The 50,965-nt window shown below is 39.4% G+C and overlaps 3 protein-coding genes across 4 annotated transcripts in view; 1 reads left to right on the top strand and 2 right to left on the bottom strand.

The window, feature by feature from the left end:
• Srx (sulfiredoxin) overlaps positions 1-478 on the bottom strand; it is a 4,172-nt gene extending 3,694 nt beyond the window's left edge. Inside the window, exon 1 of the mRNA XM_089643049.1 lies at positions 137-478. Coding sequence (XP_089499175.1) covers positions 137-173 — 37 coding nt within the window. The 5' untranslated portion in view covers positions 174-478. The remainder of the gene's footprint in view (positions 1-136) is intronic.
• A 7,050-nt stretch (positions 479-7,528) lies between these two features.
• On the bottom strand, positions 7,529-37,189 carry Paics (PAICS bifunctional enzyme). The gene is made up of 8 exons (XM_089643341.1): positions 37,034-37,189; positions 33,143-33,346; positions 32,411-32,574; positions 31,091-31,184; positions 29,834-29,959; positions 29,235-29,489; positions 23,112-23,329; positions 7,529-8,055 (listed from the first exon to the last, which is right to left on the bottom strand). The coding sequence occupies exons 1-8, from the start codon at positions 37,050-37,052 to the stop codon at positions 7,867-7,869; spliced, it is 1,269 nt and encodes a 422-aa protein (XP_089499467.1). The 5' UTR covers positions 37,053-37,189; the 3' UTR covers positions 7,529-7,866.
• Positions 37,190-40,490: 3,301 nt separating this feature from the next.
• On the top strand, positions 40,491-50,641 carry LOC149414598 (amidophosphoribosyltransferase-like). 2 transcript variants are annotated; one of them, XM_089643598.1, is made up of 10 exons: positions 40,491-40,797; positions 43,149-43,245; positions 43,322-43,430; positions 44,593-44,736; positions 45,769-45,892; positions 46,865-47,114; positions 47,872-48,084; positions 48,360-48,487; positions 48,577-48,919; positions 49,629-50,639. In XM_089643598.1, the coding sequence occupies exons 2-10, from the start codon at positions 43,164-43,166 to the stop codon at positions 49,778-49,780; spliced, it is 1,545 nt and encodes a 514-aa protein (XP_089499724.1). In that variant the 5' UTR covers positions 40,491-40,797; positions 43,149-43,163; the 3' UTR covers positions 49,781-50,639. The 2 variants fall into 2 exon arrangements, with proteins under 2 accessions (XP_089499724.1, XP_089499725.1); XM_089643599.1 differs by having other exon boundaries at positions 40,500-40,613; positions 49,629-50,641.
• The last annotated feature ends 324 nt before the right edge of the window (positions 50,642-50,965 follow it).

The following is a 50,965-nucleotide window of genomic DNA, read 5'->3' as shown; positions in this document are numbered from 1 at the left end:
CGTTATCTTAATTATGTTGTGAACTGTGAACAAATATTAGATAAAAGAAGCCTAAAACACAACACACGGATATTATAATTTATCCATTAGTATGCGAATGTAATAAATATGAGTAAATTTATTAAATTTAACTCACCTGTAAGTAAGTACAATAGTTTCCGTCGTAAAAACATAAACCACAACCTTCTCTTTGAAATCACAATCACTAGTGGTGAGTGGTTTATTTATGCACTAGGTGACAGGTAAAGTGACAGCGCAACTGTATTGGGCGCCAACGGCGATTACAGAGCGATAAAACAAGAACTTTAACGATAATACGTACAAAAATACAGCCACTAATAACACTGTTATGTAGAAAAGTAAACAGTTTTTTATTTGTCTCTCTATAAGAAACTGTAGATTAGTTGTTAAGTTAGTAGCAGTAGATTCCATACAAGATGTCCGGAGAGGCGCGGCCGGTCGAATGCAACTTGTTTATGTAAATAATAATATTACATTCAAATATGCTGCCGTACCGGTATCGACGAGTGCTGCAAGAACTTTTGAATGAGTGGATTTCGACATTTGACCTGTTTGATCTGTGGAAGATCTTTGGTTCAATTCCTAGCTAGGGTAAAAAAATATTAATATGCGTTTTCTCTAGTATATTTGCACTTCCTTCCAGAGTAGGTTGAAAAACCACCAATTACATTGCTTGAAAACAGCTTAAGCTATGTTTAGTAGAGGGTACTTCTCAACCGTCCTCTTCTCCTTCTCGATTTCTTCTGCTTATAACCATAACATTCCCAAATGAGGAATGCCATAGTTGCACATACAATTAGAACACCTCTGCCAGAGGTCACCCAGAACAGAAGTCCAGGGTGTGTAGTGTGTGTGTACCATCACACCACATGACACGGTGTATTTAATGTTGATAACCCGCAGTCTCCACGGCGCCTTGGCTCAGCGAGACAACAGTTAGTGGTGCAACAAGTGTGTTTTGCATTTTGACGACGGATGCCCTTTATTATTGGGTGTCAATGACTTGCAACTGATATCTAGAGATTCAAATACTTTATATTATATTTTTTAATTATTTACTCTTTATACACACATGGGGCTTTTACATTGGGTACATTGAAATGTTTACAATTTTTTTTTCATAATGTTTACAAACATATTGGTGGTTTGCAATAGGATAAAATAATAATTATAAACTGAAATTATCAGGAATATATATAATATATATGACATTTTTAAGGATGTTGCTTTAAAAATGTCGATATCATTGCTATATTCATTTACTAAACTATTTAGACGAGGAATTGGCGAGTTTGCTACATAATTTGTTTGTGAATGTCGAGTGTCAAGTTGGTACTCTTAAACTGACCAGACTCAGAAGTTTGAAACAGTTGAGATCTGAATTCATAATTTAGAAAAAGAAATCTAGGTCGCTTATCCTATTTTTTTTAATAAAAAGTGTAGTTAATTTGTTCTGAGGGGATGTGTAACTTAACATTTTTAATGTGAATTTGATGGTGAGGTGATCAAATAATGGAATTATCCCTAATTGGCTTCAAACTAATGAGACAAATAAAATTTTCATGACACAAAATATTATTTTCCCTATTTGTTCAGTATCTTCCATCGAAGGTTTAAGTACACTTATAAAAGTTTACAATCTATTAGGTATACAGTAAAGAACTGCTGACTCTTTACTCGCAACCATGACTCGCTGTGTTTGCCATTCCCCTCTGGTCTAAGCAAAGAATTTTGAAAATATGTAATAAATATTTTAAATTTTTAATTTACAATCAATAATATACAAGAATATTTTAATTCAAATCGAAACATTGATGATTTAATGGAAGATTTTTGGTGTAATGGTCAAAGTTTTAAAAGAATAAAAAATAGCAAATACAAAATTGTTGTTAGAGGCCGATGATCCCTTTGAAAGGTAATAATCAGTTCCCAACCTCAAATCCATCATCTCCGCATTCTTTATAATAGCAGTTGAGTAGCTCTGTTGAATGAAAACGGTTGGGAACCCCTGCCTAGGTTAGGCGTCGCCAGACTTTCTAGTGATAAGGGCCAAATATTATTTAAAAAGAATCCCAATACTTTCATAGAGCCGAAACAGTATTTTTAACTATGGTGCAGACTGATAAAACAATATGAAATATCTTCTTTCTTCTTCTAACTATCTATGTGTTTATTATTATTTAAAGAAGATCTGTGAGCATGCCTTGTTTTTTGTTCAATTCTACAGTTTTATTCCAAGATTGATGAAATTTAGCAAACTTGATCTTTGAGGAAGCTACAAGCAAACACAAAAATGTGTATATTCTTGGTATACCTTATATCGTCGGTAATAGGCATTAAAATCGCGTGACAAACGGAGTCTAGAAACGTTCGATTTCAAGCAAATAACTGTTTTTTATTTATTTTGTAAATAATTTTATAAGAAAGCAAAAAAGTTAATCAAGTGAAACTGTCACAGATAATCTTAGCTATAATACTGTATTTTTTTAAATTTGTTTCCTTTATGCGTTAATACATTTCAATTGGAAAAATATTTTTTTTAGTAGTTTGCATTTATATGTTTTATTGAGTAATTTATTTTTTTATTTGTATTCTACTCAAGCGAAGCGATAGGAAAACCCTCAATGTATCTAAAGCATATTTTTTGGTATTCATAATGTACACCAATTCGTTATAAAGATTAATGAAAATAGTGATTTGATTTAAGAAGAGGTGGGTTTCTGCATGAGATTTAAAAAAAAACCACCTTCCCATTTTCCCACCCCTTAAAACAAAATTTTGATAATTATTACTGATGAAATTTTGAACATTTGACGTTCAAAAGAAGAGGAACATAACAGTCTACATCTGCTTTGCAAAAACTCTGCATAAAGATCGGGCAATGTCGGTGACTTAAGCTAGCTATTTATCAAATAAATCCAATACCGTTGGTTAAAATTTTCGTGAATAACGTTGGACGTTGACAGCATCCAGCTATTATTTCCAATGGCTAGATATATTTTGATGCAGTACTGGTGCATTGCGATCGTACTGTTTGGGTATCATCCTGTTCCAACGAGGCTGCAAATGCCTATGAAAAGAGCCGCATCTGTCTGTCGACCTCTGCCCTAGATTTATCTTATCAGATGAAATGCAGTCAACTAATTGAATGGATGGGAGTTCTATGTTTGATTTACCAATATTTTAATGTAAGCTTCTCCGAAGAACAAGCAACGTCAAACCCTACAGCACAGCCAAGAGACACTAAATGCCTGCTCAACATTTTTATACACGGTTGACATTTGTCGTACAAGACAATGCACAAGTGTTTAGTAAATTTATCAGAAAACCCAAACATTCTTAAGGGCCTCCGTGGTCTAGGGGTAAGGCTTCTGACTAGCCATCCGAAAGTCACGGGTTCTTATCCCGGCGGCAACTAAATTTTTTTAATGAATATTTTAATTTAAAAATAATATACTATAGTATACTAGTGACATATTCCAGAGCAGAAGATACTCTCAGTATCGCCCTGGTGTAAGACAACCATTCAGAATTGAAACGTTGCTTGAAATGGCTTTAGCCATGTTTGGTAACCAGATCTGAATAGCCATGTTCTCCCCCACCTTCCTCTTCACCTCTCCATTACCTTCAGCCTCACAACATACCAGTGGCAGCTTATCTACGGAGGTCTTTTAGTCAATGCTCCCATAATATGCTGCAATAGTATTAATATAAGAAGGGATTTAATAAATTACCTGATTATTAATTTACCTTTAATATTCGTGCACATTCGTACGGTAATAGCGAGATCCAGTGCCATCTAGCGTTCAAATGAGAAGCTACTGTATTTACCTAGCGTGGGTTACTTCAAGTTTTGTCCCCAAGCTATCTCCTTACTTTATCTTTGCTATACAAACAAAGGAGGTAAGCACTATCATGTCTGACGTATGCTTATTATCATACAAAATTTATTTTAAAGGGATTTTCGAACATGACCGCGGTGAGATAGAGATATCTATGACCTAAGATTATTAAGGTATTAGAGGGAGATGTGAAAAAATGTCAGTCATAAATTTTTGGTTTTATAAATGATAGTCATCTAGAACTTGAATATTAGTTCGCGAAATTATGTTCATCCATTGTTAACGTAATTTGCATGGAATAATTTAATATGTCAAATTCTATGAATATCGTATGGAAAGAAATCGCAAACAATTCATTGAATCCATATTCAAATAAAGTGACAATTAGTTTATGTTACAAGAGAGAAAAATAAACAGGTTGAAAACAAAAGTTATCATTTTTATCAGTGCATTTGTGGGTGCAATAAAATGTACATATAGGTAATTTTGCTTTCATTGTTTACTTTTTAAGTCTACTGATAAACAATGGACTGAGTTTGGAGTTAATACAAATTAAAATTAAAACTTTTAATACGAAAAGATCTTTAAAGTAACAAAAAACATTAGTTATATGTGTAAATAAATAACTCAAGTTAAACAATATTGTACTACCGGCTTCACAATAGATGGGTACCGGCAAATTAATTACGTGCATTGGCGTTTTATAATATTCATTATGTATTAGCAATATGTATTAACATTTCATATTCATTTTTTTTCAATTGATCTTCCACTTCTGGACCCCCGGAGCCGCCTCTGCAACATGCCCTAATTGGGGTTGCCTTAGGCTCATTGACTCTAGACTATTGGGTGTAGTTGGGAATTTGTGCGTTATTCAAATTTTTAAAAAATTCCCTACATTGGGGTTGGTGCTGATCTGTCTTCAATTCTCTTCTCTCCATTCACCGCAATACATATTCAATTATTTGATTGACCTAAATAGATAAATATTGTTTTGAGATAAATAATAGCTTGTCACAAAAAATGTCTTTGTTGAGTCAATTCCCTAAATTATTGAAAAAATCATTTGAACAGGATGTTTGTGGTGGCCTGGTTTACTTGTGACTATGTGTCCTCAATCTACATAAATAAAAATAAGTCAAGATTCACGGCACCAAGCTTTGTTTCATTCATCCTCTCTGTTCACCACATTACAAAATGATGGGCTTTGGTGACATCAACATTACGGTGCACAAACAGTTGCCCTGGTGACAGATCACCATTCAGTATCGAAATGTTGCTTATAATGGCTTTAGCTATGTTTAGTGCCAGATCTGAATAGCCATGTATTTGTAGCGGTTACGTCACCGCTCCTAGGGTCATCATATCATAACCAGACTGCACGAGTTAAAAAGCTGAGACAGCAATCAGTCTAGCGAAACTTCAATAATAATATCGGGACCGCAATACGAAACTGCTGATTTGCATACAGGGTGATGCAAACGCTCATACAATGAACCGAGTCAGCGGTCCTGCGGGTTCGACGTCCAGACGCTACTCCAACCCGTGGCAGACGAGAACAAAGGAATCAGCAGCTATATAAGCAGTGGAGGACCTAAGTACATCATCATTCCACATCACTCCAGTCAACAAGTCCGACTTGGCATAACGTTAGTCTACGCCTCAGCCCCGTGGCATTCGCCGGTCAGCATCTTCCACTCATCTGCAGACCAGTCCATCACACCTTCGCCTACCTCGTTTACACTGGAGTACCGGGAAGACCCCACGTCTTCATCAGTGCTGAACGCAGCAACAAGGCCGGTCTCCACGACTCCATCGCCGCCACCGTCGTCTACGCCTGCTGTCATCATCATCATGGTTCCAAAGCCATCTCCCAACTGCGCAACTCAACTAATGCGTTATACTGACTCACAATAAACGCTGTGACAACAACAACATCATTATCTTTCATTGTCTCACTACCAATTCCCATATATTTCCCAAACTTCCTCCTTTCAACATCCAATAATTGGGGCTGCCGTTGCAGTCCCGTTGACTGCGGGCAGTAGGGACTCTTTGCCACACATTATACATATTTATTTATTTGTATTATTAGCGCCTTTTGACTTTTACATAGAATAAGTTATCCACTCGAGGGATTCCATTTAATTAATTTCATTTCTCTATATATTAATACAGAACCATATGAATTGCTTACTGCAGATGAAAGCCAGTGAATCCACCTAGATTTCACTGCCTATTCCATATTTTTAGGTTCTATGTAAATTTGGCACTTTATGGCAAGCAATCGCTAGAGATGTTTTGCAAACTTGCCATATTTATTTTTATTTAAGTTTTAATCCAGCAGGACTGGGAGGATAGTGCAATCCCAGTCTGCCATATTACATGAAATGCAGTAAAACAGGGAAACAATCAAATAAAGTAAAAAAATATATAAAAATGGAAATAAGATAAAACAAAGAGAAAAAAAAATATTAGGCAGGTACCTAAACATAAAATTAAAATATAAATCAAAAATAAAATAGTCATATAAATAGGTAATACAATAAAACAATTAGATTAAGTTTAATGAAACCGTCCATCAGGGAGGTCGCCGCATCATCTGCATCCATCGCTCATTGAGTGGGGAACTGAGCCACTCGGATGCAGCAGATGTTGGTTGAGTCCTACCCCAGATGCTGGCTAGTCGGTGGCGAAGTAAGGCGAGGAATGAGTGCACCCTAAACATTGTGGAGGCACTGCAGAACCTTGGTAGTTGCATGAGCTGCCTGTATGCATTAAAGTGACAAAAACCGTTTGATTGGTTTAAGTATAAGACATAAACTATAATATGAGAATTGCGTTACAGGACATTAAAATAACTACTTACTTACGTTAACCAGTGACTCCTGACATTATTAGGAGTAAAAATTTTAACGAAATTTTGGTCTCCGTTGTTTTTTTGTTTTTAAATGTACAAATAAAAATTTCTTCCACTTGTCGTCACTGGTCCCTCAGCCGAGCAACCGCCCCTAACTGTACCTATTATATAATACAGTTATAATATCTGTTGATTTTTTATGTTCATAATTGAAGAAAAAAAAATTAAAAACATCTAAATCAAGGGTGGCAAACCCGCGACCCGGGGTTGTCTGGGTATCTACTTGTGGCCCACGGAACATATGGAGTTTGTAGTTCGTATATGGAAGTATCTCAGTACATTGGTCAGTATTGCGCTTCTTGCTAGTACTGCTGGTCTTTCACGTCTTTTGCGTCCCGTATACGCAATACTCGCCAGCTGCAAGATGCTGAGAAGAGTGTTCTTCTAAGCGTAATACGGATTATCCACAAAGCAAATATACCAGAGGACATGAAAAATATGTGGGTAATTTTTCGACAGGGAATTCTCTAGCTACCCCACGAGCTCGTACGACTCACCTCTAGTACGGCCCGGTAGGAAATCTCATTTCTAAAATCTGGCCCAGCTGCTGAAAAGGTTGGCCACCCATGATCTTAATTGTATCCGGAGACCAAAATTTCACCTACATTTATACTTCCAAATAATGCTCTTCTGTTATTCGACTAGAGTATTTAATTCACTTGATCGGGCGTCACCAACTTTTTCCACCATTAACTTCTTTATGTTAAAATAAATAAAAAAACTGTTGTTAAAATTAAATGTTAGTTTAATTCATATTGTGGAGTAAAAATTGGGAAGAACTTACAACTAAATAACTTTTTTAATTTTATAGGTATAAAAATATACACTTTTTTCTCTTATTTGATAATTCTTATCTCATATTCATAAAGATAGCACAAATACACACTGAGATAATTTATTAACACTTAACGCAAAATCAATTAAATTTCTCTTCCCCTTAATTCATCTAAAGCGATAAACACAAAGGGTTTACAAACTATTATAAAGTATTTATAATTAATAATAAATGCTGGAATGCTTTAAAAATAAGTGCGCTTATCCACCACAGATCATTTGGGATCATAATTCATTCCTTCAAGGTCTTCAGCACCGCAGTTTCCTGTCGGCGGCCATGAGCGCGGTGATGTGTTGCAGTTTACGCGCGCGGAGGCGGCCCCAGAGAAGGACATCGTATTGTGAGAGGGTTTGCGCAGCACAAATGGCAGCTCCTTCGGCCGCCAGCACGGTGGCACAGCCTACGCCGGATGGCATGGAGAGGCTGGACCAGATGTCCTGCGGAGATCAACACTCGGTTTAGTGGTGGTACAGGCAACAAGACAATGCTCTTGAGACATTCTCACAAATTAAATCATCACTTTTCAATCAAATGTTTTATTTGTTAACCACATAACGGAAATCATATCTAAAGGTTATCTAAAAATTTAACAATATTAACAGTCTTACTAAAATGCGGTGAAAATTTTATTCAATTGATAAACAACCGTGTATGTGAAAACCTTACTAATTGAAACGTAAAATAGAAACTGACATAATATAGTTCATGGAAAGATATATACATTGCTTTAAGGGGGTTGTTTAACTGTTGTGTAAACTTGAATTGAATTTTGGTATTTTGCCAAGGTATTTTAAGGACGAGTTGTTTCTCAGAATTTGAACATTTTTGGAGGAGGCCCACCACTTCCTCACCCTGTTTTGGGTACATATGGTACCCTTTCAGGGCTCTCGCAAGGATGCTAGTTTGTTTTGTTGATAAAACGAGTCTACATTTAAGATTTGCAAAACAAGACCTCCAAATGTCCATGCATACAATGTTATTCGCAGTATGCAAGTGCTGCGTATTAGTAACTTGTTAGTAAGATCTAATCTATTGTTAGTTAAATAAACCATATTTACATTGTAACAACAAAATAATAAGGAGATATAATAAGCAGCCACCTGCAAGATTGGTAAAATTAAGGAAGAAAAACATGTTTAAGAGTATGCCTCTTTGTATGGTGGGGGGGTATCGCCGTCCGCTCACAGGCTGTCCTAGGGAGAGAATGCAGGGCGTTGGATGGGCCTCACGGAACAGATGGGCGGACGGGGACGGATGGGCCTCACGGGACAACAAAAGGGACATTTGGAGGAGGCCCAACACTTCCCCGCCCTGTTTTAGGTACTTATGGTACCCCTTCAGAGCATTTACATTTAAAAATTTCAATACAAGACCTCCAAATGTCCATGCACACAGTGTTATTAGCAGAATGCAAGTGCTGCATATTAGTAACTTGTTAGTAAGATCTAATCTATTTTTAGGTTAAACAAATAATATTTACATTGTCATAAGAACATAAAAGAAATAATACACAGCCTCCTGAAAGAATGGAAATAATAACGAAGAAATTAATGAAATAAAAAGTATGCATCTGTGAAAACAACAAACATGACAGATGAGAATGTGGCAAATCCACGCGAGCGCGTCACGATCGGAAGACGAGGCGTTTGGCCACCTCGAGAGAGTCAGTTACTCCAGCCGCTTATAAAAAAAATTGCATAAAAAGCCCCCGAGGCACACTGCTTTCGAGTGTTCCTCGGTGGGCAGAAATATGTACACAAAAATAAAATGATTATTAACACATTGATAACATTTCAATGTTAACTTTTTCTTTTCAGTTCGTGAAACTGCATCATGCCGAGGTTCGGCATGATGCCATGAGGAATTTGAAAAAAAAAAAAATTGTCACCTTACAATACCAGACTAGAGTCAAGCTCAACAGGGTCTTCTTTCCCCGCTGATTCTCCCAAGCCCGTTCCCTTGGCAGTGGTTTCAAAAGGGTTTCACCTGATGTGGTGAATTGCCCTTCCACCATCTTCACCCGCTTCTCTCTGCCTGCAGCTACCGTAGACACCGTCAAACTCTTAGTGGGGTTGAGAATAAGCCCACGTTGCGCCAGGGCCTCCTTGAAGGCCTGGAGGGCCTCTTGTAGGCCCGATTTTTTTGTCGCCAGGAGACAAACATCGTCGGCAAAGGCTAAAGCATTAATGTTAATCCCGCCCAGTCTAAACCCGATGTGGGCGGGAATGCTTCGCAGTGCAATATCTATCACCAGATTGAAAAGTATGGGAGAAAGAGGATCACCTTGCCTAACCCCTCTTCGGATGGGCAGACCCCCCGAGCGCTGACCGTTCACCTCCAGCTCCGTCGACGCCCCCTCGTACAGCGAGCTGACATACCTCACGAATGAGGCAGGACAGCCCACGTGTGACACCGAGTCGAAGGCCTTTGCTACGTCGAGAACCGCCATATGCAGACTCTTTATTTGGGTCCTTGATGACCACAGGACTGTCTGCAGGATGTACGTATTCTCTGCTAGGCCATCGGCTCGGCGGAAAGCCCGCTGTCTCGGGTCAATTATATCAGCCCGCTCAAGGCGTCTGGCCAGGACCTTATGGAATTGCCTCAAAATTACGCTTTGAATCGTTATTGGTGGTTATTCCAGAGGTCGTGGACTTGGTTTTTCGGTCTTCGCTATGAACACCGTCCGAGCGGAGGTTAGGATTCTCGGTGGTATCTTTAAAATCAACAGTATGTTCAGGACGGACTAAGCGATGCAGGACGGGACCTTCCCCACTGCCGGGCCGTAATTCCGTCGGGGCCAGGGGCTGTAGAGACTGAAATCTTGCGTTGAAGGCTTCAGTTTCGGAGATTCTCGTGGTCATTAATGAACTTAGACTATCCCTGATTGGGGGAGGCTGCTGGACATCCCTGAAAGATAGGCTGGGCTCACCAAATATTGTGGCCCATGCCTCCAGGAAGGTATCCAGGTCTGGCCTACCACGAAAATCTCCATCGATCGGTTGCCCTTTTAAAATTTGCCTCGCAATAGAGCCCGGATTTCTGCGCCAATTGGCCTGAATCCGCCGGTAACTACGCCTACGCTCAATCCGTCTTGCTTTCGCGTTCATGCCCCTTAATGAACGATTAATATCTCCGCGTCTCCTCGCGGACTTAGCTCAGGAGGCGGGAAGATCTTGAGCCACTCCTCGAACTCCGACTCGATATCCTCCCCGCCTAAAGCCTTGGTAATTAGGCCTCTGAGCTTTTGGCTTTCAAAGCCCTCTTGTCCAGCCAGGTCCAGGTGGAGCCATACGCCGCTATGCTCTATATGTGTCATCTTGGTTGGGGCGACAACATCAACCGGGTCATCCGCCGAGGTCCGCTCCGAAAGGATGATCGCCAATTCCCTTTTATACATTGGGCTGTTACGTAGTCACCTTAGATCAGCACCAGTTCTTCCAAATCGGGGGAACCTCCGCGCCAACACCAGGTTGATGTTGCGCGTCCCTCCTGAATTTATGATCGATGCCTCAGCTTTGGCCCACGCGGCTAATTCGCTGTACTCAAAGCCCGTGACTGATGGTGGCGTGGGCACAATCGGTATGTTCGGGGCCTCTGGGGAAACATCAGGAGTAGGCATACGCGCAGCCGTTTCTGCTATAGCACGTAGTTCGGCTATTCGGCGCGTCACGCCCTCCTTATATTGATCGCTTCGACCGACCTCTCTAGGTCCGGTCGCGTCTTAGATAATTCAATATAGATGAATCCCGTGAAGCCCCGAAACACCAGTTGAGCTTCGGCATCGATCCAAATCCCAAGTTCTTTTTCTCCTAACCCAGTCTTAGTGGCAAATCGTCGTGGACAGAACGGACAAGCAAACTCCTGTGTCATCGTCGGTAAAACTGTGTGAGCCGGAGGGCGGAGGGGGGCGTCGGTGCGCCCCCCCCTCAGGCGGGTTCAAGCGCGAGGATGGGTCATTGGACCTCTCCCGTAATGGTCCGAGGCTGTTATTTATTCTATTCATGCTGGATTGATTGTGGGAGGTCATGTATGTAGTTGACACCACCCACACCCTCCCAAAGGAGCCTGGTCACAATAATTAAGGTCCACACTCATGGTTGTGCTCGGCTGTTGGCTCGGGTGTCCTTAAGGGACATCCCTAACCTTGAGGACCCCCTGTTCATGTTATTCAAGGTGCTCTTTTTTTTTATCACTGTGTAGCATTACAGCCGGAAAGTCAAAAAGATTGGGCGATGCAAAACCCAGAGAGCCCCCTCGGTTGATGTTAGCCGATCGATGGCGATTCAAAATTTTGAAACCGAGGGGTCGAGCCAAAGAGAAGTAAAGGCCGCAAGCTATGATCCACAAACAAAAATTTTTGAAAATTAATCAAATTCATAGATGCCCCCCTCATAATTTTCGATCGTGTTGACTTTCCATAGGCAAGTGCTAGTTTGACTCCCGGTACGCCTTCAGGATTGAAGAAGTGCTATTATTTTAACGTTCCGGCTAACAACCTTGACGGGAACCTTTGCCCTGGCTTGCAAGCCTGCCGCAGCATTGGCGTATGATAATGCCTCCTTGGGGAAGAGGATTGCAGTAGTAGACGGCGAGAATTGATTACAAGTCCCAGTTTCGTTGACAGGGCCGTTTGGGCGCTCATCATCTCATCGATAGTGGTACTTCTTGTAGCTAGTGTGTTCAACTATAACATTGATCGGGTGATATCTGACATTAGATCATCCAGAGTTGTGTTTAAGAGCCTTTTATCTGCCTTGTTTAACTCGTTTGTTCCGTCCATAAAAATGGTTCTAATTTTTAGACACTTTGCTAGGGCTGGTATCGCTTTCCATTCTTCATTTCCCGGGGAATCACTGTAGCGTACTCTATTTTCAATTTCTGCATTCGGGGTTGCAGAAGGGGAGATGGAAGCCATCTCCTGAGTGCCTTCGGAGACGTCCTCGCTGTCCGATTCATAGGGATGTGCTTTCTCATACTCTTTCTGAGATTTCCTTTTGGTTCTCTTCTTATTTTTCTTGGAAACTCCTGCTGCCGGCGACATTGGAGCTAAGAATTTCTTCTTGCAAACTAATCATTTTTTGAATAAGCACATTTTCCCGGTGGTAGATAGGGACAGATGGGAATCACTTTAATAATTGAAATAATAATAAATAAATATATATACGTATAAGAAAGGTATTGCGTGCGAGCACGCGCCTGCTGGGGGGGGAGCTCGTTTTCAACCTACCCCCACCCGCCGGCTCACACCACTCCTAAGGTTCCTAGTCCATGTAGAGGCGTGGGTGGTATCACAGTTGAATGCTCTGAAGTTCATAAATGAACCCCAGAGCACCCGAGTTGAGATACCCCTCATAGTTCCTCTATAAATACCAAGGGCTAATAGGTCCTTGACACTTCCGGCTTACCATACTCCACGCCAGGATATAGTAGCCGCGAATACCTCCACCTTAACGGGGTCACCATGAAATTTCGCGGCTACTGTTTCTTTTAAAGTCTCACCACCATACTTTTCAATCTTATTTTTATGGGAGCGTTCCAGGCCCAGGGATGCGGATACCACCTGCGCATCTAAAATAATAATCTGATCGCCCTTCTTGGCTGTGATATCAGGCTGCAGGTTTATGTCCCGGGCTTTATACCGAACTTCTCTCTTAACGTCCCAACTACGGTCCTTCAATGCCCCTCCCAGGTATGCGCACACGGCGTCGTGCCTTCTTATACGACCCCCGTGAGTTCTGGGGCAGTTCTGCACGACATGCGCCGCAGTTTCGGTTGTGTTGACACATCCGGCCCTGCAGCACATTCGTGCAGTCCAATCACTCCCCACGCTAATGTCCCTCACACGGCCGCGTGTGGTCCTCACGCGGGTCGGCAACGCGTTTACATGGACCTTGTGGTAGTTCCGGTAGTCAACTCCGGAGATGCCCTCCGAATTCGGTAATATCCAGTCTGTGGAATAAGGACACCCCCGACTCTCTGTTAGCTCTCTACCGTCATTACTATCATGCAAGGCCCTTGCGAAGTGCGCCTTTTTCTTCCTGGGAGTTTTTAACCCCCAGGACCCTGAATCTCCTCTGGCACCAGGCGAGCTGGTTCTGAATGAATTCAGTCCGCCAACACGCCTGGCCCAGGGGCAATCCTGACCTCTGGAGATTTCCTATTCTCGCCGCTCTTAGGACCGGGATTGAGTATGAGAAGCTCGGTATTCCCATCCCTCCCTCTTTGATAGGGCCGTGGAAGTACCCTAGCGGTGTGTCCGCGGGCAAATCCAACCACCGGCGAACGGTAGACCTTACCATCCGGTCTAGGCGCCTCAGCAGGTCAGAGGTGACACGCCCAAATACCAGCCCATGGGTAAAGGCTGGTAGCAGGTATGTCACCAGGATCCGTAATCTCTGCTGAGGTTTGAGAGGGCCCACTGTTATTCTCTCAAGTCGTTCGCCTAGAACTGTCTGTGTCTTCTCCGTGTCGGTGACTCCACCAAGACTATGCTGAAGTCCAAAATATCTCCATGTAGAGATAACGGATGACGAAGGCAAAAGGGTTCCACCTGATGTGGTGAATTGCCCCTCAACCATCTTCACCCGTTTCTCCCTCTCTGCAGCTACCGTAGACATCGTCAAGCTCTTGGTGGGGTTGAGAAAAAGCCCGCGTTGCGCCAGGGCTTCCTCGAAGGCCTGGAGGGCCTCTTGTAGGCCCGATCTCGTTGTTGCCAGGAGACAGACATCATCAGCAAAGGCTAAAGCATTGATATTGATCCCGCCCAGTCTAAACCCGATATGGGCGGGAATGCTTCGCAATGTGATGTCAATCACCAAATTGAACAGTATGGGGGAGAGAGGATCACCTTGCCTAACCCCCCTTCGGACAAGCAGACGCCTCGAGCGCTGACCGTTCACCTCCAGCTCCGTCGACGCGACCTCGTACAGCGAGCTGACATACCTCACGAATGAGGCAGGACAGCCCACGTGCACCAGGGCGGCCAATAGAGAGGAGTGTGACATCGAGTCGGAGACCTTAGCTACGTCTAAAATTGCCATATGCAGACTTTTGATTTGTCTCCTTGACGACCATAAGACCGTCTGCATTATGTACATATTCTCCGCCAGGCCGTCGGCACGGCGGAAAGCCCGCTGCCTCGAGTCAATTATGTGGGTGCGCTCGAGGCGTCTGGCCAGGACCTTGTGGAATTGTCTGAGAATAACACTTTGTACCGTAATCAGTTTATATTCCAGAGGTCGTGGACTTGGCCTCTCCGTCTTCGCTATAAACACTGTCCGAGCGGAGATCAGGATTCTCGGTGGTTTCTCTAATAGTAGCAGTAGGTTCAAAACAGCCTGAATGATGCAGGGCGGGACCTTCCCCCACTGCCGGGCCGTAATTCCGTCAGGGCCGGGGGCTGTAGAAACCCGGACTCTAGCGCTACAGGCTTCTGTCTCGGAGATCTTCATACTCATCAATGTTTTTAAACTCTCCCTTATTGGAGAAGGTTCATGGATGTCCCTGAATGGCAGGCTGGGCTCACCGAAAATTGGCGCACAGGCCTCCACGAAGGCATCCAAATCTGGCCTTTCATTATTATTGTTATCATTGTTTTGAAAATCTATGTCAATCAATGTCGGTTGGGCGCGGAGCGCGTCCAGGTGGAGCCATACGTCGCTACGCTCGTTGTCAGTCATGTCAGTCAGGGCTCCCACATCATCCAGGCCGTCCGCCGAGGTCCCTTCCTAAAGGATGGTTCTCTCTTGTACATTGGACTATTACGCAATCTCCTCAAGTCAGCGCCAGTTCTTCCGAATCGGGGAAACCTCCGCGCCAGATCCAGGTTGATGTTGGGCGTTCCTCCCGAATTATTGATCGATGTTTCGGCTCTGGCCCACGCAGCCAGTTCGCTATATTCAAAGCCGGTGATTGATGGCAGCGTGGGCACAATCGGTACGTTTTGGGCCTCAAGAGAAGTAGGCGTACGCGCGGCCGTTTCTGCTATGGCATATATTCGGCGCGTAACGTCTTCCTTGTTTGAGAATTCCTTCTCATACTTTTGACGGCTTCGACCGACCTCCCCAGGTCCGGTCGCGTTTTTGCTAATTCAATATTTATGAATACCGTAAAGCCCTGAACCACCAAGCGAGCTTCGGCATCGCTCCATATCCCCAGTTCTTCATCCGTAAAACGCTTCTGTCCACGACTAGTGCTGTACTATGCGCCTACGGGTGGCCTCGTCTCATATGGACTCCTAGCCCGGTCTTAGTCCCGAATCGCCGCGGACAGAGCGAACACGGGTACTCCTGGAATTACCACGGGTACTCCTCATTGGAATCTCCCGTAACGGTCCGAGGCTGGTTGTTCCTATTCATATTTGGTTGTGGGACATGCAGATGGTGGGCGCCACCCGCACCCCCGAGAGCCTGCGACATGATTTCATGTCCCCGCACTAGACCGCGCTCGGATATTGGCTCCGATGCGCAAAAAGGGCCACCTTCACCTTGGGGACACCTTGTTCAAGTTATTCAAGGCGGCTGTTTATTGGACTGTGTGCCAATCCACAGCAGAGGTTGCGTCTAGGACTAGAATTCGATGAATATTTTAAACTATAATTTTGAATCCGAAAAGGGCAATAGTTAACTCCGGGGCGTTAATGTTGAGAAGTTAATAAAAAGAAAATAATAAAGTAATAGATATTATGCATAAAAAGAAATTGCGTTCCAGCATGCGCCCCCTGGGGGGGGGGGGGGGCTCGTTATCAACCGACCCCGACCAGCCGACTCACTCCACTCTTTAGGTTACTTCTCACTGTGGAGGATCGAGTGGTATCATGATTGAACGCTCTGATATTCATAAACGAACCCCAGACCACCCAAGTTGTGATACCTCTCATTGTCCCCTGATGGATGCCAAGTGCCAAAAGGTCCTTAGCTCTCCCCGAGTGCCATACACCTCTCCAAGATATCGTTGCGGCGTATAGGTCTACGTTATTTGGATCTCCTTGCTATTTTGCTGCAACTAAGTTTTTCAAATTCTCTCCCTCATACTTGCAATCTTGTTCTTATGCACTCTGTCCAGGGCCAGGGATTCGGACATAACCTGCGCATCGACAATTATTGTTTTGTCGCCCTTCTTTGCCGTAATATCGGGCTGTAGGTTGATGTCCTGGGCTTTAAACCTCACTCTTCTCACTTCCCATCCTCGGTCCTTAAGAGATGGTCCTTTTACCTCCCAGGTAGGCGCATTCTGCGTCGTGCCTTTTAACCCTACCTCCGTGAGTTCTGGGGCAGCTCTGCACGACATGTGCCGCCGTTTCGGTCATGTTAACACAACCGGCCCGGCAGCCCATTCGTGCAGTCCAATTGCTCCCCACGCTATCGTCCCTTACTCTGCGAGTTCCTAACCATCATTGCTACCATGTAAGGCCTGTGTAAAATGCATCTTAACTTCCTGGGAGTTTTTGACCCTCAATGTTCGCTGGCACCAGCTGAGCAGGTTTTGAATAAATTTAGTCCACCAACACAACTGGCCTAGCGGCAACCCCGATCTCTGGAGGTTGCCTATTCTGGCCGCTCTCAAGACCGGTATTGAGTAAGAAAAGCTGGGTATCCCCATCCCTCCCTCTTTAATGGGGCTGTGGAAGTACCCTAGCGGTGTATCCGCGGGCAAGTCCAACCACCGGCGAACAGTAGACCTTACCGGTCGGTCTAGTCGCGTCAACAGGTCAGAAGTTACGCGCTCAAATACCAGCCCATAAGTAAAGGCTTGTAGCAGGTACGTAACTAGAATCCGTAACCTCTGCTGAGGTCTCAGAGGGCCCACTGTCTGTCCCGGTGACTCCACCGAATCCAAATTGGAGTCCCAGATATCTCCAGGTAGAGTACGGATGCCGACGGCAGCAATGTTCCACCTGATGTGGTGAATTGCCCCGCCACCGACTTCACCCGCTTCTCTCTACCCGCAGCCACCGTGGATACCGTCAGGCTTTTGGTGGGGTTTAGAAAAAGCCCACGTTGCGCCAGGGCCTCCTCGAAGGCCTGGAGGGCCTCTTGTAGGCCTGATTTCGTAGTTACTAGTAATCAGTCTGAACCGAATGTGTGCGGGAATGCATCTCAGTGCTATGTATTACAAGATTAAAAAGTATGAGGGAGAGCGGATCACTTTGTCTGACATTCGACGGTAATTGCGCCTACGCTCCAACCGTTTCTGCTATCGCTCGTAATTCGGCTATACGGCGGGTTACGCTGTCCTTGTATTGAGGCTTCCTCCTAAAACTTCCGATTGCGTCGCCCGTCCTCTCTAGGTCCGGTCGCGCCTTGGCTAATTCAATATTGATGTTGCTCCTGAAGCCCGGGGGCTACCATGCGGGCCTGCACATCAATCCAAATCCCCAGTTATTCATTGGTATATCTTTTCTTCGCTCTGTCCACAGCCAGAGCTGCGTTATGTGCCTCATATGGTTGGGCACGTCTCATATGGGCCCCAAGCCCGGTCTTAGTTGAAAAACCAATTCCATCTGAATATTTTAGAGTTAATATTAATGGCTATATTTATTTTTTTTTTCGTTTTTTATTAGAAACCACCTTAATTAGTGAATTAAGTTTCTTTCGGGGCGGGTGCATGTATTATTTTGATCTTGATATATTGAATCGATTATATACCATGAGTGCCACCTGTGAACAGTGTCCTGTATTGCTGCAGGTTGAAGTTGACAAAGTCAATGTATGTAACACTTTTTCATATAAAAGATTAGGTTCCTCTAAAAACGCTCTCTTGCTCCAGAACAATCAAGGTTTTACCTTTCCTAAAGAGCAGGAACTGGCCTGTATCTAGTGTATTTTACCTGTAAAAAGTGTCTATTCATGGTTTACATGTGAATAAAGTGATTCAGATTGTCTCTCAAAAATAACAGTGTTTAATTTAAAAGGACCCTACCAATTTATATCAGGTAATTTTATTTCTACCCTCGATTGTTCTACGGATTCTAATGCACCTTTGGCCGTTGCCATTATCGAATAATATTGATTTTCAAATGATTCTCTCAAAGTAGTAATTTCATTTTTATCTGTTTTATTAAGTTTGTTATTGCCGTCATGCTTATCACCTTTGTCACTATGATCATCCTGGTTATCTTTTTAATTTTTCCCTGATATAATTCCATAAACTGGCCGACACTCAGCTCGTTCCTTCATCAGTTGAATATTCACTTGTGGACGACATGTGTTTATAGGAAACCGCCACGAGACATAAGTGAGAAGGAATTTGCAAAGGGGACCGCGTAAGATTTATGTATCAAGCGACTGTCAGGTCGGGTAAGGAGTCGGCCCTACCGGGATGTGCGTTGGGACTATAGAAGTTGGTTTAGTAAGTCTTATTTTCGCCAGATGCCACTATACAGATATTATTACACTAAGAAAGGGGGGGGGGGGGGGGAAATGTTTGTGAGTGATATGTGTGATGTGATGTTTATTACACACTTTAAGTTGCAAGTAAAGGTCACAATAATGATTTGTACACTGATCTAAAAACACTGAGTATAAATTGTCCAGATGGAAGTTTCTAGATGGTTCTAGAAACTTCGATTGTTAGAAAGACGTGGCGGTCAATGGCCAGCCAAGATGGCGGGCTTCTGCCCTCCACACTAATGACCAAAAAAACTTAGTTTTAAGTTTAAAAGCACTTATACTTGACCCATTTGGGTGGGGGTTTTGTAAAGGGAGAGGATAGAACACAATACACACGTTGGTAAAAGTTATTTAACCGGGAATAGACAGACAAAGTCAGAAAGTTGATTTTTCACGTCACCACGTGGTGGTACACACAAGCGTTAACATGAAAACAGGCTATAGCCCGTTTCTGTGATGGAAAGCACACTCTTTTATAACAGACACACTATAATGTTATTGTAAAAGCTAAACTTAAAGAAAATTAAGGATTATTAATTTCTCCAAGAAAGAAAATTGGTGTTAGATTTTTACACCGGAGCGAGGTTTTTGCGACTGTTCTCACCGGGAGCAAGAACTGAACTGTCAAAAGTATTTGAACAATTCATCAAATGTCAAAGTTGATTTTCAAGTTCTGTAAAGGTTCTATTCAAGTTCTGTCAAATGATATAATAAATAAATACAAAAGATTATTGCTGTGGCAGTTCAGTTATGAATAAAAAGAAAAAAAACTCTATTATTTTTACTATTCCTATGTAAGAGGAACTAAAAAGGACATTAACCTTTTGAACGCGTTAATTTGCTCCGTTTTATCTATACCCGTACGCGGTACATATTTTCAAATACCTATGCACGCAATTAAATGTCAAATTATAGCATTCTGGCATTATTTATTGGACTATATAGACAGAACAGATTATTCTCCACAATATGAAAACAAATCCTCGTGTTTCAACACTCTTAGATGTTTATAAAAACAAAAACATAAAATTTCATACAAAGACGTACCGTATCTTTTGAATGTGGTCCCGCCATTCACTCGCCGTGTGTGTACTTAGGCCACTGCGTTGATAGACATAAGTGGGACACCATGATCACTTATCATTTTTAGTTCTGAAAACTTTTTCTCAAACTCTTTTCTAAACTCAACACTTAAAAATAACACATAAATTTTATATCACTTAATAAATATTGTTTTTTAAGCACTTTAGAGGAATCTCTGTCTGTCACATTTTTTTGGAACTATGGTAAACTTTAAAACAGGGTTCGATACATAAAGACACACCACATTCTTTACATACGTATCTCGTTAACTGCATTTTTTTATTTTTCAATCGGCATACACGACATCGTCTACGCGGTTTTTTTATTTTGCCAGTTGATGGAATCAATTCGGCCATATGCTTAGCGGCATATTTAGGCAAAACCCGAAACGGGTTGAGGTGGGCTGATGTATTAGGCTCTGGTATTTGAGAAATCTCTGGTTTATATTTCTCAACTAGTTGCATAATAACCGCCAATTGAAAATCTGCTAGAGATTTTTTTATACCTGTCACTTGGGTGTACAAAATAAATGAATTCAATAAATATAGATCAAGTATGTGAAAAAATACTTTTTTATACCATTTTATGGTCTTCCTCATACAGGATAAACTGCTCAGCATCATGTCGCTTTTGTCAACAGCTCCCATAGATTTATTGTAATCAATGACACAGGCAGGCTTGCGAATGGGTTGTTTAGTTTGGTGATTTATTTTACTGGTTTCCTTAAATGAGTTATCGTGCAAGGTAGTTAGCATATGTACATCCCTTTTATCACACCATTTTAATGCTAAAAGGGGACCGCGGCTTTTTGACTCAAATTCGCCTTTTTTCAGTTTAATAAATTTTGGCATTTCCTTCCGGTTCTTTTTTACCGTCCCACAGGCATTTGTTTTTTTCGAATGCAAAAAATTGAATAAATTTGGACTTGAGTACCAATTGTCACACCATAAATTGTGCCCTTTGCCAAAATAATCAGTTAGGAGTGTAGTAACAACAGCGCCGGTTATTCCCAAGTTTTGTTCATCTGTAATTTCCGTGCCTTCTCCGCAGTAAATTATGAAATCTAGAATGTATCCAGTTTTCACATCACACAAAACAAACATTTTGATTCCAAAGCGATGTCGTTTTGATGGAATATATTGCTTAAAAATTAGCCTACCCTTGAAAACAATGATACTTTCATCTATACATAGGTCTTCATAAGGTATCACAGACTCCTTAAATAGTGTTCGGGTGTGATTTAAAACTAACCTTATTTTATAAAGACGATCTATAGGAAGCGAATTTGAGTCACAGAAATGTAAATTTTGCAACAACAATTGATATCGGTCTCTACTCATGATCTGGCCAAAAATAGGGGAACTTAGAAATATATTTGTACTCCAATACTCTTCAATAGTCAAATGTTCGTTTCTTGTCATAAGCATGGTTATTGCAAAAAATAGATACATTTCTTCAATACTTGTGTCCTTCCACTTATGAATTCGTGACTTCGCACCAAATTCCTTTGAAATGAGAAGAAAAGTATGGTAGTCGTTTGTTTCTCGAACAATTTCATTCATAATCGAGCGATTTAAAAAATGTTCAAAAAAATCACTTTCTGTTGAATTTTCGTTAAATTGTACAGAAACGCCGGATTGAAAATCATCAAATTCGTGTACTATTGGAATATGAGGTCCAGACACCCAGGAGTGTAGCACTTCTTCACTTACAGACTCATTCGCTTGAGTTTCTGTATCTGAAAGTTCCGAAGGTTCAAATTCATCTTCGGACATTTCATAATCAGAATCCAAAACGTTCAATATATTTTCAATTTCATCATCTTCCAAACTATGGGCCATTTTTTATCCGAAAAATCAAATGAATTAAAAAACTAAAAACTTGTGAACGTTTCCTAATAAATTTTGAAATAGTATATAAAACACGAAAATAACACGCACTTTAGTAATATATAACTAATATATAACAAAATATATTTAAATTAATAAAGTATATAGTAAAGTCAATAACTCAGTTTTGTAACACAGTAAAATGTTAAAAAATACGCGCAATCGGCACAATATGGTCACTCGTGGATACAGTAAAATTGAATTTGCTAGACGAAACACAAGAAATCAAAAAAAAAATGATTTCTGAAGTGAACAAATTAATTTGAATTTTTCGTAATAATTCAATATTACAGCAGAACACAGAATGTTATCGGCGCAGATTCCACAGATCAACTCGGCGCGCGCAAGCGCAGATAACATACTAGTACTAACGCCATCCGTTGACAAAATTGTGAACTAAAGCACTCAAAGGCGCGAAGAGGCGCACTTGATTATGGATCTTTTTTTATGAAATACAATTTTATTTTTGAGAAATACTTGTAGATGTCAGCATCGTGATAGTTCTACGAATATCCAAGCGAGCAAGAAATACATTAATGACGAAAGAGCGCTGGAATATCGGCCGTCAAAGTTTCCGTATCAACTGTTGATACGGCCGCGTGTGAGTATAGACTTTTTGCCGTAACAACAGTTGATACGGCCGCGTGCAAAAGATTAATGATTAAATAGTCACAGTGCCGTCCAACTCTACAATGCTGTCATACTAGAACACGTGTCTGTCTGTTTGTGCGCTTAGTTCTTCTACACTACGCAACGGATTTTGAAAGGGTTTTCACTATCATTTAGAGATTTTCTTCCGGAAGGTTTATAGAAAAGTGTAGCAACGCCGGGTACACATCAGCTGGTAATATTATAAGTTTATATGGTAGAGCAAACAACGACAGTGGAGTACAGTCCATAGAGGCTGAAAACCTGTGTCTACCACAAGTCAAATTTCCATAAAAAGTTTCCATTCTTTGTTCAATGAAATAGGTAAGAAACTTGTCCGCTCATTTTATGAATTGGCCTCGACAATCAGCGGAAAATGACAATTTTCAGATATGCATTCAATACACAATTCATTCCCGGGCGTAGCGGGCACAGCGATGAGCACCTCCAGCTATGTCATGCACATAGTTAACATGTTACCTGCACCAGGGCAGAACTGGGTGGTGGGCAGTTAATGACGGGGCAGGAGGCGTTGGCCGCAAGCACAGGGCCCAGCCCGTTGGAGCGCCCCGCCACGGCGATGATCACCAGCGGGCCCCCGCGCCCCTCCAGCTCTGCTAGCGCCGCCAGGGTGGCCTCCGTGCCCTTGTGGGCCGACGTCACGCGCAGCTCCGAGTTCAGGCCCAGTTCGCGGCAATCTGAAACAACGAGGTAATGGAGTGAAGTGGGAGATGTACTGACGGTTCTCTGCATGTCGCTGGTAAAGCTCGTGAGCACGTCCACAGTCATCCATTTCAAATTTGAATTCTGCTATCTTGGACACAAGAGGAATCTGCTATTTTACAAGAGATGGACTCTAATCAAAATCTAATCCAAACGGGACTCAAATTATTATTTATTTATTTATATATATATATATACGCCTAAAAAGGCTTTTACATAGAAGTGATACATGATGCAGTACAATAAGAGAATATGTATTATACAGGAGATATTGACAGAAAATAGATGTAATCCATTTTAAAGAAGGTAAAAAATACACAATTGTAAAATTGTGATTACAAATTACAAGTATAATGAGAAAATATTAAAAAATATGAAGCAATGTTAGTAAAACGTAAGAGTAACATAAAGTAAAAAAGAAATTATAACAACACTACATATAAAACAAATCATTAAAACTGATTTACCAAAGCTACTCTAATTTGTAGGATTCAACAAAGTGTTGGTGTAGATTATGCTTAATTCTATATATGGAGTCAATAAATAAATCAATAACACCCCCATACTTGTTGCCCAGATCATGCATCCTATTGATCAGTGAGTGTGTCTGATAGTTGGTCGAGTATGTATTGCAGAAGAATGTTATATTTTGTCTTGTATTCCTAGTCGGCACATTTAGTTTAATAGTGGCAAGGATGGCAGGACTATCAATTAAGTTGTTAATGACTCTGTGTAACACAACCAGGTCTGAAATAATTCTCCTGTCAGACAGTGTTATTAGATGCAATCGATTCATCAAACTGACATAATTAATGTAATCAATAGGAATTCCGAGCTTAAAATTTACGTACTTGAGAAATTTGTGCTGAACTCTTTCTATATTATTGGAGTGAACTTTATATAAAGGGGACCAAATAGGTGAATTATACTCCAATTGACTTCTGACTAATGAAATATAGAGGATTCTCATACAATCTATGGACTTAAAATCGGTTAAAGTTCTGCAAAGGAAGCCAAGCATCTTTAAAGCCTTATTAGTTATAGATGTGTGCAATGAATGACAAGTTTTCATCGAATATTACACCCAAGTCACGAATATGTGATACTGGTATTAATTTAATATTATTTAATGTATATTCATGTAATATATTATAACGAGTTTTAGAAAATCGTATTACTTGACATTTCTGAATGTTCAAAAATAAAGCATTTTGTTCACACCATTGATGAAGTTGTTCTAAATTACTCTGTAAAATTTGACAATCGTATACATTTCGTATTCTTTTATATATTTTATAAGCAATAACACTGGTCAACACATTTTTTGTCCCTTTAACGAAAGTAGCCAAATCTGACAGGAAATTTCACGCTGATTTCAGATATGTGATTAGTTTTTTTCTATCACGTCAGGTTTTTATGGGTTTTAAGTTTTACCAAAATGTATATTAATTCATATTTATTCGTGAGTTATCATTGATTTTTTGACCATCCATTCCACTTGGTCATGCTGCAAACATGAAAGAGAACTACATTAAGGACATCAAATCTTGGCTTAAGGAAATATCGGAAGAAGAACTAGCTAATATATTTAACCTGTTGAATGTGGGACGAAATTTCGGAAACGGCGCGAAAATTACCTCGATGTGTTCTGCTCAAATATCTTAATGAAAACTAAGTATTTGCTTTTTTTTCGATTGTTTTCTGTTTACCAGATAATGTAGCTAATTATTCATATATAGTTCATGATTATATCGTAAGACGTTTTCCCAGAATAGCTAACTTTATCTGAAAAATTAATAAAAAATTCCCCCGTTCGGGAAACAATTGTCAAAAAAATTATGTATATGAATATAAACGGATTTTATTATTTCTACACAAACCTGAATAAATAGCCTATATGAAAAAAAACAAACCAAAAGTGTTTTCAAAGAAATAATGGCATTTACGTTGTTTTGAAAATGTAAAATATTTTAGGCTTTTCAAAAAAAAAATGTCAAGCCAAGCGTGCACTTTAGAATTTTTTTGTGTCGTATTGTATAAAGTTATGAAAGCAATTCTTTCAGTTTTTGGTAGTTCATACTATTGTTGTTACTAATAATATTTTTTTATACTAGAAACCTGTAAATAAATAATGCTAAAAATATATTTATGCACTATGATGTAAATTTTCGCTGTCACTTTACTAACCTGGTTTTTGACACAATTATATTGCGAAATATTATAAAAATTACATCAAAATAAACTAGATAGAATTACCTTTCTAATGGAACCTCACACCTATTATTTCGATAATGAATTTATATCCAAAACAATGCTAATATATACAATATTTACCTCAGACAGTTGACCAACTTCAATACATCGATATCCAAAATGGCCGCCATTTTTGTATACAGATATTTATCGAAATACAGAGTGGTGCAAAGAATCATGATTCAATGAGAATAAAAATAAATTTTAGTGATATTTTTTTTCATAATATTTATTTCAATTTTATATCACATAAAATGCATTTTTTCAATTTCAAGTAACTGGGTGGTTCAATAAAAATAAAAGTCGGAGATTTATGTTTCATCATATTTATTTCAATTTTATATTACATGAAATACATTTTTTTATTCAAGTGCTGTGGGGTTCAATAAAAAAATGTTTAGTAAAAAAAGTTTTTTTTCATCGTATTTATTTCAGTTCCTCTTATGTTATGTTCTCTTATGTTCCTCTTATGTGGCCGATTTGAAACCTGAAACAGTAAACATTTATTGTTACACTAATTTCTTTCAATTCTGGAAAAGATGAAGCGTACAATCAACCTAATATAACTACTACTAATACAAAACATACCGTCATGGCGATCGATGCGGTGTCTTTGGTGGTTCTGCCCCCTGTATCATGTTGTATTGTGGTCTCCATTCTGCAAAGCGATAGAAGCAATCAGACATATACTTGTATTTATATAATTTTAAAAAAGATATTTATAATTGCATACTGTTTTTTTTATCATATATAAAAAAAATCTTATAATTTTTTTTAGCACATCCTGTACACCTGATCTAATTTTGTGATATTTATTACGATTTTTCATAAAACAATAAATAACAAAAAAAATATTTCCGTAAATAAAACAATAGTTTTACATTTTCTAGTACACCCTGCAGTGGTTGTTTCTTTTGTATGGAGATTGCAATATTCACATATCACTACAGGTGGCGACACTAGTCATTTTTCAAAGCTTTCGTAAAATTCCGTAAACACATACATTCAAACAAATTGGAAATCTTGATTGTATTGGTGTCAATTGCTGAGATGCAAAACTTATTTTTTTATAATATTTTAACTAAATATTGACTAAACAATGATTTTGAAACACAATGCCAATAGTTTTCCCTACATAATGACATATGAATCTCTACAAATAATATAATATTACGATGTCAATACTGATAAACAAAAACGAACTTTTTATAAGCAAGTTTTTTTTGACATTTTCGGCCAGTAATTCATTTTTCATAAAATAAACACTAAATATTGACAAAACAAAAGCTTTTATATATTCTCTCAAATGGTTTTTCTACACAATAACATGTAAATCATTCCAAATAATGTAATATATGACATAAATAACTTGATTCAAACACAATAAATTTTCAGAGCGAAAACACTTCCAGTTTTTGACAGGAATTTTACGTATTTGTCTTTTGCAAAAATGAATTATATTTATGAAAAACACATGACTTGTTCAATGAACTATGCATAAAATCATGTTTACTTACGTTTCTTTGGGAAATTCGTCGTATAATACAGTCTTTACTGTAGCAGTCCGTCCACCAGCGAACGTTGAAAAAGATGCACAAAAAAGATGTCAACGGCTTTTCATAGAGAAGTCAATTTGAAAGCTACCAAAGAGGCTACACTAATAAAATAAAAGGTATCTTCTAGACTGATATTAGCGCAAGCGATTTTGACCTTGTTCTTCATACAATTTCTCTATAGATAAGGGTTAAAATAGCACTTTAAAAAAAAAAACCAAGCAAAAATATTTCTCGGATGCCGGCGTCCGACTCACAGTCGAGAGGAGTCCGACTCACATCATCTTAGTTGCTGTAAACGTACACTAACATATATAGTCCCCCTCAGCACAGGATCTCCTAGTGAGGAGGACTTCAATGATCTGTTTTAATTTTATATATATATTTTATTTCATGTGCCATACAAAAATGTACCTAATTATTTAAAAAAGTAACTAAATAAAAAAAAATAAAAAAACTATGACAACAAGCTGCTGTTAACAAAAAATAAATATGTAAAATACGAATGGAAAATATGTGGTGATCTAAAAATAATAGGGCTCCTACTAGGACTGCAAGCGGGATACACAAAGTATTGTTGTTTTCTGTGCGAGTGGGACAGCAGAGACAGGAAAGACCAAGGACTGGCCTACTAGAAAGCACCTCAAACCTGGCACGAAGAATGTTCAACATGCTCCCTTAGTAAAATCTAAACATATCTTACTTACACCCTTACACGTTAAATTGGGTTTGATGAAAATTTTTGTAAAAGGCTTGTCTAAGGATGTAAATGGCATGATTTACTTAAAGCAAAAGTTTCCTAAGTTCAGCGAGGCAAAAATTAAAGAAGGAATATTCTCGGGACCACAAATAAGGGAGGTCTTGACTGATCCGAATTTTATAACAGTGTTGAGACCAGTCGAGTTAGCCGCTTGGTCAGCCTTCAAGAATGTTGTCGAGAACTTTCTTGGAACTCATAAAAGTGAAGACCATATCAGCATTGTGTCTGAAATTTTCATGGCCTATAAAAATATGGGATGTAACACGTCACTAAAAATACACTTCCTTCACTCTCATTTGAATTTTTTCCCCGAAAATATGGGAGATGTCAGTGGGGAGCACGGCGAACGATTTCACCAGGACATTGCGGCTATGGAAAAGTGATACCAAGGAAAGTGGAGTCCATCTATGCAAGCAGACTATTGCTGGACCCTGCAGAGAGACTCTCAAGATACTCACAGGCGCAAATCAGGAGCAAAAAAAAATTAAATTGAATTAGTTTTGAAATTTTGTTAAGTAAGTACCCGTCATACTATGGAAGAATTATGTAAAAAAAACTTTGTTAAATAATAAAAAAACCTGACCTATCAAATTTTTTTTTTGATTCATTTCGTGTTTATGGATACTAAATACATATAAAAAAATTAGCTATGCTTAAGGGACTGCACTTAAAAAAATAAATGTCGACCAGTGTAATTAGTCGCCTGAAATATCCATACAAATTGAAGATATCTCCAGAGTAAAAATAAATGCCGCCGACGGAAATTGAACCCGCACGTTCTGATGTCCGGTCAGGTGCTCTGGACTACTGAGATACGTCAGCTTATTCCAACACGTCAAATAATTCAATTTGTACTAGTACTTCAATCAACAATTAGTGCCACATCTTGGACCACATGTAGCGCCCCGGCAATATTGTCTTCAACAATTAAATATTACAATTGGAGTTTTACTCATTAAGTTATTCCAAAAATTAAATCCATTTACTATTGACCAATCAAATTAACGGCGCTTTCCCTCGTTTTAAGTCAGTTAAACAAACTACCTCTGAAGAAGAAACAGTTAAGCTGAAAAACCAAAACCAAGTCTCCAAGTGAAAATTACTCACTCCCTGAAACTCTCTCTGCAGGGCAATTGTGTCCAGCCCCTAATGTGAATTCAGTATTTGTATAAACGCCGCCACTCGTCTCGTACAATAAACATACACTATACAAATGTATTATAATCGATATACGACACAACTATGGTAGGCAAATTGGGACCAATGTGTGGGGTGTCGTTGGGTTGATGGTATAAAGAGGCAAGATATACTCACAGCTCTGTATCTTCTGGCAGTGTTCCATGTCGCTGGGAGAGCCCATGAGCACGGCCACGGTGTGCGGGCGCGCGGGCGTGAGGTGCTCCAGCTGCTCCACCACCCACTGGAAGTTGCGCTTCACGGTGTCCAGGTCCGAGGAGGTCACCGAGGTCAGGTTGCGGTACACCTGCTTGTCCACCATGAGGCGCTTGTCACCCGAGGGCCAGAGGCGCCACGAGTCCGAGTCGATGACATCAGCCACCAAGATGTTACCTACCACATGTATCAGTTTAATATGTATCATTATGACATAAGATATAAGAGCTTTCTATCGCAACAGACTAGCTCTACGGGCCGCTCTTCTCGAGTAATATAGGTATTGTTTTTGCTCTTTATTTCAGTCCCTTCATTTTCCTACTAGAGATGTCATGGGGTTGTGCGTATACCCGTGGCGATCATAACTGCCACAATTTTTACTGACAAAAATTAACTTTAAAACTAATAATGCTCTGGGAGCGATTTTACACATTTTTAAACACTACCAGACTGCTCAATCTCTCCTTTCAGACTGACCTGGAACTGTGGCAAAGTGGTGAAGATACGGGCCCAGAACTTACCCTCTAGATCCACACCAAACTCGATCTTCATGTCGATGAGTGCGCAGTCCCTCTGGGCCCAGGCACGCTCCAATATCTCAAACACCAATACGCTCATGCGCCCCATCAGGTCAACCTCATCCTCACCTGCAACAACACATACTTTAATAAAAACACACAGACAGAATGCTGCAGCCTGGTGCATAATGGTTGTTATATCCTAAACTGCATAGGAATTATACAGTTTCAGATGAACTTACGGACGATAAACTGTAAATTTAACAACAATGATGTTTGATGGAATTGTGTGAAATTAAATGTAGGATACAAACAAAGAATGGGAGGAAAAGGATAACCAAATCACTGACCACAGAAGCATCTCCGAAGGAGTTGGAGCACACAAAACAATCGCAATACAATTTTATCAGTAATTAAAGCCCTTTGTCTCACAAAGCTACGAAAGTATCCGATACTGATTAAATGCACAGCGCGTACATGTTGTTACTGAAATTACGAGATCCATATTGCCACTATTCTATTCTCGACTACCATAATACGGGCGTGTGTCTAGTGTGGTAGTCGAAAAGCATGTAAAAACTGTACACATTAATATTTCATGAATAAATAAAAAAAAAAAATAAAAAAAATAAAAAAAATTATTTTATTTGCTATCATTTTTACCAGCATTGACCCGCACACATTGTAGCAAACTGTTTGACCCAAGTGATGCCATATTTAAAATTTTGACAATGTGAGTGGCAACAACCTAATGCTCAGCTGATCGCGGGGGACTGGCGTCGCAGACGAATTGACAAAATGTCGGCAACGTGTGCAAGTGTACGAATCTCCACGCAGATGTACGACAGTAATCATCAAGATACTTGAATTGTTGAGTATCAGAACTCGCGTAACCCAGTGGACGAAGAACCTTAGCCGACAATAATCCAGAGCGCGGTACCTCGAGGTAATTAACACAAAACATTACATAAATATAAAACGATAAACGACGCTCAAAAAAAAATAACTCAATATTTTCACGTTCTTCTCATTTTTTTCAAATACTTTTAAATTCAGGAGTAGAGGTTAGGAAAGGAATCAAACATATTCTTAGGTTTGGCCATCACATATTTGAAGCGCTGGGTAAAGTTGGCATTGATAAAATTTGGAATAAACAATTAATAAGATTTTATTTTGAGTGATTGATGGAAGAATTGCACAGTTGAAAAGTAATATTGCGTATTAATGGTGGCATTGAATGAACTTGTGAACAGAACTCACCGATGGTACGCTCGTTGAAGTTGAAGTTGGCAGAGATGATTTGCTCCTTGGACCACTGGGGGTCGTGGTTAGCATCGTCCTTGAAGAAGGTTTCCTGAAATTACAAAGGAACGTGAGACTTTATCCCACCCGAGGTGCACAGAGCAAGGGGCCTGTCCGGGGAAGGGGGGGACAGTTTCATACACTGTGAGTTTAACCCTTTTGTACCGTACATATAATATATGAAAATACTTAGATTTCTGAATTTTTCCCCATTGGTGGATTTCACATTTTCCAATTGCATGCTGCCTTTATGAGCTTTTTTTTATCAGATTTGAAGTACTCATTCAGGCGATAGCCATGTTTATATTTCGAAAGGTATTTTTTGTGATTAATCTCGACTTCCGCACCCTTTCAATTGTTTTTTTTTTAATGTATGTTTGTATTGTTTAATTTTTGTCATTTTAAGTGAAACACGTCCTTCGAGACCTAATGTTCTTTCAAATGAAAGTAACAATAATGTCTAGAGCAAGGGTTCCCAACCTCAAAAAGTCGGGAGTTACTTTTTACTTTAGTTTTCATGGGTTCGATTTCTAATAAATTTGTTTTTAACGATTTTTTAGTTCTTTAAAACATTGACCACTAATCTCTTGTTGGCCAGCGTATCCTAAAGAATACTATTAAAAAATCATTTCTCTGAAGATAACTAGCAACTCTGGGGAAACTACTAGTAGATTACATGGTATTTTTATAAATTTATAAATACATTCGGTCTTACTAAAAAACGTGGTGAAAATTTTATTCAATTGATTAACGACCGTGAATGTGAAAACCTTACTAATTGAAATGTAAAATAGAAACTGACATTATATCTTTATATACATTGTATATTTATATACTGTGTAACATAAAATCGTGTAACGAATGTGAAATTTTTTCTTTAGTAAGGCTGATTATGTGGTAAGATGGTACAATTGACAAAAACATAATTTTGCAAATAAACAAGTAAACTTTTAGGATAATAGAATCTGCTGGCGCATGGCGTAAACTTGGCATCAAAAAGTTAAGCCCTTAACACTTAAGAAGTTAAATACAAATCTAGCAAAATCAATTTGTCCTCCAATCAGAATATAATTATTGCTATCTGTGGTTGTAGATTTAAAATATCAAATAATTATTATTTTCAAAATGCACAATCAATTTTTTTTTTCAAATAATTGAACAAGTTGTTTTAAAGTACCAAAAATTATGTTTTATCACTGCCAGTTTTAATTCAGGCTCAAATGGTTAAAATGGTTAAAGTAAGGCAATCTTAGAAAGCAGAGCATTGTATTGTTTCACCTGCTTGGGGGGAGAAAAGCGGAAGCCCTCCGGCACGCCCGGGTTCCTCTTGAGGAACGAGCCGGTGGCCAAGCGCCGGGTCACCCACTCGATGGGGATCATGGAGCACTTCTTGGATAGGAAAGCATTGGGAGACACAGACTTCACAAAAGACGTCTTGATTCCTGGAAACAATGACGAATAGGTAAGACTAAACCATATAAACTCGAGTCATTTGTCTCAACTATTAATAACTGTGGCTCTATCCTACCAACTTTCTTTTGGATATGCTCGGAATGAACCATCTATGGGTCAGAAGGGATGTGCACATGGCTAAATATTTCTTCAAACTGATTGGTTGATGGTTAAAGAAATCGGCTATCACGAAGAGCATCCATTTACGTTGCCAATGGTTATCTCCATCACTGACAGCAGACTGTTTTATCTCCCGGCCATGGTTATGCCGGTGCGGAGGGCAGCCTTGCCGTTAAACAGAATTAATTTTGAAATCGACATATTTAGCATGATTTTGAATATGTTATAAATTAATTGAATTGAATTCTTATTAGTGGTTTTTCACCAGGGCAGGCAAGTATTTTTAACTCGAAATATCGTTTAGATTGCGAGGCTAGACTTATTTCCAGTAGATGGGGTTGGCTGCAGGCATGGGTATAGCCGCAAAATGACACCGGTCACCTACAGGCAGAATTGAATCCACCTCTCTACCAGCAGGGATAGTATTAGGTCACTTACCAGCAGCGTTAAGGATGTGGAAGACCTTGGCATTGGTCTGGTTGGAGATGGCCGCCTTGCCGCTGAGGTCGTGCGCCTTGACCCCGTCCCCCGCCGTGATGCGGTCCTTACTGACTAGCACGCAGTGGCCGGGATCCCCCGCGCAGTCGTACACCTGCTTAGTCTTGCCCTCTATCAGCAAGGCGCCCAGGTTGTATTCTCCGGCTAGAAGAAACGTCAACAATAGGTCATGGAAGAAAGATCACCGAGAACCGATACAGTTCAGTTAGAGAAGAGACTATTATAATATGTCTGCCTAGGAAAGGACTGTTGGACGGGGCAGACCAAGGTATGGGATCCTCTTTGCAAAATTGATAAATAAGGAAGGTGATAATAGGGAAGTCATTAAGAATGCGGACAATTATGCTGCATAGACACACAAACGTTTTTAATTAATGTTTTTGGAAATCTTGTAAAATATTTTAATTTGGAGATTGATTGATTTCATACCGACCCGAACGGGATTGTCCTTCCTGTTAACAAAACCATGGTACGTATGACGTCACACGTACCCTGCACGATTTCAATCATTTTGGCGGGCTTTGCAAACTTCGATTTTCATTTGTAAAAAAAAAAAAACACTGGTATAGTTAGGAGAGCATTCGTAAAAAATTTAATTGACTGGAATTCCTTATTGGGAAAAGTCAAAACTCTAGTGATTGTTCTCAACTCGGCCCTACCACAAACATCGGAACACCGGTTAACATGAATACTGCCGCGGTAACTTAAAACACAATGTCTTCCTAGAGACTCTCAAGGAAACACTGTGTTTTTATTTACCACGGCAGAATAAGAATATGATAATGAGAATAATGGAGCACATGGGTATCCGGAAACTAGTGGAACAAGCGGGAAACTGGTGAATTTAAAACTCGCGCAACCTGACCTAACACCGGACTTGGTATTAAAAATATATAAAACGTATTTGCAACTTCTCCTGGAATATGGAGTCCATATTTTGCAAAAGATATAGATATAATAGAGAGAGTACAGAGACGATTTACAAAAATACCAAAAGCTTTAAAAGACCAACAACACGAAGATAGACTCAAGGAAATAAGATTACCAACCTTGAAAGAAAGACGACAAAGGGTTGACTTGATCAAGGCTTTGTTTTATCTGGACATTATAGTTGCCTTGGCATCCAACTAATCTTCACCACCAACAAGGATATAAATCTCTGTGAGCAAATTAACAAAACACCTTTTGCATCCAAAACTAGGAAACACTTCCTTGCGAATAGAGTAGTGGATGCAACAACATTAAAAGTTATTATTCATAAGTATCATTGAATCCCTGACAGCCCTGAATTGTTAATGCCAAGTTGCGATGCCTACTCAGCTATTCCAGTACAATTAATTTAGTGGGTAACAATAAACTCACTACTGACTATTATCATAGACACCTCGTACTTTGACTTGTGACAGGTCTTATACAGACCTAGTATAAAGTAGTTCAAATATTGTTACACTGGTATATATATTTCTTTTGAATTATGCATTGTATTACAGCACTTATATTAATAACTGAATAAATAAATAATAAACGAACATGTCCTCGATTCTACTAATGTAAACCAATTTAGAGCTCAATTGGATTTTTATTTGGAGAGAAGACAGGATTGACTTATTTTAAATTGTGAAATCAATTAAATAATAATAATTCTTTTTTGGATGTGAACTTTCATTATCCAAGTAAATCGAACCCACAGTTCTAATTTTTAAGGTAATATTCGAAAAAAATCAGGATCCTATCTACTACTGTTGGGTTATTTACAGCTTTTTTTTGTCTTTTTTATAAAAAAAAAGCTCAGATCCTGTTGTACCCACTAGTTGCCGAACATCAAATACTATATAGACCAACTGATTTGAAGGAAATGTGTTAAAGGGACGGTCAGATGGCCGACCCTTCCCACCTGTTTCCTTGCGCTAGTACGAATTAAATCTGATTAAGGAGAGGCAAATGTATAATCATTATCTATTTACTGGGACCCGAGATGTCCTTGTGTCGGTTTTGCTATATGAGAGCTGTATGTATTATACAATCCTCCTTAGAGTTGTTTTCTCTCAGGTCAAAGAACACCGACAGAAATAATAACACAATATGTTTATGACCTATTTATCAGTTGGAAATATTGCTAGTTTGTTTGGTGGAGTGTTTATAAGACTCGACGATAAACAAAAACAGGCCTGATGTAACGCTGCTAAATATTTTCCATTCAATATTATTGTAAACATATTTACTTGTAATACAATAATAATAAAGTATGCTAAAAACTAGTAGTTCTCTGAACAGTACCCTCGCGTCCAAAAAAGTATATTTCTAATTTTCTGTTATTTTAAATCGAAACTAAAATTTCCTCTGAAATCGTAAGATTTCTAAGAAGGTACTTAAATACTTATCTCCTTAATTAAAAACAATGATTTCACATTTGAAAAAAGAATCTTTACTGAACTATTAACCTGTCATGTGCCAAAACTAAATTTTCACCGTGGGCCAAAATTTTCACCATTTTTTGCAAAATAATGTACTTATAAATTGTACCAGTAATGTGTTTATATATTTATAAAAATAGTATACAATCTAGCATACGTATTTTCCCCAGAATAACAATTCAATCAATGCACTAAAGAGTGAATAGAAAAAGTATGATCTGTAACTATTTGCCAGTTAACATAAGACGTTTCCACTCCTCGACCAATGAAATTGATTATCTGGTCAAGTAAGAATTGATCAAGTTCACCCGAAGTAAAATAAAATGGAGCATACTCCGGGCAGAAATAAGAAAAGCAAACTCGGGTAGTAACTACTAATGAAGTATTAGAAATAGGCCATAACAAGTTTAAATAAATTAAAACAAGTCTCAAAATAGCGAGAGGTCATCTAAGGTCGCGTAGAGATAGGGTACTCCTTTCCAAGCTATATTCTATACGGTGTGCGCTGTGTAGTAGATCAGAGAAGTCAATGAAATCTGAATGCAACGAGTTGTTTACAATCAATAAATTGTAACCTAGCTAAAGGTACATGCACTCGTATGGCCGGCCCCGAGCCAAACGGCGCCTGGCGCCAGTAAGATCCACAAAGGACCTATGTTAGGTATTATCAGCGCCTTGGCAAGTCGGCGCCTGGAGCGGACTGCTCTAAATGCGCCTTCACAGGGTGTGTTTTACTGTAGTGAAGTGCACCAGGTGCAATAAAAAAGCCACTGTTTTCTTTCCCGGTTTACAAATAACCTGAAAATACTAGAACTTAGCAAAGCTTCTGGCGCCCTATCATGTTGGGGGCTAGTCATCTTCACCTTTCAAGCTGTAGCGGAACTGCATTTGTTCCAGGGGTGGAATTGTAAATATTTTCCATTACCTGAACATTTGATTTTGTGTTATAGCAGACGCAAGAATATTATGCGGCCGGACAACATGGCAATATCATGAAAAATATACATTTGTTTCAATGTTTACATTTAGAAGAAGCATTAGCAACTCTTTAACGGTTTTCTTTGTGAAGTATAGTTTTAGGGACTTATTTTGTCGTTGTTAGCCTACGGATAATATCCTAAAAATGACTATTTTCGTGCAGTCTGATTTTTATAATAAATTTAGGTTATATTTTTTATTGGCTAATTTGTTAACAACATAATATATCAATAATAGCGAAGTGATGGTCAGAAATCAACAATTTGTAAGTAAGTTGAGACAAATTTAATGCGAAAGAACATTTTTGAACACCAGTCACATCGTTTTCGAAACCATGCAGTGAGGTTAAACGAAACGCTCTACAAGTATTTTACCAATTAGAACCAAAATGAATATGCGCGACAACTCGTACAATTAATAGCTAACTGATTGAACTTACCTTTAGTTAGTTTGGCCATTTCTTCTCAACTGAATGTAATAAAACTGAATGAAATTAAAATGAATGTAATCAACAATCAAGACGGGTAGACTTGCGGCGCGCAGCCGGTATCAAATTCAAATAAAATATTAAACTGAAAACTGAATGTTGTGTTGACAGAAGTAGGTAGGTAACTATAGTTGGCGGGCACCACGTGACCACGTGTGCGATGACACCAGTACCTACTCAGCGGACAGTGGCGCGACCTGCCTTTTTCCTCAGCCACTTCGCGCAATATGAATTTATTTAGGACAATATAAATATAGCGTCCAACGGAGGTTACATGATGTTTGTATTAACACTAGTAGTTCTTTGAACAGTAGAACTCGCGTAATGTTGATTATTCCGATTTAACAGCTCGTAACCCTCATGCGACACGTAACACAAACAAATTTACAGAGAAATGCAAAGGGCTCAATTTAAAACAGAACTTCGCTACCCTCAAAAAGAACGCAAAAGAGTCGTTTGAATCCCGAAACATGCCCACTTCCCATTTCTCATCATCAAATCGTTTTATATAACTCCATATCGCTTTCCATACAATCCCATACAGATGATGTGTTATAGGTGTGGGCGTGGCGACGATGATGCACCGTGATCTGCTAGCCAGGCTATTGCGGTCTACTCGCCATTCAATTTGGCAGTAAAATGATTATAGCCATGCTGGGGAAGCTAGTTTCATGGCTTCGTTACTTTCTCCCATACAAAGACATGGTATTCCGCGACAGATCCCCAGTTTATCTGACCTCCTCCTGAGGAAGATTATAGCATAGTTTGACACCTCAACTTATAATACGTATAGACCACGCCCTAATTATGCGTTATGCTTATAGCGTAATGCGTCTTAGGCTTTACGTTATACACTTCAAAGCGTTTTTTATAACACCATATCGCTCGCCATACAATCCCATACAGACCTGTCACACAAGACAGATGATGTGTTATACTTATAAGTGTGGACGTGACGAAAATGATAGGCCGTGATCTGCTAGCCAGGCGGTATTTAAAAATGATGCGACCAATTTACGGATCTGTAAGTTTCCCGATTGATCTGCCCCCTCTCTTGAGGAATATTGTGTGACACTTCAACATATAATCTGCAAAGGCCACTCCCAAATAAGCTTTGATGCATATAACGTAATGTGTCTTGAATTTTATATGATGTTCATGCACCTCGCAAAAATAATTTATTTTCTTGTTTCCGTTAGAAATTTAAACTAGAATTATCCCTCCCATTTTCACAGTAATGTTTTTCTAGCAAATTCTTAACGTCTGTAGTTAAGTTCTTACGTTCTTTAGGAATTGCACCTCCTTATTATGTATCAAAAGGCGAGTGGTGAAGTATTTTGATATTCCAGCGCATAAATAAACCCCTCACCTCCAGCGACGCAACCAGATGCAACTATTGCCCGCAACTAAAGTTGCTCGTGCGAGGACTTTTTTCTGTTTTAGATTTTGAAACTTGGGTTGATTTGCTGCTCTTTTTAGAGACGAAATTGACATTTTCCAATTTTCCCAAATCAATTCGTGAAACTTGTGTTAAATATTAGGGGTACTCACTCACCAAGATGCGCCACTGCGCATAAAGTCTTCAGTTCACAGTGAAAATAATATTTTTGTTATCGCGTTGATGAAACAGAATATTGCTACCCAGACGCAAATGAATATTATTGTTATGTTATAATATTATTGCCAAAAAAACTTAACTAACGCAACGGCGGCAAATTTATTGGTGTGGCCTCGCGGCAATTGAGTGGCTCTGGCAAAAACGTGGTAAATCACATTTTTACTATTTTGTAAACTTCACCTAAATGAATTTCAATTCATTCTTCAAGCGCCCTTTTGTGGCGAAAGCAAATGGAACGGGAGGGTAATGAGAACCAAAGAATGATTGTCAAAATAATATAATGTCCAGGCCAATGGCATTACTCTAGGACTCTAGGCCAACGGTTTCTAAAAGAGGTTCCGATTGAAGAGAGTTAGGGCGTGAGCGTGTTGCAGAAACCAGGCAGCCGACGCAGATAACCTGCGCTGGATCTTAATCGCGTTACCAACCTGAGATACAAACAAACAACACGCAATATCCCTCCTTGGTCGAGGGGTAGGGCTCTCCACTAGCAATCCGAAGGTCGCGGTGTAAAATCCCGGCGTAGGAAAGTAAAGTTTATTTAATGAATTTGTGTAATTTCACAATTCACTCAGTAGTACATTTGCAGCACGTTCCAGAGTGGAAGATACCTCGAATCGCCCTGGGTTCAGACCGACATTCAGAATGAAACTTTGCTTTACTTGAAATGGTTTCAGCCGTGTTTGGTGACCAGATCTGAATAGCTCATCTTCCTCTTCCCCTCTCCACTACTTTCAGTCTCACAACATACTCGGTTGGGAGCCGTTGGGACTATCAAAAGTCAATCATCTCAACAACACGCGTTGATGAAAAAAATACATTCTTCGCATTAAATATTTACAAAATAATTATAGTAAGTATTTCTTTTTAATTCAAATGTGACACCAAAACAAATTTTAATTTTAAGATAAAAAATTCAAATTAAAGCTGGCCGGCCCTATGCGGGCGCAATTGGTGCAGACCGCTCCGGGCGCCAAATTGCCAAGGCGCTAATAATACCTTAAACCTAACGGTTCCAACACATCGCCATTAATAATAAAAAAATATAAATCATCCGAATATTATTGATTACAGTGATCTCTTACCTAGACGTCTACTGGTTTTGAGCCCCTTGGCTAGAGCCCTACCCTAGAGCACAATCTAAGGGTTGATATCGTGCAGGGATTTTATAAAATATACATTTATTACTCCGTCCAACTCCAATAACATATTAGAAGTATTTAGTTGTATTTTTTGGGAAGACTCGCCGCTAGAAGTGCCTATGTAGCATGGCGCAATCATATCGTGCATAAAATCCGTGCCTCATAACTCGTGCCGCTAGGAGCTAGGAGGCGCTATTGTAGCATACTGCCATCAGAATCAGTGTTTGATATTCGTTACCTAGGCTCACCTAAGTTGGATTTACGACCATAAAACTTGCAGAGCATTTGTTCCATTGCTCGAAAAGAAAAATAAGATGACGAAAAATGTGTTGCAACTCAGGCGAAACTGATTTGCTACATCTAGTGATCTTTATATTCCGAATACTGAGTCGTTAATTACTACGAAAACAGGTTTATTAGGTATTAATAATAATAATAATAAATATAACATGTAGGTACTTGAATAATGTCCCAGATTTCACCGCGGGCAATGTCTCAATGGCTTTATCGGGCCTTATCTTGCCAGGGTGATACTGAGAGAATTCCCAACTAAATGAAACACTGTTTAGAAAAGTCCGAGAAAGTACAAAAATTTAATCGTGCTATCATGAATATGAAAATATTGACCAGTGGTTTTTAGATAAGATCCCCTCAATAAAGAAAGAAAAATAAAACAGAGTACAACAACACGTGGCATACAAACCATACGTTTTAACATAAAGTTGGTCGGTAAAGCTGAGGAATGCTTGCGTTCGTAGTAATTTGATAACAAGTAATTACATTATAATATTATAACATAACTGCCATTACGAGCATGAAGCATGGGCGATGGGCCTGTCACTGGAATTCAAGTCATTTCGCGTTTGAGCGTCGGCACATTCAGTTAGGTTCTTTTCGCCTTTCCGTCGGAGATCCTTCCTCTTTCTCCTCTTCTTCTTCTTCACAATCAGTCGTCTGTAAGTTTACTTATTATTATTATTTTTTTGTCGAGTGATCTCGTCAACAACAACCTGTTGCTTGTTGACTTTTGAACATCACGTGTTGTCCAATAATTAAAGGTTAAATAGATGTTTCAACTTTAGGATTCACTTTAATGAAGGGATTTACTAGGCAGAGAGGATAGAATGCCACTCAATGCACACAAAACTCTCTGTTATACCGACTCTTGACATGACCCCACTGAAGTATCTGCCATGTCTTCAAACATCCCCCACATCTTGCTAGTATATGAACATGTAGCTAGTTTTAAATTATAATTCATTCAAACGTAGCAACAAAACAAGTCAGAGGGTGGAACGCATTTGCTAAGAATTACATTCAAGTAATTACCAAGGTTGGTTGTATGGGTATTTTTTTATTCCATGATTAGTCCTTGATGTGTTCATTATCTGCGTTTCCTGATCACCAGGGTTATGGTTTTACAAATATGTTTTCTCTCATCATATTATTGAAATGTTATGAAGTTTATACTACCTTAACACTCTCCTTGCACTGAATCCTTATTCATATTCCTTCAGCTCTTCCACCATTATGTATGTAATACATTAATTAAATTAGAATCCTGTATAACGATCCTTGCAATCTTTATCTGTATTTCATCAGGCATCTAATATTGTTTACTGCAAATGCACTTTGTTATTGTTTAAAATAAAAAATCTCTCCGCACTCTGTGAGTTCTTCCTACTTTGCGAAATAAATTTAATGTTCGTACTGGGTACTCTTTTGCTGTCACGAGTGCTAATAACATTACTTGAACTATCTGTTTATTCAGATTGTATCTGTACAATCTGTACATGTACTGTTGTTGACCTCCCGCAGAGAGTGACCTGTGACCTGGGCTGCGTCACTCGTAAAGTCCCTTGTTTGTCAAGATCGTGTGTTGACATCGTTCGGCACCACACTCTCGGGCTGGGCTCATCTCAATAAGCAACTCCAGTCTTGAAACAATTCTAACTTGATTTAGCTGAACCTAATTCCCTTTTCATTAATATCTAATGCTGCTTATAAACAGGAAAAATGCGCGAGCGAAACAACCAATTATGGGAAAGGAATGAAGCAAAGAAGTTGTTTCTTCGTTTGCTTTGTCCCTTTCCCATAATTCGTGGTTCGGTTCGCGGATTTTTCTCCTGTTTATACGCAGCCTGAGGCTGGAGAGATTTGGTTTTCACCGGCTCTGGTCTCCAGCCATTTCCCTCAATCACTTCTCCTGGGGCACCCCTGACACCGGTGTCAGCGGCAGTCTTTGGGACCTGTAGAAGCTTTCGATAGTTTCATGTTTCCTGAATAGGATTAATTTAATATTCTGGCGCTTTATCTTTAACGTTCAACTGGGCACATTGTTACGCAGAACATGTGTGAACTAATAATTATTGTAGAATCGCTTACATTATTTGTTTTTATCAGAGAACCTTGATTTTATTGACTTTATACCTAAACAAACGAGTGCCATATTGAACATTGCAGTTAATGCTGTGATTTCACTAAATTCATTCTATTGAAACATCAATTCTATTTCCGAACCTTGGAAATAATGTTGTTATATTTTTAAAATTAAATAAGACAGTACGTAGGTTTGTTTAACATTACTGGGAACTATTTCAGTTATAATATTTAAAACCTGAGTACAAGCGAAACAGTTATTCATATTAGTGTAAAAAAAAAGTAACTCATTCTTATTACAAAAACTGTAGTTTTTTTAATCACATCACAAAGCTACCAAAATGATATTACAATCAAATCTGTTTTCACCATCCAGTGACAGAATTGTAGTCCGAGAAAAAAAATGGGAACTGTGGAGAATTTTGTCATTTACTTGGTGAATGTGATGTACTTTTTGTCAAAGCACAAAAAGTTATTTATTTATCTTCAGGAAATCAACAGTTGAATTTTATAATTTTTTTACATTTTAACAAAAATACAACCAAATATATATTTCCTCCTTGTGTTAAGAAATAAACAGAATTATATAACCTGATGAAGGTTCGGGGTGAACTGAAACTGGTTGGTTATATAAATTATATATTCCTGATGAAAGTTGAACCGAAACCAAACTCCCAAAAGTAATAAATTAAATTCAAAATAAATGTTAAAAAAACACTCTTTTATGAACTTTTTATATTTATTCAGCTCACAATACAAGATGTCTACTTTTGATATCTGCTAGTATTATTACGCTAGTTGTAATTATTACGTAATCTGGCCTGGCAAGAATTTTGTTTACAGTTTGTTGGATCCACTTTGAATAGGATGGAAGAGCATGCGGAGCGAGAGCAGGTACATTAAATTGAATCTGATTGTTTGTCTTCAGGTCCCAGCAGTTGGCATGGAAGCTGGAGACGGCTCGGAGGGGGTGGCGGGGAGTGTTCAGATCCACAAGAAGCCCGGCCGAGGAGCCGTGGAGTCAGGTAGGATTGCGACATGACGTATTGAAGGCACGGGGAGGGGAGAAGGATGTGCGACTCATGGTGGTGTTGGTTGCAGGTCTGACGTGCGAGTGCGGGGTGTTTGGAGCCATCGCGGGCGGAGAGTGGCCCACGCAGCTGGACATCGCTCAAGTCATCTGCCTCGGCCTGGTGGCACTGCAACATAGGTTTGTTTTAACTCTACTATGCTTACATATAAATTTTAAAGTTAAAATTCAAGTTCTGTTATTCTTTTGTCATGGGCCTGTTGTTTCACTGTACTTATATAATAACAGAAGTTGAATAGGACTCAACAGTTATAATGTATTGTAATATATGTATAATTATTCAGCTAATCATAGGTTTTCACTTTGAAATTTGATAAATTGCCGCAAATGTTTTTTTAAATGCCTACACTCTAAAGTCATAGTTTTTACCATTATAATGAGAATTAACAAATTAACATTAGTGAGATCCTCTAATCCAATTATTAAAACTTATTTTAACAATTATGTTTATTATTCCTATTGAGCTTTGACAAATCCCTTTCTGCAGTCCCTTAACCCGCCTCGCAAATGTTGCCCAGCCGTTTGTAAATATATGTATGTAACGTATTATATTTAAAGTGTTAATAATGAGAGTAAAAATAGTTTTTCGATTTCTCCAACAATGATGAAGTAATGAGCTTTCAGAGTGAACATTGGTGAAATGTATGCTATTGTGTCTCGTGACATCATACGCAGCACAATTCTAATGGCAGTTACAGTACTGTTATATTGCAAGCGTTTCAGCCGGCCGCAAATATCAATGTTTTGACGGCTTATTTCTTCGGTATTTTCCAAAGATTCTAGTTCTCAGTGTGCTCTAATTAATACTTTTGTAAATAACATGAAATTTCATTATAGAAGACAACCTTATTGTGTTAATTTGTGGCTCACGAATATAATGTCGTCAACGGCAATCCATCACCGCGTAAATCATATTTGGCCACTTTTCAGGAGAGACAAAACTGGCGATGATTTCACCCAAAAGGAAGGCACTTGAGATACTAATATCGCTGTAGGACTATTCCCTTACATTGAAAAAATCGTATATTAATCCAACCGATGGAGGTTTATTACCGCTGTCGAATGGCATTGCAGGATGACTTACGCGGTGATGTTACATATGCAGTGGTGACGGATTGCCGTCGATGATATATACCTAATAATTCAAGGCCATTTGGCTTTATAGAAAAGTTGCAATTGGAGTGGCTTGGACATCTGTTTAGAATAGAACACATTTCTGGACTGAGCTGCAAGGAGAGACGTTTCTCTGTATGATGTTGTAATATGGTTCTGTCACTTCCAGGGGGCAAGAGTCGGCGGGTATCGTGACCTCTGAGGGCTCCAAGAAGAGCTTCCATGTACACAAAGGAATGGGCCTCATCAGCAATATCTTCAGCGATGACTCCATGAAGAAGCTGAAGGGCAACCTGGGAATAGGACACACCAGGTAACAACCCCCATTACATTAATAGTACACAACTGCTGACCCTTAGAATTTGGCAGTTCCAAAGTACCTATAAAAACCTGTGCAGAAATGGCGAAATGACAAATCGTCCGAGTAAATCTGGCTTTCAAGAAACTGGGCGTCTTGTATGGATTCTTCAACTGGCAACAGGGGCGCTCTTGTGCGAGTACAGACTTCAGGTGGGAATGTTGTACTTGTTCTATCAGTATTTCAATGGAAGATGCAGGAGGAATAGAGGAACCAGTGTCATTGATCCCTTTGACACTAGTGCACAGTTGGGAAGCACGTCAAACGCGTGACCAACATTTGTACATTTGTCACATGAGAACGGGTGGCTTCTACAAGAAGCCTTCGCCAAGTTCTTGTGTTCAACAGCTTGGCTGTGTTTCCTCCCTCCCACAAAATGGGTCTCTTCTCTGATTTAAATTAGGTTTTTAGGTTCTCTATGTGATGTAGATTTTCCAGTTTCCCGCTTGTGCTACTAGTTTCTGGACATCGTGTGTAAATGGTTGGTACTAGCAGCGCCTGTGATGGCAGATGCGTTGGCAGCTTTTTAGAGTTTTATAAACAGCCATTAAATCTTGCATTTAGTATCTAATTGATGCTTCCATGATAACTCAACACAATGATTATTCAACACACCTTTAATTTTTCTTTTTAAATTCATTAAAAGTGATGTAAAAAACATCCTACAAACCTCACCTAGTTTTTTGTCATCACTTTTCATGACTATCGCTTTTTAAAGGTGTGTTGAATTGTCATTGTGATGAGTTATCCGGTTACCGTAATTGATTATATGCTAATTGGAGTACTTTTGCAGTCCAGCTCCCGTGTTCTCTTGTTTATATGTTATTTAATATAACCACTGCCTTATATTATTATGTTTATGTATGTACAGCTACCATATTGTAAGAAATTAGATTTGCACAAGATGTGTGGGGGCCATCTTGCCTCCCTTGCTTCTGTCGGGTTTGCACGCTTCGTAAGATAAGTAATAGTGACTGTCATTTGCAGATACTCCACATCGGCCGCAAGCGAAGAGGTGAACTGCCAGCCTTTTGTGGTGCACACGGCGTACGGGCAGCTGGCCCTGGCACACAACGGGGAGCTGCTCAACTGTCACTCGCTGCGCAAGATGGTGAACATATATATATTTAATACTAGCTGAATTACCGGAGAAATCAGATGTAGACAGTAATATTTCTCTTATTTTGGACACCAAATGTCCAAAATTTCATCCAAAGTATCCAATTTCTGCTTTAGGTAGCTGACACATTACGCTATACTCATCATGTCTTAGCCTATTTCAGCATATCGCTGGTCATACGCTAACAATGGTAATGTATGGCGAGCTATATGCTGAAATAGGCCAAGCCACAAAAATGTACTGTGGTCTGTCACAGGCTTTAAGGGATGGGAAATAAAACTGTAGATTTGTATAAAACACAATCATTGTTTTATTTTGTTATAAAACAAAGGGTCTGTCTTTGATTGTACTCTTGTTCAGTCATCTCAGGATTGTTTTGAATTTAAGTGCTATATTCAAACTGATTGTGCCAAGAATTCAGATGAGCGATAAACCTAGCGAAACCTACCTACATAATAATTTTTTTTTTTTCAGAAAATAATTTTAATTCTGTCTTTGTATTGTGTATTTAAATTGTTTCAATTTCTTAGGTAGAGTTAGATTTCGTGATTTTTCAAGGGTCTGCACTTTTCAGCGAACATGCAATTATTTATTTACGCCTATTAAGGCTTTTACATACATATATAACAATATTTAAGAAATTATACTCGTAAATAGTGCAGGAAATGACTGTTTAAAACACATACATATAAAAAAAAAATTCGTTGAATTTGATCCACACAGTATGTAGGTACAAAATATAAATATAAAATATCCAAAATAATTTTTTTGTTTCCGCCGACAAAATACTTTTCACGTGCAAAATACTGTAATTCTGTCAATTTAAATAGCTTTATCAAAATATTCCCCTACAATTATAATATTCTGTGATTTTTCGCAGGTCTGCGCTAGTGTACTAATAATAAACGACAGATTCTACTTGATTAAAGTGTTCTCTTGTTTACAATGTTATTCTGTGGGCAGGTGCTAGCCCGCGGAGTGGGTTTGTCCACGCAGTCGGACTCGGAGCTGATCACGCAGGCGCTGTGCGTGCGGCCGGAAGGTGAGCGCGAGGGCGGCGCCCCCGACTGGCCGGCGCGCATCACGGCGCTCATGCAGCTGGCGCCGCTGTCCTACTCGCTAGTCATCATGACTGAGGAGTGCATCTACGCCGCGCGGGACCCCTACGGCAACAGGCCGCTGTGCATCGGCAAGATATTGCCGCTCAGTGCAGGTACATTAGTTGACTTCATTCTTCTTGACAGTACTAACACAGATTCTTTTTTCTGTAAGTTACCGCCCTGAATGAATTTTTAGATCAACAAATTTTTCAGACCTCATTGTTTGAATATCCCAACTTTTTAATTTTGTAGAATTATCACTATTAAGCAAGTCCAGGTCCAAGACCAATAAGGCATCCTGGGAACAAAAGCAAAGATAATGTTTATTGTTGTAGGTATTCAATAATTCTAAACTATTTTGAGGTTACTTTTGAGATTCTATGTTTATTCAATTTCGCACTATTTCACTTGCGATATTATGCACCCGATCGAACTGGAACCAAGATGAATAGGACACTGTATTCCTAAACCAATCATCATAATACACTTGCTGTCCCTCTTCCGCTAGTAATAATAAGTAGGCGTAAACAAGACAAAGGGCTGTTGCATAAATATATTTAATTTAAAAAAAAAAAAAAAATTCAAAGTATATTTTATTTACTTATAAAATTTTACATCTTCTATCTAATATATTCTTTTCTAGGACTACTATAATATTATTTACTACTTAATACTAAAATTTGGACTTCACAACATTGAGACATAATCCACGAAAAACTTTTCATTCATTGAACATTATAAAACCTTATAAATATTGTTTTGTATTCCCGATAAATTTGTTATTTGGAGTCGACTTTCGCTGCTTTCCATCATTGCTTGTTACTGATTCTATTTTCATTGTTCCCAGTCAGTAAATGTGTTGTGTTGCAGGTGGCGATGCGGGCTGGGTGGTGTCGAGTGAGTCGTGCGGCTTCCTGTCCATCGGGGCTCGCTACGAGCGCGAGGTGCTTCCGGGGGAGATAGTGCGGCTGACGCGCGAGGGACCCAGCACGGTGGCGTTGGTTCCACTGCCCCCCGGCAAGGAGCAAGCCTTCTGCATATTCGAGTATGTTTACTTCGCCAGGAGTGACAGCATGTTCGAAGGTATGTGCCCAGATTTGATTTTTTTTAAATTTATTTATCTATCAATATAAAGTTTTTTACGTGTATTTATCGACATTTGTCTCACTAGGGTACATCTGTGTCGATAAATGATCCGTTTGGCGTGTTTCCCGACTATCCGGCTATTCTCGACCGGTGCCGAAGGGATCAATGACGCTAGTTCCTCGCAGAATATTCCATTGAAATGCAAGTAGAACATGGATAATGTTCAAGAAATTTGATTTTGTTTTGCTAAATATTGCGCATGTGTGTTGCAGGTCAGATGGTATACTCTGTTCGCTTGCAGTGCGGCAGGGAGTTGGCTAGGGAAGCGCCGGTTGATGCGGATATAGTCAGTTCCGTGCCAGAATCCGGCACTGCCGCGGCCCACGGATATGCTAGACAGGTAACCATACCATTATGTAATATAGTAGCATGAATTTGCAACAGGCTAACTTGAGACGGTGAAATATTAATATTGGTGTGTATGTCCAGTCAGGAGTGCCATTTGCCGAGGTGCTATGCAAGAATCGCTACGTGGGGCGCACATTCATCCAGCCCAGCACGCGACTGCGGCAGCTGGGCGTAGCCAAGAAGTTCGGCGCCCTGTCGGAGAATGTGCGTGGCAAGCGGCTGGTGCTGATCGACGACTCCATCGTGCGCGGCAACACCATCGGACCCATCATCAAGCTGCTGCGGGATGCCGGCGCCAAGGAGGTCCACGTGAGAATCGCCAGCCCCCCGCTGCAGTACCCCTGCTATATGGGAATCAACATTCCTACGCGCGAGGAACTCATCGCCAATAGGCTGTCGCCGTCGCAACTGGCTAAACACGTTGGTTAGTATTTCAATACTTACTACATTTTATTTTTAACCCTTGGAATGCCAGCGGATTTGTTAGGAACTCACCGCATTTGCCTTGATTTTATTTTGAATCATAAAAAATGCTCCTGCATTACTTACTTACTTGGTAAGCAAATAATGTATCTTAACATTATTCTAGCTTGTCATTTCGTCACTTGCAAACATTAATTTTTATCTGTGAAAAAACGTGTCACAAATTCTGTATCAAATGTCATAATTTTTCCTTTTTAAAAGTTATAATAGGTACTGTATTTATTTACATATTCACTCATATTACGGCTCATTTTTATTGTGAAGAAATCTGGAAAATATAACAAAACTCGAGGATATTTTCATATTTCTTCATTATATTATTTTTATTTTTTATTAGAGAAAAAATAATAAAAAAGAGATAAAAAATGCATCCCGGGGAAACTAGATATTAACAATTTTTATAAATGTATAAACACATTATCGGGCTCATGGCGGGTCGCTTGGCATTGTAGCTGGCATACTAAGGGGGATTAGGGAGGTTTGGATTTAGTTTTGTTTTCCCTGAGGAAAATATTGTCATCTTTGGGTATGCTGTGTAGGGGGTCTTTTAAAGAAAATAAGGGAGAGGAAGTTAGGACAAACCTAACTCAAACCACTTACGTTTGGTGGTACCCATACCCGCCTTGGTATTGAATTGATGTTGTTTTCAGGTGCGGATAGCCTGTGTTACCTGAGCGTGGAAGGACTGGTGAGCGCAGTGAGGTTCAACATGAAGGCTCCGGGAGGGGGCCCCGGGGGCCACTGCACCGCCTGTCTCACGGGACACTATCCCGGGGGGCTGCCCGACCACCTGGACTGGTGATGGCGCTCCTGTCCTACTCCCAAACAGATAAAACATGTCTTCCAGATGAATGAATCTAAAAGATTTGTCATAGTGTCTTAGTTGAGAGGAGTGTCGCAGTACGCAGTAAGATGCTACTAACATTCTGGATATTAATATGCGTAGTGCGGTGAAGTGCTCCTTATCAATATGCGTAGTGCGTCCCTTACAGTGTAATTATTGCCCTTTACAGTGTAATGTGGAGTTTGCAGTGCCTTCAAAAGTGTTCCTTTCACAGTTAAAATGTCCCTTAATAATATGCCTTTATAGTGGAGTCAAAAAGCGAAACTTCATACTGTGATAATTTAAGATGTGTGCTTGTTGTATCTTCCAATGACATTACTTATATGTAATTATATACTAAAAATATCTTTTAAGTTTACTAAGAAATCTCTCTTAGGTTTACTGAGAAATCTTTCATAGGTTTACTAAAAAGTCTCTCAGATTTCTCTCAGAAGCCATCGATCAGGAAAATTTATGAATGTTTATTTGGTTTTAAAATTTAATTAGATCAATTTCTATGGAAAAGTATATTTGAAGTTTGTTTTTGGCTTGTTTGTACAAATTATTTTGTAGACATTCCTGTTAAGTAAATGATATTCTGGAATTTGTTGTGATTATTTATGAATATCATGACATTTGTCTTCTCGTTGTTTTTTGTGAACATGTAGAAGTCCACTATAGTGGCGTCGTGTCGGTGGCTACTCGGAAAATAATTAATCATTCCCGTTCATTCTTTAAAACAATTCCAAAATACTATGTTGTTTTTGTGCTTTTTTTACAAAACAAATTTAAATGACATCTTTATTTGTATAAAAGTATAAACTAATTTAAAGTGTTTTATTTGACCGAAATTGTGTGTGTGGTTTCAGTTGAAGGGGAAATATAGCAGATAGTCCGATGGCTTCACAACCAATTTGTCATTATTAGCTGCGTATTTACCTAAATGGGACGGCCAGATACGGACGGAACGCCATAGTCCGATGGTTTTACAACTAATCTGTCATTATTAGCTGCGTATTTACCTAAATGGGAGAGCCAGATACGGACGGGACGCCATAGTACGATGGCTTCACAACTAATCTGTCATTATTAGCTGCGTATTTACCTAAATGGGAGAGCCAGATACGGACGGGATGCCATAGTACGATGGCTTCACAACTAATC

Source organism: Hesperophylax consimilis, chromosome 19 (genome assembly GCF_061612785.1).
Source record: "Hesperophylax consimilis isolate HC1 chromosome 19, BYU_Hcon_1.0, whole genome shotgun sequence".
In the NCBI taxonomy this organism is placed as follows: Eukaryota; Metazoa; Arthropoda; class Insecta; order Trichoptera; family Limnephilidae; genus Hesperophylax; species Hesperophylax consimilis.
Note: the sequence above shows the minus strand (reverse complement) of the source record. Positions and strands in the feature narration are given on the sequence as shown.

Excerpts from the sequence above, each read along its gene's own strand:
- LOC149414598 (XM_089643599.1), top strand. The coding sequence starts at position 43,164 with ATGGAAGCTGGAGACGGCTCGGAGGGGGTGGCGGGGAGTGTTCAGATC. Across the intron at positions 45,893-46,864 it reads GTCACTCGCTGCGCAAGATG|GTGCTAGCCCGCGGAGTGGG; the intron begins GTGAACATATAT and ends TTCTGTGGGCAG. Across the intron at positions 48,085-48,359 it reads GAGTGACAGCATGTTCGAAG|GTCAGATGGTATACTCTGTT; the intron begins GTATGTGCCCAG and ends TGTGTGTTGCAG.
- Paics (XM_089643341.1), bottom strand. Across the intron at positions 29,960-31,090 it reads CTTCAACGAGCGTACCATCG|GTGAGGATGAGGTTGACCTG; the intron begins GTGAGTTCTGTT and ends GTGTTGTTGCAG. Across the intron at positions 23,330-29,234 it reads CTGCCAGAAGATACAGAGCT|ATTGCCGCGAACTGGGCCTG; the intron begins GTGAGTATATCT and ends TCGTTGTTTCAG.